The sequence below is a fragment of the Bufo bufo genome, chromosome 3 (genome assembly GCF_905171765.1).
Source record: "Bufo bufo chromosome 3, aBufBuf1.1, whole genome shotgun sequence".
Taxonomy (NCBI): Eukaryota; Metazoa; Chordata; class Amphibia; order Anura; family Bufonidae; genus Bufo; species Bufo bufo.
In genome coordinates, this window is record NC_053391.1 from 518,793,839 (window position 1) to 518,865,927 (window position 72,089).

Below are 72,089 nucleotides of genomic sequence, written 5' to 3' on the forward strand. Positions count from 1 at the left end.
TTTGTATGGCCAAAGTTAAAAGTATCAATGAAAAGTACTAAAATAAACAATTTTTTTAAAACTCAGTGGCAACAGTGAATTTTTTATAATGCCAAAGTGACTGCTATCATGTATCTATTGACAGTTTAGCTACTAATAGTCATAAAGACCGTTCAGCTCCAGATAGATACAGAGCCGACCAATTTGTAGTAGATAGACAACTGTCTCTGTATAGTCAATCACTGTTATGTCAAGCATGGACTCCACAATACCTCTCGTCTGCACCTCCTATGTTGGAAAGGACAGAATGGCCAAGAATAGTGAACTACTGCTAGCACTTGATATCAAGCCAGTATTTAATATACTTACAAGATTCCATAAAACATAGACATATAAAATTTAAAATCGGTCTCCCGTCACTCGCCTGGCCTGGGTTTCACCTCCGCTTCATCAGGGGCATATGTACCACCCTTCGGGGGTTTGTCTCTTATACCTTGCCGGAAGTAACTCCTCCCTCTATTTATATAAATTACCTTTCATACTTTCATTTTAATTCATTCCATATCTTCTTATACATAATTGCATACCCACACCTAATTCATATTGTACAATCAAAGAAATAATAAATATAAAATAAAACTTCCATGTACAAATAGGAGTTCATACCCCAAAACATTTATATTTCCTCAAACTAATCAAATTCCCTAGTTCCTCTTCTTCAATCACAAGGGGTGTGAACACTAGTCAAGATCAAGATCCATATTCACATATTTATACAGGATCCCACTTATTACTGAGCCAAACACAGATTAGTTATATATTTCCATTCTTAAATCGACATACGTAATTTATCCACAAATAGACTCCCACTATCACTTTCACAGAGATCGAATCTCATGCTTAGTTTCTAAATCTAACAGCAGATAAGGTTTGGGAGTAACCCAAATAGTCCAGCTGCGTTTTGTATCTGCCTAATAGCAGTCTAGGCTTGGGAGTGACCCTAATAGTCTGATTTTCTGAAACTAGAGGGTAAGGGCTCTTTCACATGAGCGGATGCCGTGCGGGTAATCCGCTGCGTGAAAGAGAGCTAAGCCCCGCTCCGGACAGCAGAGACACAGAGCATTAACATGATTGATAATGCTCCGTGCCTCTCTGTGATCTTTTTACTACAAAATCACGGTGACAACTTTATCTCACTGTGATTTTGTAGTAAAAAGATCACAGAGAGTCATGGAGCATTATCAATCATGTTAATGCTCTGTGTCTCTGCTGTCCGGAGTGGGGTTTGGCTCTCTTTCACGCAGCGGATTACCCGCACGGCATCCGCTCATGTGAAAGAGCCCTAAATCATATTTTTGTGTCTGCCCTTAAAGGGAACATATCATCAACTTTATGCTGACCTCATTGAGCGCAGCATAAGTTAGTGACAGAAATGCTGATTTCAGCGGTGTGTCCCTCATGAGCTAAAAGTAAGAGGTTGCTGAGAACCAGCATCATAATCATTGAAGAACAGGCCTTGAAAAGAGTCAAATCTACCTGAGAAGAGTCCTGGTTATTCATAATCTCCTGCTCTCTCACCCATCTGCTGATGATTGGTAGTTCTCTCCTAGAGAGAAAGGGAGAAAACTAGGTAGAAGACTGTCAATCATCAGCAGGAGAGCAGGAATCCATGAATAACCAGGACTCTTCTCATGTGGCCGTGACTCTTTTCCAGGCCCAGTCTGCAATGATTGAGATGTTGGTTCTTGGCAACCACTTAGTTTTAACCTTTAAATCATAGCTGAAATCAACTGACCTGTCTCTACTTTATTCTGCTGTTAGTATGGGCAGCATAAAGTTGATGACAGGTTCCCTTTAACAGCAGTTCAGGTTTGGGAGTGAATCTAATAGTCTAGCTGCTTTTTTGCAACTAGGGTACACACCAACTCTTTTGTATCTTCCTATGGCAACAGTCCAGACCTGAGAGTGACTCTAAGGCTCCTTTCACACAAGAGAGTTTTCCGCGCGGGTGCAATGCGTGATGTGAACGCATTGCACCCGCACTGAATCCGGACCTATTCATTTCTATAGGGATGTGCACACGAGCGGTGATTTTCACGCATCACTTGTGCGTTGCGTGAAAATCGCAGCATGTTCTATATTCAGTGTTTTTCACGCAACGCAGGCCCCATAGAAGTGAAAGGAGCTGCGTGAAAAATCGCAAGCATCCGCAATCAAGTGCGGATGCGGTGCGATTTTCACGCACGGTTGCTAGGAGACGATCGGGATGGGGACCCGATTATTATTTTCCCTTATAACATGGTTATAAGGGAAAATAATAGCATTCTGAATACAGAATGCATAGTACAATAAGGCTGGAGGGGTTATAAAAAAAATATATATATATAACTCACCTTAATCCACTTGATCGCACAGTCCGGCTTCTCTTCTGTCTTCTTCTTTGCTGTGCACAGGAAAAGGACCTTTGATGACATCACTGCGCTCATCACATGGTCCGTCACATGATCCATCACCATGGTAAAAGATCATGGGATGGACCATGTGATGAGTGCAGTGACATCATCAAAGGTCCTATTCCTCAAAGCCCTATTGTACTATGCATTCTGTATTCAGAATGCTATTTTTTTCCCTTATAACCATGTTATAAGGGGAAATAATACAATCTTCACAACCTTGAACCCAAACCTGCACTTTTGTGAAGAAGTTCGGGTCTGGGTACCACGTTCAGTTTTTTATCACGTGCGTGCAAAACACATTGAACCCGCGCGATAAAAACTGAACAACGGAACACAATCGCAGTCAAAACTGACTGCAATTGCGTACCTACTCGCGCGGGTTTGCCGCAACGCATCCGGACCTTATCCAGACACGCTCGTCTGCAAGGGGCCTAATAGTCTAGCTGCCTTCGCAACTAGAGTATACACCAGATTTTTATGTCTGCCTAAAACAGCAATTGAAATTTGAGAGCGACTCTTGTCATTTATCTGTGATAGTGGGAGTCCATTTGTGGGATCCTGAATAAAATATGTGGATATGGATCTTGACTAATGTTCACACCCCTTATGATTGAAGAAGAGGAATTAGGGAATTTAAATAGTTTGAGGAAATATAAATGTTTTGGGGTATGAACTCCTATTTGTACATGGAAGTTTTATTTTATATTTATGATTTCTTTGATTGTACAATATGAATTAGGTGTAGGTATGCAATTATGTAAAGGAAGATATGGAATTATGGGTAGTAGATATGCCCCTGACGAAGTGGAGGCGAAACCTGGGTCGGCGAGTGACGGGAGACCGATTTTAAATTTTATATGTCTATGTTTTATGGAATCTTGTAAGTATAATAAATACTAGTTTGATATCAAGTGCTAGCAGTACTTAAATATTTTTGGCCATTCTGTCCTTTCCAACATAGGAGGTGCAGGCGAGAGGTATTGTGGAGTCCACATTTGACATAACAGTGATTGACTATACAGAGACAGTTGTCTATCTACTACTAAACTATTTATAAGCAGTGTCCTCAGCTGTCTCCATCAATCTTATAGATCTTGAATGGAGCAGCAGCGCAAATGAATGGATATCAGACCCACAATTCTTGTGATTGAGGAGGTCCTGGTGGCTTGTGAATAGGTGATTGTGATTCTGGGACAACCCCTTTAACATTTTGATAGCTTAGAAAAAGACATAAATATTGAAATGAAAGTATACTTTGCATAATTAATCAAAGGTTTAGGACCATGGAGGATGTCAGAAACTTTAGACTGTGCGTTACAAGTGCGTTTCATCTCTCCTTGGAAAATCAAATATGACTATTTATCTATTTCAACTGTCCATCTGTCAAATCTGCTTCAAGGCCCCAACTGATCAATGAAGTGTCTCCATATCCCAAGTCAACTGTACAAGTCCCCAATTCTTCTTGCCCTAAGATCCAAAATAGTTTTTATTTTTTTTTGCAAAGTTGATCCTTGTGCACCCATTTTGGATTACAAAACATTGAAACAATGGACACTGGATATTGGATTGATTGGAGTCTGAGATTTCTAGCTGGCTGATTATAGAAAGTTTGCTGTACAGTATATGTGGAACCTAAATGAGATACCATGCCCTATGTTACTTGTCCTCTACCTTGGAGGTATAGAATGTATGAATGTAATTTTCAATTTAAATAAAATACTTTGCTTTTGACAACTAAGAGGTTTCTTATTCACGAAATAACCTACAATTTTATTACCATGAGATTAGAGTTCATAAAAAGAATGAACAGAAAAAGACAGTAATGTTTCAGTGTTGAATATTTAAAGTGTAATTCTCTACTGGAGGCTTTGCTAGATTTGTTTCTCAGCACCCAGCTAAAAAGCTGAAGATGTAGCATTTTGTATTAATGAGCCTCCAATTCCAAACTGAGGGTACTATAGTGAAAAAGGATTATCTGGGTATACCACAGGGAGATGTACTTTTGGTGTTTATCACTTACTGTATGTGAGCATTACATAGTCCGGTAATATTCTTAAATGCATTTGTGTGAAAAGCCTGTGTTATTTCATCAGTAATTTGGTGCTTTTTTTTTTTTTTTCTCTTACAAAATTGTTGCTTGGTATTTTAATGAAGGACATTATTGTAATTTAGTGAATGAAACAATAAACACAAAACCATAATATAAATTAGGAAGAATCTTTGTCTGGAGTGGTGGAGCTTAATGATAATGGCTGCAAGTGAATGAGATAAAAGGTCATGTTAAGTTTATGTTCAGCAAGGAGACATTTAAAGAAAAATACACCCCATGATATTCAGAATTGCATAATAATCGTTTTTATTTTTAGATTTTTTTAAAATAAATTAGACAGGGGTGATTATAAATAAAAAAAATTACCATAGGGAATACAAATATCATTTGTAAGAGAGTTGTGGAACCTACTTTGACTGCCAGCCATAATCACATTCCTCTACTAACGTCCATGTTAAGCTAAGTTAAAAGGGTTTGTCCCTTAATGGACATATATCATGTATCCTGTGGATAGGTGATAATGTCAGTGGGAGATCCTTGGGAATGTGGGGTCTCCTATCAACAGGTAAGTGATGGATAAATGTCCGATGTGGAACAGTCTCTTTAAGAAAGACATCATTATGGGAAGAGGATCAATGGCTGACCTATGATGGATGATACCTCTGGCATTGACATTGGCAAACATCACCAACCAACTTATCTTATGAGAATGGGTACTTTGAGTTTTATGTCTGCCCCCCTACATGCCTCTGTAAGAGAATTAAAGGGGTTGTCTCCTCATGGACAATGGGGACATATCGCTAGGATAGGCCCCCATTGTCTTATAGGTGTGTGTCCCACCGCTGGGACCCACATCTATATCGAAAATGGAGCCCCACAAGGCGGTGGCTGGAGGACTCCGGTCTGGCCACCACCAAGCCGGCTCCCCATAGAAGTGAATGAGGGCATACCGCGCATGCGCAGCCCCGCCCCCATTCATTTCTATTGGGCCGACAGAAATAGCAGACCCAGCACTCGGCTATTTTTGCTGGCCCCATAGAAAATGAATGGAGGGCGGCTGCTCATGTGCAGTGCGCCCACCTTCACTTGCAGGGCTACCTTCTCGATATAGGTGCGGGACCCGCACCTATAAGACAATGGGGGCATATCCTAGCAATATGTCCCCATTATCCATGATGAGACAACCCATTTAAATGTACATATGTAGTAGTTACAGATATTTAATTTATAATTGATTTCTGATTTGCTAATTGATTGCATTGCCTAGGCTTCTAAATCTGAATGAAAACAGCCCTGTTATGTTTCAGTAAATAGATTTCGTTTTTCAAATTTGTAAATATATTTTTAGAAAAGGGCAGTAAATAGTTATGAAACAAATATGAAAAGATTATATCATACCTTGAATACACAAGGAGTATAGGAAGGGTACCGACAGGTAATTTATATATATTGGCTGAAGCTACCACAATTTTAATGTACAGTAACCTGACCCCAGGGGTTTCTGAAGCCTAATCCCCATTATTCAGAATTCAGTTCTTATATGAGAAAAACCCTTACCAACTGATTATATTCAAAATAACAGAAATGGCAAACAATATAATTGTGGACATGGATGAAAGGTGACAAGTGAAGTTTAATGTAGATACATGTAAAAGTATTCAGTTGGGATGAGAAGGTCAATGAATACAACATTATGATTACATATGAAATATTAAAATACTGGGTACAAGTGACATTGAAAGTCAGTTAGAGATATTGATTGAACAGTAAACATAAAGGGGTATTCCAGTCATAACAATATATCCTCTATCCACAGGATAGGGATAACTATGAGATTGATGTGGGTCCTACTGCTGGGACCCCCACTCATCATGAGAACGGGAGCCCCATAACCCATGGAGCCCCTCTGAAATGGACAGAGTTGGAGTTGGCTGGTTGGAAAAGTGAGCTGCTGCTCCATTCATTTTTATTGGAGCACTAGAGATATATCTCCAGAACTCCCATAGAAATGAATTGAGTGGCGGTGCACTTTTCTGACCAGGCGCTGTGTCCATTTCAGGGGGGCTCCATGGGGTATGGGCACCCCGTTTGCATGATCAGTGGGGATGCCAGCAATAAGACCCCACTGATCTGATCATTATATATACCTTTTTATAACTGGAATACCCCTTTAACTAATGTCAGGGGGCTTCTGCGAGGTGGTTTAAACCAGATGCACTCAAAAATAACCCAGAACATGGAATATTTTATAGGCAATTGAGATCTTTTCTTATACCTTGCCTTTTGTCCAAGCCAAGATAGCATCCGCTCCATGAATATGAAAGATTTGCCATCAGTATAGAAAGTAAATTTCTCTTTATGATAGGACCAGCCAACTAAGGTACTAAGTCATATTATTTTGTGTTTTGTGATTTGTTAAATGATTTTAAAAGTGGTCTGGATAATTTGAAATGCAAAATAATACAAGTTATCAGGATCAATACATTTCTTTTGATATTTTGGTGTTGGAATGGAATCTTCTTAGAGGGATTGTCCAGCACTTTAACATTGATAGCCTTTCCTCAAGGCCATAGGCCATCAATATCTGATCAGTGGGGTTCAAACATCTTGCACTGATGTTCCAGCAGTAAACACAATAAATGCAGCTGAGGCTAGACCATCAATATTAAAATCCTTAATACCCCATCCGGGTATTGTTTTGCAGCTCTCCGGACAAACATTGTATGTTGAATTAAATTGACTTCATACTTTTCAAGTTAATATTGTAATATCAAAGTTATACTGTAGATACAATTAACAATTACCTAGCAAATCAATGTTCTTTTAAAATGGATTGTCTTTGGCAACTATTTCTACAAAAATTATCTGCAAAAATCCCAGGCTAATGTAACTAACACATAACAACACAAATACAAGTATAACTTTGATAATTTAACATCAGCTAAATAAGAATTCAGATGGCTACAGTGTCAATGTCTAACGCCTTGGGTCTTTATTGAATCATTGTGTTACTAAAGTGCAGGAACAGTATTGTGATGTAAAAATAGATTTGGTAAAATGTAACATATTGCTCTCACCTCTGCCCATTTTATCTGATTGTGATTATAGGTTTAATTTCCTTAGGGGACCAATGGGCATAGGGCTAGCATCTCTAACCCAAGTGGACTTACTCTTGGGTTAGAGATGATAGATACAATGCATTTGGAAATACTGTTTTCACTTTCTCAGTTTGGGTTATTGAGTGCAGATTCATGGTGGAAAACTTTCTTTTTTATTTTTTTTTAGCACAAAGCTACAACATAAAATGATCCAAAGATTTTCCAAATGCATTGCAGATAGAGATATAGATATATAGATAGATAGATACAGACAGGTAGATAGATAGAATGCATTCGGAAAGTCTTCATAACCTTTCTCTTTTTACCTTTTTTTTTTCCAAACTAATTTGCATATCTGTGGGTTTCTAGGAAAGGTATTCAAATTAGCTTTCTTTCCAGAAGAAAAAAAAAAGTCTAGCATCTCTGATGCCATCAAAGTAAGATATTCTAATTTGCATATATGTTTGCCAGAAACCCACAGCAGTGTTGCCTGACCTACAATACACCTCATGCATACTGGATTCTTTTCATAATGAGATAGAGTACACCAGACCCTGACAAAGGCCTCTCAGCTAGCTAAGTTAATTTTCTCTGCTCTGATTTATCACCCAGAAAGAGCTGTGTGGAAATGAGATGGCATCTTAGGTATTATCGAAAATTATGATTTAAGGACTCTTTAAAATGCTGAGTGTTGACTTTCGATAACTATGTTACATTTGGAGGTGTGAGGCACTCAATTTTCCTTTCCATTTGGAAGAAGAAATGATTTGCACATCTCCTTTTCAGGAGAACATTATGTGTTGGCTGGCCTATTGTCTCTCTGTCTGATAGTAATAATAATAATAATAATCTTTATTTTTGTAGAGCCAACATATTCCACAGCGGTTTACAATTCAGGGGTTCATGTACAAACAGTCATAAATAACACACCAATAGACAAATCAATAATTAGAAATGTGGGCCCTGCTTCCAAGATCTTACAATATATCACTGAATCCCCCACTAAAATGTTTTAGAAAATTTGGGGCTGAATTCTGAATCAATTCACATATCTCTAGTCTCACTATTTATATCAATGCATGATTTCAGTTATTCATTTTCAATAAATTTGCAAAGATTTTTAGAATTCAATTTTCATTTTGTAATTATGGGGTATTTAGTGCAGATTGATGGGGGAAAAAAAACAGATTTTTTTTTTAGCACGAGGCCGCAACATAACAAAATGTAAAAAAAAAAATAAAGGATCTGAAGACTTTACGAATACATGGTAGATAGATAGATAGATAGATAGATCGATAGATAGATAGATAGATAGATAGATAGATAGATAGAATTGCCTAGTTCATGTATACAGAAATGTGTTCTATTCTGGCTTGTTAACAAAACTCCTTATTAAACATTTTGCTATTCTTCTATTCTTTAGAACATATCCAGTAATATATGTCCGCTATTTACCCAGTGTGAAGCTCTACAATCGCAGCATCTTATAAGAACAATTAACTATGATATTTCATTAGAAAGTAGATTTTGCATCCATAAATGTCAAAATGTTCATTTGCTGGTGTATGCAGTATCCATGGAATTATTACAACCACTAATTTTAATGTGATATTGCTGGGCAATTTGCTTGTGGAGCTCGTATTTCAAAACAGTTGGTGGGAATACAGAAAGTCAGAACCCCAACATGCGTTCCTCTGTAAAATGGCCAAAGTTTACTTTTTGATGACTCACATTTAATGTGCAATAGTAATAGTACAAGGTTGCAAGTGAAATAAAGTGAGATGGACTATACATAATAGCTATATACAATATTTAATAAAATAGCAATTTGCATTACCCTTCATTCTGCTTGTGTTCATTCTAATCATATGACACTGTATGTGTGTTAATGTATAAAGACTGTGACACAGCAGAATCCAACCATATACTTTCCATTAATAGTGCTTTATCCTGAGCATCATTATTTGGCCATTCTGTGTCTAAAACAGAGGATCCAAGTCCAATAATTAGAATTCCTGATCGAGCTAGGTTAACCTGATTTGTATGGACAAGATCTCTGCAGTTCATTTAATTTAATCCTCACATTAATAGAGAGGTCTTTCTACTATAATTGAAGACATATCTATTTTATACTTAACAAGAATTTTTTGTCCGCCTTTTTCTCCACACTTTAATGCACAGATTGTGTGGCATAATTATAAGGAAGTATATAGCAGATGTGGTACAGCAGGACAATGGAAGAAAATAAGAAAAATCGGTATGGTAATAAAAGTACTGGAAGAAAAAGGTAGAAAAATTAGTTGAGAAAGAACCTAGATAAAATTAATGGAATGCATTGCAAATGTGGAACCTTTCCTCCCCAAATAGTATTAATCATTTTCCATTGACATTTGGATTGGGGTATAAAATATTGTGAAAATGACAATTTATTTCTTCAAGGAAAACTTTGGAGGATAGCCACCATCTTTCTATACCTGTGTTTTGGAGTTAAAAAGTCACAAACCACCACAGCAACTAAATTTAGTCGCAAGTGGCATTTTTACTGTGTTGTCTGCAGTTTCCAAAAAGGGGCATTGTGAGGGTTGTGCATGGTCGGAACATTGTGAAACTTGAGTAAATGATAAATTGAAATCAACACCAGGTACAAGCTAGAGTAGATTTCAGTCTGGAGCACAGACTGCTGGAGGAGGCATGTCATTTATGACAAGGCCTGTGCCTCGTCAAAAATTAAATGCCCCCCACCAGCGCCACAGGGCCTATCAAGACCGGCGTAGCACACTATGCTGTTGATAAATCAGGGCCTCTATTTTTTTGTGAAATATTGTAGAGCTCTGGCATTTTCAATCATTTTCTTCGCAATCCATAGTCATAAAAAATTGTGTTAGAGCTCAGCTGAATTCTATAGGATTGCAGGTAGACATGACAAATGCGTACAAAAGAAACTGTTAAGTGGCACATCATCTAAATCTGTAATTTCTAAATAAAGTCTCAAGAGGTTTATGGAACCAAAAAGTCATCAGGTTTCTTCATTCAAGGCATTGGGGGTGCACCAGGTTAATTAGTGGTGTGCTGTCTTTAGTTCTACCTAAATGCACTCCATTTTTCAAAAAGAGTCTAAAGCATTGACACTGACTTATGAGCTCCAAATAAAGCAGCTTTGACTTCATTTTCCAGTGCTTTGGGCTCTTCATTCAATTCAGTATTCTATTCTTACACCTCTGTATGACATGTCAGAATATTGATCCCCCCCCATAAGGATGCACATTCACTTTAAATGGGTGGTCTTGGGGGTTAGAATAGAAGGGCCAGGATCGGATAAAAATAAAAGATAGGCATTCACCCCACCAGTCCCCACTGCTGCTCTACACTTCTTGACTGGAAAGGCTCATTCTCCCAATCACTGCCTGCAATGGTGACCACCAGTTAATCCAGCATATACCAGCCATTTTCTGTGTGGGAAACATGAAGCAGAGAGAGTGTCAGTGTTTCTATTTATTATTATTTTTAACCCATCTTGGCGGTAATAACATAGAAAACTGGTAGTGTCTCTCAAGGTATTGAAACCTGTCCTCTGTAAAGAGACCATCATATCACAGTATCCAAAAAAAGCATATTGCTTAATTTAAGTAACATTTCTTTAGAGCTCAGCACAATTTTAAGCAGGGAATACATAATGCCATTATATTCTATTGAGCACTGCAGGATGCAGTTGCTCTGAATTGCTCATGAATGAGCAGCAGCATTACTCAAGTAATGTTATTTAGTATGCTTTTGCCAGTCTACCTGTGGATGATGTAGTTATTCCTTTTATTATAGAATAATACTTGATTCATTGTATTAATTATTTCATTGAGAAATGTACAGAAAGACCCATCATTTCGTACTTCTACAAATTTGCATCTAGAACACTTAAAAGGCTTCACTTTGACTTTATTTCTATGTAAAGTGTATTGCTACATTCAAATTGTATTCTACACATTCATGGCTTTCAATCAACGCCACTAATTTTACTTTGCAACTTTTCTCTGGTACATTATGACCTACTTGTGCTTGAATAGTCAAAGCTGGTACATTTCATATAACTGTAGTGGAGTATTAGGTGTGAGTTTCTCTCTTTTCGATCTCGTGTTTTTTCTCTGAATGATCTGTCTGTAAAATCTGTTTTATTTAGGAAAACTACTAAAACCTAAAAGAATAAGCATTTGATATCACCCTTACTACTAATATGTAGAATAAAGTGAAGGTATTATATTTAATCCATTAAGTAAATGCATGGCACAGTACATGTACTGCGATGTAATAGGGAGAGCACACAAGCTGTAATTGAAGTAACAGTAGAGTAGCTTTTCTGTTATTGAAAATCAGAACCCTGCATTGCTGAGAACTTTAATGCGGGCAGAATAACCTTATACATGCTACAGCTAATGTTGACCACTAGTGTTCAGCGAAGCTAAGCATCCAAAGCAGATTCTAAATTAATCCAAATTTTCTTGCTCTTCATAGTAACAAATCAGTTTTCATAAAATAGCGGCTGCACATGTTAGAAAGTGAAAGTAAGTGTAGGGAAGACAAGCCTGGGAACGTGAGATCGCCCATAATGCCATGCAACCAGCCAATCTGCAGGTAGCCACCTCTCTGTGATGTCATAGCTAGGCGGAGCCCTATAAAACCCTTATCCTGGGCGGCCGCCACCATTTTCCAGTGAGCTGAGCATAGGGAGAGACGTGACAAGTGTTGCTGCCAACTCTTAACAGAAAGTGTAGGACAATATTTAAGAACAGAAGAAGAGACTGCAGAGAGAGTTTAGGGAGAGTGTAGGAGACTGATGAACTACAGACTTTGCTACAATTTATCACTGTGTACATAATTGTGCAGTGCACCAAGAGTCATAGCTAATCCATTCTGTTAGCTGTAGAGTTACTGTGCCATCAGTATTACAGGCAGGTCTAATTTATCTCTGTGTATATAAGTGTGAAGTGCACCAATAATAGTTAATCCGTTTTGGTAGCTGTACAGTTATTGTGCATCAGTATTACAGGTAACTGTTACTTTTAGGTAGATTGACTTGGGTATACCTGATTTATAGAGATTCATGACAAATTAATTTGTATCAAATCAAATTATTCAAAACTTTGCTCGTCTCTTCTGACCACATATAGGGAGTTAAAAGACAGAGAGAGAGAGAGAGCTCCCTACAATAAAATCACATGATACAAATAGTTGCCATAAACCGTATTCTACTGAGAGTGATATGTGCAAGCCAGTTTTCTATTCAGAAGGATAAAAAAACAAAATATCCCACACAGTATTATGCTGCTTTAAATGAGATGTGCATGCTAACTCTACTTCCAAAAGGACAAAAGAACTAGAACATCTTAAGAGAAAATTGACCTGTTTAGCTGTTTGGCCTTGGAGGTATTTTTTGGGGTGCTTTTTTATTATTAGGGAGACCAACAAATATGCATGATGAGTATTGCATGCTTTTGGTTTCTAGGGAGAATATATGCAAATTTGCATATCTTAATACTGCTTGCATCAGATGTGTGTTTAATAGCTAATATGAATATCTTTCCCATAAACCAAAAAAGTGTGCAAATTTGCTTGCCTGACAAAAAGGAACATATATTATATCCTATCTAATGGTAGTAGAATTAAGAAATGCAAATATGCATATATTCTTCCCATAAACCGAGTGTTGCCCATCAATTCCAAACTGTAATCCTGCTGTATATTCAGGGGAAGACAAAAAATAAATCAAAACAAAAATTCTTCTCTACTAATGATAAAGAGCACCCCTAAGAGTAACCCCAAGGCCACTCTTGTCTTTTTGGAAGTGGAGTTCGCTTTTATGTCTCAGGGGTTATTATATTCATCATGTGTGCACTTGAAGAGTTCACTCTCATAAGCCACAGCTGCCTTCAGCAGAACCAGAAAGCAGAAGTGGTGGACCAAGCCAAGTGGATATATAGGATAGAGCAATTCAACAGGTTTTCATATATTAGTTCCATTCTTCCATTATGTCGAGGGGAGTGTAAGAATAATAGAACCTCAATACCAGAGCCTATGGGTTCAGTGATATAATACCACCCTTTAAAATATTTTTGATAAGTTAGGAGATGCATCTAATGTATGTGACCTATGGCTCATGTACATGGTCAAATTACAGTTTTACAACCTGTAAGTTGCACAAATAAGTAATATGATGCCCATAGAACTATGTGGGGACTGTACCTCTGTATGAATCAAGCAGGAAAAAATATCATGCATTGTCCCATATACAGTACAGACAAAAAGTTTGGACACCCCTTCTCATTCAAAGAGTTTTCTTTATTTTCATGACTATGAAAATTGTAGATTCACACTGAAGGCATCAAAACTATGAATTAACACATGTAGAATTATATACAGTCGTGGCCAAAAGTTTTAAGAATTAAATAAATATTGGAAATTGGAAAAGTTGCTGCTTAAGTTTTTATAATAGGAATTTGCATATGCTCCAGAATGTTATGAAGAGTGATCAGATGAATTGCATAGTCCTTCTTTGCCATGAAAATTAACTTAATCCCAAAAAAAACTTTCCACTGCATTTCATTGCTGTCATTAAAGGACCTGCTGAGATGATTTCAGTAATCGTCTTGTTAACTCAGGTGAGAATGTTGACGAGCACAAGTCTGGAGATCATTATGTCAGGCTGATTGGGTTAAAATGGCAGACTTGACATGTTAAAAGGAGGGTGATGCTTGAAATCATTGTTCTTCCATTGTTAACCATGGTGACCTGCAAAGAAACGCGTGCAGACATCATTGCGTTGCATAAAAATGGCTTCACAGGCAAGGATATTGTGACTACTAAGATTGCACCTCAATCAACAATTTATAGGATCACCAAGAACTTCAAGGAAAGAGGTTCATATCTTGTTAAGAAGGCTTCAGGGCATCCAAGAAAGTCCAGCAAGCGCCAGGATCGTCTCCTAAAGAGGATTCAGCTGCAGGATCGGAGTGCCACCAGTGCAGAGCTTGCTCAGGAATGGCAGCAGGCAGGTGTGAGCGCATCTGCACGCACAGTGAGGCGAAGACTTTTGGAAGATGGCCTGGTGTCAAGAAGGCCAGCAAAGAAGCCACTTCTCTCCAAAAAAAACATCAGGGACAGATTGATCTTCTGCAGAAAGTATGGTGAATGGACTGCTGAGGACTGGGGCAAAGTCATATTCTCCGATGAAGCCTCTTTCCGATTGTTTGGGGCATCTGGAAAAAGGCTTGTCCGGAGAAGAAAAGGTGAGCGCTACCATCAGTCCTGTGTCATGCCAACAGTAAAGCATCCCAAGACCATTCATGTGTGGGGTTGCTTCTCATCCAAGGGAGTGGGCTCACTCACAATTTTGCCCAAAAACACAGCCATGAATAAAGAATGGTACCAAAACACCCTCCAACAGCAACTTCTTCCAACAATCCAACAACAGTTTGGTGAAGAACAATGCATTTTCCAGCACGATGGAGCACCGTGCCATAAGGCAAAAGTGATAACTAAGTGTCTCAGGGACCAAAACGTTGACATTTTGGGTTCATGGCCTGGAAACTCCCCAGATCTTAATCCCATTGAGAACTTGTGGTCAATCCTCAAGAGGCGGGTGGACAAACAAAAACCCACTAATTCTGACAAACTTCAAGAAGTGATTATGAAAGAATGGGTTGCTATCAGTCAGGAATTGGCCCAGAAGTTGATTGAGAGCATGCCCAGTCGAATTGCAGAGGTCCTGAAAAAGAAGGGCCAACACTGCAAATACTGACTCTTTGCATAAATGTCATGTAATTGTCGATAAAAGCCTTTGAAACGTATGAAGTGCGTGTAATTATATTTCACTACATCACAGAAACAACTGAAACAAAGATCTAAAAGCAGTTTAGCAGCAAACTTTGTGAAAACTAATATTTGTGTCATTCTCAAAACTTTTGGCCACGACTGTACATAACAAACAAGTGTGAAACAACTGAAAATATGTCATATTCTAGGTTCTTCAAAGTAGCCACCTTTGCTTTGATTACTACTTTGCACACTCTTGGCATTCTCTTGATGAGCTTCAAGAGGTAGTCCCCTGAAATGGTTTTCACTTCACAGGTGTGCCCTGTAAGGTTTAATAAGTGGGATTTCTTGCCTTATAAATGGGGTTGGGACCATCAGTTGCGTTGAGGAGAAGTCAGGTGGATACACAGCTGATAGTCCTACTGAATAGACTGTTAGAATTTGTATTATGGCAAGAAAAAAGCAGCTAAGTAAAGAAAAACCAGTAGCCATCATTACTTTAAAAAATGAAGGTCAGTCAGTCAGCCGAAAAATTGGGAAAACTTTGAAAGTAAGGGCTATTTGACCATGAAGGAGAGTGATGGGGTGCTGCGCCAGATGACCTGGCCTCCACAGTCACCGGGCCTGAACCCAATCGAGATGGTTTGGGGTGAGCTGGACCGCAGAGTGAAGGCAAAAGGGCCAACAAGTGCTAAGCATCTCTGGGAACTCCTTCAAGACTGTTGGAAGACCATTTCAGGGGACTACCTCTTGAAGCTCATCAAGAGAATGCCAAGAGTGTGCAAAGCCGTAATCAAAGCAAAAGGTGGCTACTTTGAAGAACCTAGAATATGACATATTTTCAGTTGTTTCACACTTGTTTGTTATGTATATAATTCCACATGTGTTAATTCATAGTTTTGATGCCTTCATAGTCATGAAAATAAAGAAAAATCTTTGAATGAGAAGGTGTGTCCAAACTTTTGGTCTGTACTGTATGTCCCATATATAATATGAACCTGTTCTCCCCTAGAAGCACTGAATAGCTCTAAATTACCGAACAGATTGCCATATTGTGGCACATGTTATGCCACAGTTTGGCAGGGTGCTTGAGCCTAATGTTGATCAGGGCTTTGTCATTGTGAATTGGTATTATTAACAGTGAATAATGTGTGAGAAAACACTAACTACAGCTTTCTATGAGATACCTGTTGTAGTTAAAGGCATGCTCATTCTTGCTTTTTTGTCATATTTTTGGGGTAAAACACCTGGTTATGTAATTAAAACAGTTAATAGCTAAAATGAAAGACAGATTGCTACTAAGGTGCATGAGTTGGCAGTCATCTAAAAAGATACTGCAAAAAAAAAAAAAATGTGTGGATGAGGCTTAAAGGGGTAGTGCATTGCAAAGATATTGATTACCTATTACCGTTTCCCGGCACCCCTGTCGATGAGCTGCTTGAAGGGGGAGTGGTGTATGCGCAACCACGGATTCTGCTTCAGGATTACTTGTGCGCTGTCTCTACAAAGGAGACGATGCACAGGTAATTTTGAAGTGGTACTTGAATGAGTGCCCCCACCCAATCAAACAGATGATCAGCACGGTTACTAGAAGTCAGACCCACACAATGTGATATTGGCCTATCCTGAGAATAGATCATTAGTATCTTTGCACTTCACAACCCCTTTAAAGGAGTTTCCTGTGGATAGCACAACCACTATCATATATATATGGCATGCTGATTGTATGGAGCACTGTAAATAATGAAGAGGCCCCAGCGCTTACGAGAGCTACACAGCTGGTCGGCAGAGATTCCTAGAGTTGGACTTCCACCAATCTGATTTTAATGGACTATCCTAAGGATAGGTCATCAATATTAAAATCCAGGAAAACCCCTTTAAAACTGTGGGAAATACAAAAGCCCTCTTTACTAGTTACTTTATATTAAAGAGGATACGCAAAATCTTCAAATAAGAAACACAATACAGTCACCTGTCTCCAGCGCTTTTCTCTACAGCGTTGGTCCAGTACTCCCACTTCTGTTTATTTACAAACAGTAGCTGTGCCATGCCTGGGTTTGTCACATGACTGCTGCAACCAATCACTGCCCTTAGCTGTAGACCGCTGAAACCTGTGATTGGCTGCAGCAGTTATATGCCGTACAGAGGCACAGCCTTCCTAGTGTTTGTAAACAGTCAGCGGCAAGACTATGGACCAGCGCTGCAGACAGGTGAGTATATTGTGTGTGTTTTTTAAGGCATTATAGGTGTTGTCTGAGATTTTTAATTAATGTCATTCTGTGGCGGGATGACAAATACACACATCCAGATAAACATACATTATATTCCATGTAGTGTCTAAAGTGTTCTGAGAAACCAGTTGCTGCTTAGGCATTTAGCATATGATTTCACATAGCGCGCTTTAGGAATAAACAAACAGGTCCCATACCGTTATAGCGATGTGGTCAGAATGGCCCTTTCTGCCCAAGCGATTTATCCTTGTCAGTCACATCTGTGATGGAAGCTGCAGCTAGACTCATGGGACAAGAAGCAACAGAAGTGTCAGTTACAGTTTTCATTAGAATAACCGGTGCCACAACCCAGCCTAATCATAGAGAACCACAGCCGAAACATCTGTCAGATTATTCCATTAGAATAAATTTCAATATTTACATTTATTATAACGGAGTGACGAGTGTGCAGCCTCCTCCGAGAGTAATCAGCGGCATTAATAGAAACGCTATTATTGCAGAATTGTACACAATCATGTCGCTTGTATTTTTATCTCAGTGTTAAACATGTTTCTATCTGTAGCACCACGCCTTGCTTCATGTGGGGAACGTCAACTAGACTCTGACTGCAGAGATTGTATTTGACTCCTGCTTCTGAGAAGTTCCAATTCACTTTATCTATTACAAATCTGAACATGTGGGCATGGGAATGGCATTTCGTTTGTGTGAAGGCACAGCACCCTTTGGCAATGAGGATTTCATGTCAACACTGCTTGGTACAGTAATACGAAAAAAAAAAAAAATTGCTGTAAAATTCTCTTTCCGCTCTATATGAAAGTGCAATAATCATCAATCTGAGCATGAAATAATAATTATGTACTGAATTCTTCGGTGAAACCAGAATATCTAAAGCTGAGGTTGCATCTTCTGGCTTTAAGCGTAGTAGGATCATTTTTTTCCTGCATGCATAGATGAAAGTGGCAGATCCCTATCATTCTGTGTGATTCCGAAACTCCACCTTCCTATCCTATGTGGATGTGACTATTTTCATAAGGCTAAGTTCACAAGAACGTGTGTGACCCGTGCCTGTGCTGCGGCCCGCAAATAGCGGGCCGCAATGCACGATCGCCGGCTGTAGGTCTGCCTCATCGGATCGCGGACCCATTCACTTTAATGGGTCCGCGATCCGGCCGTTCCGCTAAAAGATAGGACTTGTTCTATCTTTTTGCGGAACGGAAGTACGGGACGTAACCCCACGGAGGCACTCCGTAGTGCTTCCGAGGGGTCCCATCCCGTACGGCCGTTCCGCGATTCCGGATTTGCGGACCCATTGAAGTGAATGGGTCCGCATCCGTGATGCAGAATTCACACGGAACTGTGGCAGTGTATTGCGGCCCGCGGTTTGCGGGCCGCAATACGGCCACAGATCACACACGTTCGTGTGAACTTAGCCTTAGTCTTCCATTTCTCTCCTCCAACAAAAGCAGTGGCCCACCTTCAACAGTGGAGGACACAACTACTACAGGAGGGGAGGGGGGGTGCCTTGGCACTAAACTCCTTTTTCTCTTCCCAATGTGAAAACACTGCATTTTCATGCAGCTACCACCAGGGGGAGCTTAGTGCAAACAGATTATGACCGCTTCTAATTAAGTCAATGGTAACTGCATTAATTCCTATGCACTCAGCTCCCCCTAGTGGTGGCTGCAGGTAGCCAGTTTTGCAGTAAAAGGGGATCCAAAGATTTATCAATGTATTTATGGCAGTTTTCTGGTGTAAAATACATTGGGAAAAATGGGGATCAGAATGAACGCCATGATTATGAAGCACCTGCTCCTCGTTTTCTGACGTAGTAGTCAGGTAAATTGGGTGAGCTCAGGTGTGGCTTTTTTATTACAATGTTTTCATTAAAATCTGCTGCAAAAAAAAAGAAAAAAGAAAACTCATCAGAAATCTGGAGCGTTGTGCTATGCATTCTAGGAGTGATTGATGAACTTGTGCTGGGGAACTGGGTGGGACAGGGGGGCTCCATACTAAGTTTTGCTGTGGGCCCTATGAGATCTGTGTAAATTCCTGCACAAAAGACAAGCATGCTGAAAATGTTCAAATCTGCATAATGTTAATTATGTCTCAGATTTTCACTAATGTATACAGGTTAATTCCACAGTGAATCTGCTGCACATGTGGATACGGAGTTGCGGGGATTTGCAGCAAAATCCACAATAGATTTGATGTCTTCTGTTGAGTGTGGAATTTTATCCAAAATGTAAATTTTTACAACATACAATATAAACACCCATTTATTTACTGTACATGTCTCAAAAATAAATGGAGGAATTTATCATGACGATAATATTTGAAGTCAGTTTGGCTTTACTCTGCATTGGTGCACCTTGCAACAAATGTATCAAATGTTGCATGGTGTTTGTTAAATTTGGTGCGTCTTTAGAACCTAACATATTGGGGGTCATTTATCAAACTGGAGTAAAGTAGAACTGGCTTAGTTGCCCATAGCAACCAATCAGATTCCTCCTTTTGTTTTGGACAGTTCCTTTGGAAAATGAAAGGTAGAATATGATTGGTTGCTATGGGCAACTAAGCCAGTTCTACTTTACACCAGTTTGATAAATGACCCCCTTTGTTTTCCTATGCCACCCGCTGCTGCAGTGAGTTTGTGATTTTTTTTAATGATAACTCTGGAGTGAAACCTATTAGCATAGCCGACCACACCCAGTGTTCAAAACCTGAGCGAGTGGTAAAAAAATGCAAACATTTTGTGACTTTTTAAAGCCAGAATTTTGGATAGCAGTGGGTAACACTCCCCCCCCCTAAGGGTACATTCACATGACCGTAAGGCCTAGTTCACACAAACGTTTTTTTTGCGAGTGTACGGGCCGTTTTTTTGTGTTCCCTATACGGTCCGTATACGGAACCATTCATTTCAATGGTTCCACATTAAAAACGGAATGTGTTCTGTAAGCATTCCGTTTCCGTATTTGCGTTTTTCCGTTTTCCGTTTGAAAGATAGAACATGTCCTATTATTGCCCGCGAATCACGTTCCGTGGCTCCATTCAAGTCAATGGGTCCGCAAAAAAAACGGAACACATACGGAAATGCATCCGTTTTTGCTGAACCATCTATTGAAAATGTTATGCCCAGCCCAATTTTTCTATGTAATTACTGTATACTGTATATGCCATACGGAAAAACGGAAGGAAAAAACGGAACAGAAACGAAAACACGACGGAAACAAAAAACGTAACAATGGATCCGTGAAAAACGGACCGCAAAAACTATAAAAGTCATACGTTCGTGTGAACTAGGCCTAAGTGTTTTGCAGTCTGCAAATTGTGGATCCGCAAAACACGGATACCGGCCATGTGCGTGCCGCATTTTGGCCGGCACTATATAGAAAATGCCTATTCTTGAGAATAGTAGGACATTCTCTATATTATTTGTGGGGCAGAGGAAGGGAACATCTTTTGCGGCCCCATTGAAATGAATAGGTCCGCACCTGCTCTTCAAAATTGCGGAACGGATGCACACCAAGAATTATGGTAGTGTGAATGCACCCTTAGGCCCCTTGCAGATGAGCGTGTCCGTATTAATTCCAGATGCATTGCAAAAGCGTTCCGTGAAAAATGCGTAATTTTGCAAAACAATTTGTTCCGTTTTGTCTGCGATCGCGTTCAGCTATTCATTTTTTATTGCGCGGGTGCAATGCGATTTAATGCGTTTTGCACGCGCGTGATAAAAAAACTGAAGGTATACAAACAACATCTCTTAGCAACCATCCGTGAAAAATGCTTCACATCCGCACTTGTTTACAGATGGGATGCGATTTTCACACAGCTCCATTCGCTTCTAAGGGGCCAGCGTACATGTATACAGCCCCATTGAAATGAATGGGTCCGGATTCCGTGCGGGGGCGCAATGTGTTCGCATCACGTATTGCAACCGGGCGGAATACTCGCTCGTGTGAAAGGGGCCTTAGACTTTTGCCATGCAATTAGCTGCCTTTCTAAATGGACAGCGGAATAACTTTTCATCCATCATGTTCACTGAAACAAATCAATACATATATATATATATATACACGTTACTGGATCTAGAAGGTAACGTCAACATCAGCTAATGTAATAAAAGTATTCCCATGACCTTCCAAAAATCTAAGAAACCATTTGATAAATAACACATGTATAATATCCTGGCTCCAAGACCAATTATTAAATATGAAGTAGGAACAGCGGGAATAATTGTATCAAAATGTGTACTTATTGTTACTCTTGGTTAAAACACAGCTTCCCTTCATAAAGATATCTCACATTGGAAATGGAAACTCATTTGATAAGCCTGCCAACAAATGCTTTTACTGTTACTAACAATTTGTAGTATGTAGCTAAGGAACAATACCTGGACAATTCCTTTAACTGGATGCCGTGGACAGCTGTAGTACATGATCACAGTAGCCATCCAAAGAAGGAACCTCTGCTCATCACAAGCTACTACAAGCTACACCCCTCCCATTATACCCATAACCTTACACAGAATTGGAATATACGGTATCACACTTAGGGTGCAATTTGCGGACCGCACATGGCCAGCGCTATATAGAGAATCTCTAAGCTTGTCCGCAGTTGCGGACAAGAATAGGACATGCTTTATCTTTTTTGTGGGGCCACGGAACGAAACAACGGATGCGGACAGCACACGGCGTGCTCTCCGCATCTTTTGCGGCCCCGTTGAAATGAACGGGTCCGCACCCGTTCTGCAAATTTGCGGAACGGATCCATTTATACGGTCGTGTGAATGCACCCTTAGGCTACATGCACACGGCCGTTGCTTAATGGGGCCGAAAAAGACGCGGACAGCACTCCGCATGCTGTCCGCATCCGTGGCTCCGTTCCGTGGACCGCAAAAAATAAATAAGTAACATGTCCTATTCTTGTTCGCGCTTTGCGGACAAGAATAGGTAGCTATATTAAACGCTGTCCGTGCCGTTCGGCAAATTGCAGAACGCACACGGACGCCATCTGTGTTTTGCGGATCCGCAATTTGTGGACCGCAAAACACACAACGGTCGCGTGCATGTAGCCTAAATCAGACTGAATCTGCTGATGAGCCATCCCACCATGTATGGCCGGTTTCTGTAGGTTTGAAATGTCTGTTACGAGTAGATTAGTGCTTTCTATGCACTTCTTGAAGATCTTAGTATCAAAAATGATTAAAACAGTGTAGAAATAAATAAATACAATGGGTTTTTCCATGAAATATACAAATGTATCATGAAACTATTATCTCCAGATTGTATCCGGAGGCGCAAGCATTTAATAGAATCCTGTAATGGAGTTTCTTAAAGTACCCGCCAGAGAGAGATATTTATGTTCTATAAAGGGGGGCTTGAAGATAATAATTGCATAGATTTTACCTGAATACTTGGAATATTGTTCTTACCATGGTCTCCACATCCAGTATATTGAAACTGAAGCACATTTTATAGATGCATGTATTTCATTTCAATCTGTGAAACCTACAGTGCATCCAGAAAGTCTTCAAAGCCTTTCCGTTTTTTTTTTCACATTCACATATGCTGCAGCCTTACAATTGATCCCCATCATTCTGCACTCAATACCCTATAACAGGGATCAGCAACCTTAAAGAAGACCTTTCACCAGAATAAAGTATCTAAACTGACTATACAGACGTGTAGAGCGGCGTCCAGGGATCCCCCTGCACTTACTGTTATCCCCGGGCGCCGCTCCGTTCTCCCGGTATAGCCTCCGGTATGTTCATAGTTAGGCTCCACCCAGGGGAACCTGCCGCGGTCTCCTTCTCCTATGCTGTAGCGCTGACCAATCGCAGTGCTCAGCTCATAGCCTGGCTATGAGCTGAGCGCTGCGATTGGCCAGCTCTACAGCATAGGAGAAAGAGACGCCGGCAGGTTCCCCTGGGTGGAGCCTAACTATGAAGATACCGGAGGCTATAACCGGAGAACGGAGCGGCGCCCGGGGATAACAGTAAGTGCAGGGGGATCCCTGGGCGCCGCTCTACACGTCTGTATAGTCAGTTTAGATACTTTATTCTGCTGAAAGGTCCTTTTTAAGTACTCCAGCTCCTGCAAAACTACAACTCCCAGTATGCAAACATGCTCAGCTGTTCTTCTAACTCCAATAGAAGTGAATGAAGCATTCTGGGAGTTGTAGTTTCTGAACAGCTGGAGGTTGCTGATCCCTGGCTTATAATGACAAAGTGAAACCAGAATGTTCGAAATCTTTGCTAATTTATTGAAAAGGTAAAAACAAAAGCATTGCATTGGTGTAAGTATTCAGCCCCTTTACTCAGCACTTACAGTAGTTGAAGCGCCTTTGGCAGCAATCACAGCCTCCAGTCTTCTTGGGTATGATGCCACCTACATTTGGGGATTTTCTGCCATTCTTCTCTACAGATCCTCTCAAGCTCTATCATGGTTAATGGGAACCATCAGTATAAACTAACCTGTGCACAAAAGGTCAGATTCATGAAAATTGTCTAAAAGAAAGCTGACTTTGTCCATAGCAACCAGTCATAGCACGGTGTGCAGAATTTAATTACAGACCTTTACCTTTGCATCATCACTCTGTATACCGGATTTATCAGAAGAGTGGGCCCGCAAACACATTTATCAATAAATGTATGGTCACTGAGGGTCTGACCACTGAGACCCCACCAAGTAACAGTGAATGGCTGAGGAATTGAAATGCTAAGGCTGCTTTTATATATGCTTTTAAACGGCATAGCCGGATAAGGCCGGAGCACCGCCAAACCCCATTGACTATAACGGGGCCCAGCAGGGATCTGGCCTGTTTCCGGCATTAGTGCCAGGATTTGGCCGGACAAAAAACGGTGCTAGTTCAAACGCATATGTGAAACTAACCTTAAGCTGGATTTAGACGGCCCAATATTTGGCTGATAATCTTCCCGTGTAAAGGTGCCACAGATCACCCGATAAATGAGTGAAACGTTTGTTCATTGGGTGAAATGATCGCAGGTGTGGACACCGCAATCCTTCCCAGGAACAATGATTTTTTATAGGGATGAGCAATAGCAGCAGCGATTACTCATCCTCATACTGTGGAGGTGATCGCTACATGTAAATTCAGCTCTTCACCTCCAATGAACGAGCAGCCGACTGTCAGGAAGAAATGCTTCCATCCAGACAATCTGCGCCTTAAGGCCTCTTTCACACATGTCCGGATTAGGTCCCGATGCATTGCGGAAAAACCCGCGCGAGTAGGTATGCAATTGCAGTCAGTTTTGACTGCGATTGCGTTCCGTTGTTCAGTTTTTATCGCGCGGGTGCAATGCGTTTTGCACGCGCGTGGTAAAAAACTGAATGTGGTACCCAGACCCGAACTTCTTGGGTTCAAGGTTGTGTATATTGTATTATTTCCCCTCATAACATGGTTATAAGGGAAAATAATAGCATTCTGAATACAGAATGCATAGTACAATAGGGCTGGAGGGGTTAAAAAAAAATATAATAATTTAACTCACCTTAATCCACTTGTTCGCGCAGCCGGCATCTCTTCTGTCTTCATCTGTGAGGAATAGGAGCTTTGATGACGTCACTGCTCTCATCACATGATCCATCACATGATCTTTTACCATGGTGATGGATCATGTGACGGACCATGTGATGAACGTAGTGACGTCATCAAAGCTCCTATTCCTCACAGAACAACACAGAAGAGATGCCGGCTGCACGAAGAAGTTGATTAAGGCGTACAAAAAATAGTGGTAGATTGTGGTGGCTCACTAGCAAGTAGTTAAGGTATGGTGCTGCAAGCTCATATAGAGGGAATCACCCCACCCTCTCTTAAAAGGCAAATGTAGTAATAGGAAAATGAGCGAGCACTCATACACTTGGCAACCAGATTGACATGTGCAGAAAATATTTATTAAATCCCCATAAAATACAAATAATAAAATTTATAAGAACAATGTAACAATAATATACAACATTACAGTCACATATATTGTGGTAGATATGATCGATACTATATTCGATAAAAATATATTCAATAGAAATATTCGATAAATTGAATGGTAGAAAATTCAATGTTGAAATATTCAATAGAATATTCGATACCACTCAATAGTGTCGATAAATTCAATAATATATATCACACCAAAAAAACTTCAAGTATATGCTGTTATTTGGGAAAGAGGGGGTATTATCTTCTAGCGCTCTATCCCAATTTGGGAAACTGAATGTCACTGAAAATGTTGTAGGTGTATTCACTAGTGTTGAGCGCGAATATTCGAATTGCGAATTTTTTTCTCGAATATCGCAATTTCGAGATTTCGCGAATATTTAGAATATCGTTCTATATATTCGCGAAATCGAATATTCGTTTTTTTTATTATTTTTTTTATTATATTTTTTTCTTTCCCACTTCCCTAAAGTTGTTCTTACCTGTCCTTTGGATTCCTGGCTTCCTGGCTGCTCCAGTCAGTGGCGTTTTCAACTTACTGCTATATTCCATATTAGCTAAATTACAATCTAATCTATATGTGTATTTTACGAAATTTCGCAATAGTCGCAATTGCGATGCGAGTAATATAACATGAAATATTCGCATGAAGATTTCAACTTAGCACTGCTATACTCCATATTCTAGCCTAATATGGAATATAGCTGTGCTAAGTTAGCACTGCTATATTCCATATTAGGCTAGAATTTGGAGTATAGCAGTGCTAAGTTGAAATCTTCATGCGAATATTTCGTGTTATATTAGTCGCATCGCAATTTTGACTTTTTCAAATGTTCTTAATATTGCTCTAACTTCGTCTTTTAGAAATTTCGTAATATTGCTCTAACTTCGTCTCTTAGAATATTACGAATATTCTAAAAGACGAAGTTAGAGCAATATTACGAAATTTCGTAAAATACACATATAGATTGTAATTTAGCTAATATAGTGCTATAATCCCTTTTTTTTCCTGTAATTTTTTTTTGCCTCTTCTGAACTTAAGTTTTGTAAAATATGTACACTATTAAAAATTATTACTATAGCAGTATATTAGCTTAAATACAATCTATGTGTATTTTACGAAATTTCGTAATATTGCTCTAACTTCGTCTTTTAGAATATTACGAATATTCTAAAAGACGAAGTTAGAGCAATATTAAGAACATTTGCAAAAGTCGAAATTGCGATGCGAGTAATATAACACGAAATTGTCGCATGAAGATTTCAACTTAGCACAGCTATAGTCCATATTCTAGCCTAATATGGAATATAGCAGTGCTAACTTAGCACAGCTATATTCCATATTAGGCTAGAATATGGAATATAGCAGTGCTAAGTTTAAATCTTCATGCGACTATTTCGTGTTATATTACTCGCATCGCAATTTCGACTTTTGCAAATGTTCTTAATATTGCTCTAACTTCGTCTTTTAGAATATTCGTAATATTCTAAGAGACGAAGTTAGAGCAATATTACGAAATTTCGTAAAATACACATATTAGCCTAGCCATAGTCATTAGCATAGGAACGTTGCCTTATACTATCAAGATAAATTTTCGCAATATGCGAAAAAATAATTTCGCGATAATTGGAATAATTGCGAATATTCGATTTCGACGAATATAACACGAATATTCATGCGAATATTCGCGAAATATCGCGAAATCGAATATGGCACCTCCCGCTCATCACTAGTATTCACTGGGAGCGCAATATGTTCATAAAGTGTCCACAGGAATCCTGATAATGTGAAAAGTCTTTTATAGCATATCCTTTTAAGCTCGATATGAGCTTTGGATTGAAGAAAACTTTAAATCGATATTTGGCTTACCGTCTAGCGTCTGCTGCCTCCCTATTGCTTCAATGGAGCTTTAAATATTTGCCGGCTTATTCAGTCGCTCCATACAGCAAGCTGGTTTAAATTTCGCGGGAGTTCCAAAGATCGCGGGAGTTCCATTGCACTATTGAGTGGTATCGAATACTCTATCGAATATTTCAACATTGAATTTTCTACCATTCAATTTATCGAATATTTCTATCGAATATATTTTTATCGAATATAGTATTGATCATATCTACCACAATATATGTGATTGTAATGTTGTATATTATTGTTACATTGTTCTTATAAATTGTATTACTTGTATTTTATGGGGATTTAATAAATATTTTCTGCATATGTCAATTTGGTTGCCAAGTGTATGAGTGCTCGCTCATTTTCCTATTATTACAAGTTGATTAAGGTGAGTTAAATTATTATTTTTTTTTTTTTAACCCCTCCAGCCCTATTGTACTGTTCAGAATGCTATTATTTTCCCTTATAACCATGTTATGAGGGAAAATAATAAAGATCGGGTCCCCATCCCGATCGTCTCCTAGCAACCGCGCGTGAAAATCGCACCGCATCCGCACTTGCTTGCGGATGCTTGCGATTTTCATGCAGCCCCATTCACTTCTATGGGGCCTGCGTTGCGTAAAAAACACACAAAATAGAGCATGCTGTGATTTTCACGCAATGCACAAGTGAAGCGTGAAAATCACCGCTCATGCGCACAGCCCCATAGAAATGAACGGGTCCGGATTCAGTGGGGGTGCAATGCGTTCCACTCACGCATTGCACCCGTGCGGAAAACTCGCCCGTGTGAAAGGGGCCTAAGTACATTAGAAAATTGTAGATCTTACCATTTCTACAGTGATTAAATTGTATCAATATAGATCTTTAAGTGACTACAGGAAATGGCAGCTATTACAGGTCCTACAGGGGTTGACACTTTTATTCATTGTTTGTATGATAGATAGAGATGAGTGAACCCGTGGAAGTTTGGGTTCGTCGGGTTCGGCCTAACTTTAGGTTAAAGTTTGGTTTCTGGACCTGAACTTGACCCCGAACCCCATTGAAGTCAATGGGGACCCGAACTTCACTTTATGATTTTCCATCATAACATGGTTATATCTGAAAATAATAGCATTCTTAAGACAGAATGCAAAAGAATATGGCCCTTTACGGGTTAAAAAAAAAAAAAACACACCTCAACCACTTGATCGCACTGTAGCAGTCTCTTCTATCTTCATTCAGCAGGACCTGCTAAAGGACCTGCGATATGCTGGATGACATCACCATGCTCTCCCACGTGGTGAGCGCAGTGAGTGTCATCGCGCACATCGCAGGTAGAGATGTCGCGAACATAAAATTTTCCGTTCGCGAATGGCGAACGCGAATTTTCTCAAATGTTCGCGAACCGGGCTAACCGCCATAGACTTCAATAGGCAGGCGAATTTTAAAAGACCCACAGGGACTCTTTCTGGCCACAATAGTGATGGAAAAGTTGTTTCAAGGGGACTAACACCTGGACTGTGGCATGCCGGAGGGGGATCCATGGCAAAACTCCCATGGAAAATTACATAGTTGACGCAGAGTCTGGTTTTAATCCATAAAGGGCATAAATCACCTAGCATTCCTAAATAGTTTGGAATAACTTGCTTTAAAACATCAAGTATGATGTTTTATCGATCAGGTAGTGTAAGGATTATGCCCGCTTCACAATGACAGACCAAACTCCCCATTTAATGCACCGCAAACAACCGCAAACAGTCCATTTGCACAACCGCAAACTCCCCATTTGCACAAGGTTGGATACCAAGCTAGCCATGTCCCGTTCCTTGTCCTCACTGATGTCATTGAAGGTCTCTTCCTCTACCCAGCCACGTACAACACCAAGGGTCCCCGAAAGGTGACAACAAGCCCCCTGAGACGCCTGCTGTGGTTGGTCTTCCACCTCCTCAAAGCCACCTTCCTCCTCTGACTCCTCTTCTTCAGACTCCTCTCTCTGCGTTGCTTCTCTCTGCATTATTATAAGGTGTGTTAAGTAGTACTATTCCTATCAGTTTAATCCCTGTTACGTCCCCTATCAGGGGACGTGTATATGGAATCGATTTTAGGAACCGGGCGATGGAAAAAGATGCTTGGTCGGTCCTCCTACGTCCAATTTGGGGCACTGCGCATGCAATCTACTGTGCCACCAGATAGGAGTGGTATGTTAAGTCGTACTATTCCTATCAGTTTAATCCCTGTTACGTCCACTAGTATTATTATTATTATTATTATTATAAGGTGTGTTAAGTAGTACTATTCCTATCAGTTTAATCCCTGTTACGTCCCCTATCAGGGGACGTGTATGGAATAGATTTTAGACAACCGCAAAGAGTTGTCAATAGTTGATACACTCATGACATAAATTTTATACCACTATGTGTCAATCTTGGTGTAGTGATGACTGTGCTCGTGCGCACGTTTGGGAGATTGCAGGCGATGGGGGTTTTTCAAAGCCTATTGTCGTGCTGAGTTAGTTCAGTGACAGTTATGTGACCCAGAAAGCAATGATTCTGCAGTGTGTGCCCATTGTTGGCCTAGTAGGCTTTAATGATCACCTTAGATGATCACAAAGAAAATTAATGTTTTTTCTATGCAAAATTATCCAGCCGATCACTTTTGGTCTGTTCACAATGAAGCAACGACCTTATCATCTGGGGTGTGCCAACATTGCCATTGCCAACACACTCCTAGAGGTGGTCGCTTCATTGTGATACGCAAGCCCCTTCACCAGAACAAGCTAACGATCACGAAGGGGAATTGACACATGTATGTGCCTTTTTTTTTGTTTGGTTTTTGAAGCCACAGTGCAACACCAGAGGCCAGAAAAATTAGGCATGTACACATGCCTGAAAAATTAGGTATTGTTGCAGCCAGAAAAATTTATGTTTCCCAGGCAGAAAGTGCCCTAAAACATTGCGGCTTGAACCCTAGTTGGTGGCTGATAAGTCACACAAGTCATCCGGCATTCAGAGATTAAATACAGCAGCGTGTGGACCATTTTTAGCCCAAGGCAGCTCATCTCATCAGGCCTTTTTTAGTCTAATGTATCGCCCACTGTCAGTCCCTTCGGGATACATGCCTCATTCATCTTAATAAAGGTGAGGTAATCTAGACTTTTTTGACCTAGACTTCTCTTCTCAGTGACAATACCTCCTTCTGCACTGAAGGTCCTTTCTGACAGGACACTTGATGCGGGGCAGGCCAGAAGTTCTATCGCAAATTGGGATAGCTCAGGCCACAGGTCAAGCCTGCACACCCAGTAGTCAAGGGGTTCATCGCTCCTCAGAGTGTCGATATCTGCAGTTAAGGCAAGGTAGTCTGCTAACTGTGGACCCCGAAGGGCTGTGGCGATGTGTAGGACTTAAAAAGCTCTGCATGTCCTCCATCAACAACATGTCTGTAAAGCGTCCTGTCCTTGCCGGCGTGGTCGTGGGAGGAGGAGGATTACTTTCACCTCTTCCCCTGTTAGATTCCCGTTGTGCTGTGACATCACCCTTATACGCTGTGTAAAGCATACTTTTTAATTTATTTTGGAACTGCTGCATCCTTTCCGACTTGCGGTAATTCGGTAACATTTCAGGCACTTTCTGCTTATACCGGGGGTCTAGTAGCATGGCCACCCAGTACAGGTCGTTCTCCTTCAGCCTTTTTATACGAGGGTCCCTCAACAGGCACGACAGCATGAAAGACCCCATTTGCACAAGGTTGGATGCCGAGCTAATCATGTCCCGTTCCTTGTCCTCAGTGATCTCACTGAAGGTATTTTCTTCCCCCCAGCCACGTACAACACCACGGGTACCAGATAGGTGACAACGAGCACCCTGGGATGCCTGTTGTGGTTGGTCTTCCTCCTCCTCCTCAAATCCACATTCCTCCTCTGACTCCTCTTCCTCACAATCCTCTTCCAGCGTTGCCGCAGGTCCAGCAAGCAATGCTGATAAGGCTGTTTCTGGTGGTGATGGTGACCACAACTCTTCCTCTTCACGTTCATCTATGGCCTGATCCAGCACTCTTCGCAGGGCATGCTCCAGGAAGAAAACAAATTGTATGATGTTGCTGATGGTGCCTTCGGTGCGACTGACTAGGTTTGTCACCTCCTCAAAATGACGCATGAGCCTACAGGCATTGCGCATGAGTGTCCAGTAACGTGGCAAAAAAATTCCCAGCTCCCCAGAGGCTGTCCTAGCACCCCGGTCATAAAAATACTCGTTGACGGCTTTTTCTTGTTGGAGCAGGCGGTCGAACATTAGGAGTGTTGAATTCCAACGTGTCGGGCTGTCGCAAATCAAGCGCCTCACTGGCATGTTGTTTCACCGCTGGACATCTGAAAAGTGCACCATGGTCGTGTAGGAATGCCTGAAATGGCCACACACCTTCCTGGCCTGCTTCAGGATGTCCTGTAAGCCTGGGTTCTTATGCACAAAGCATTGTACGATCAGATTACACACATGTGCCATGCATGGCACATGTGTCAACTTGCCCAAATTCAATGCCGCCAACAAATTGCTTCCGTTGTCACACATCACTTTGCCGATCTCCAGTTGGTGCGGAGTTAGCCACTGATCCACCTGTGCGTTCAGGGTGGACAGGAGTGCTGGTCCGGTGTGACTCTCTGCTTTCAGGCAAGTCAACCCCAAGACGGCGTGACACTGTCGTATCCGGGATGTGGAATAGCCCCTGGGGAGCTGGGGGGTGCCATTGATGTGGAGCAAGACGCAGCAACAGAAGAGGACTCAGCCGAGGAGGTTATGGAAAAGGATGGAGTAGGAGTAGAGGAGGTGGCAGCAGGCCTGCCTGCAAGTCGTGGCGGTGTCACCAACTCCTTTGCAGAACCACGCATTCCATGCTTGGCAGCCATCAGCAGGTTTAACCAATGCGCAGTGTAGGTGATATACCGTGCTTAGCAGACCAGGTATCAGTGGTCAGATGGACCCTTGCCCCAACACTGTGTGCCAGACATGCCATTACTTCCTTTTGCACAATTGAGTACAGGTTGGGGATTGCCTTTTGTGCAAAGAAATTTCATCCGGGTACCTTCCACTGCGGTGTCCCAATAGCTACAAATTTTTTGAACGCCTCAGACTCCACCAGCTTGTATGGTAAAAGCTGGCGGGCTAAGAGTTCAGACAAACCAGCTGTCAGACACCGGGCAAGGGGGTGACTTTGTGACATTGGCTTCTTACGCTCAAACATGTCCTTGACAGACACCTGACTGTGGGCAGATGAGCAGGAACTGCTCAAGGCGAGAGACGGAGTGGCGGATGGTTGAGAGGGGGCAAGGAGGACAGCAGTGGTTGATGTGGCTGAAGATGCTGGACCAGGAGGAGGGTGGCGGCTTTGAGTTTGTGTGCTGCTTGTACTCATGTGTTGATCCCATAGGCGTTTATGATGTGTGATCATGTGCCTTCGCAGTTGTACCTACGTGGGTGTTGGACTTCCCACGACTCAGTTTCTTTTGGCACAGGTTGCAAATGGCATCGCTGTTGTCAGAGGCAGACACACAAAAAAAATGCCACACTGCTGAGCTCTGCAATGACGGCATTCTGGTGGTGGCAACAGCATGCGTTGATTGGCGTGCTGTCTGGCTGACACCGGGTACCGATGCATGCTGTCTGACTGTGCCACTAGCTCCTTGCAACGACCTCCCCCTGCTTCCAACTCGTCTCCTCCTCCTCTCTGTCTCCCCATCAGAACTTTCCACCTGTTCTTCTTCTCTTCGAGCGGGCACCCACGTGACATCCACGGACATATCGTCATCATCAACCGCTTCACTTGTATCTGACAAATCAGCAAAGGAAGCAGCAGCGGGTACAACATCATCATCACACCGTACGTCCATGTGTGTAATGCTGCCTGACTGAGACATATCCCTGTTATCTACATCCTCTGGCAATAATGGTTGCGCACAGCGATGGACTGGCCATCGGGAGTACCGGGAGAATCCCGGTGGGCCGATCGAATTATGGGCCGGCTGTCAATCACTGTCATTTTCTGTGTGATTTTGATTAATTTACCTGGCGGCTGGCGTCGGCGGCGCCGTCAGCCAATGACCGGCGTCCATCAAGCTGCGCTGGCCTGCCACTTCCCTCCGGCTCCGCCTCCTCCTATGTTTAGAGCGGCCCTGATCACCTCCCAGCGACGTGAGGTATCTCAGGGGTCACGCTCACGGCCGTATGCGGGAGGAGAGGAGGAGTATGGGAGGAGCCGAGCCCGTTCAAGCAACAAGAGGAGGCGGAGCCAGCACCGCCGAGGAGGAACGAGGAGGAACGAGAAAGTGTACGAGTACAGCGATAATTCAGTGCCACCACCACAGCGTCAGCAAGTAAGGTTAACAACAAGTGTTACCTATTGCCATTAGGTGTGACTTGCAACAACAAACATGTTAAAACACAAGACTAAACGTAAGGGAGGAGCCGAGAAGTTAAGAGACAAAAAAAGGCAAGCACTTGAGGCAGATGCCACTAAATGTGTAAAATTAGATGCATTATTTGCTGGAACGTCCGCAAAAGCTGAGAGCAGTGCGGGCCTGACTGCTATGGTAAGTCAGACATTATTATTTATTCCTTCTTAAACCACATACAGATTTGTGGACTTTATGGAACATATTTAGCCTACAGTTGTGACTTACTATATGTCTATTCTCAGGCTGGGTCCACAATAGAGGAGAGTGGAGAGGAGAGGGAGCATGAGGCAGGCGATGAATGTGAAGACGATAGAGGAGATGAGCAGGAACATGAGTGTAGACAAGAGAGAGAAGTTCTGAAAAAAGACAGAGGATTAGAGAGAGGAGAAGACATAACGCATGAGATAGTAGATGACAGAGGAGATGGAAACATACTTATACTTACAGTGGAATGTTTTTACTTATTTTTTTTTTTAGTGTGTTTGGGAAAAATAAAGTGGGCCGGTCTGGCTGAAGTCCAGGGCCACTTTATTGTCCCAGTCCATCCCTGGTTGCGCATCACTCATTTCTTCCAACTGATGTGTAAATAACTCCTCTGACAGATCAAGTGAAGCGGCTGTGGTGCTAGTGTTGGTGGTGGCGGCAGGCGGGCGAGAGGTAACTTGAGAGGTGCCCGAAGCTGAGCTGGAGGAGGATGGTGCGTCAAGGTTCCGAGCGGAAGCTGTAGAAGATTGGGTGTCCTGTGTTAGCCAGTCAACTATGTCCTCAGAACTTTTCGAGTTCAGGGTACGTGGCCTCTGAACACTGGGCATTATTCTAGGGCCAAAAGGAATCACAGCACCATGACCACGACGGCCCCTGCGGGGTGGCCCCCCTCTGCCTTTCATTTTTTTTTTATTCGTTAAGTTGTACTATGCGTGCAAGCTACTTTTACACCAGATATGAGTTGCTCTGGTGACACTATGTACTTGCAGCTGGGCCTTAAACACACAAACAAGTGTGTGCAACTGACTGCTATTTATTCACAGTTAAAATTGTTGTTTTTCTTTAAATGGAATCGAATGTGACACCAGATATGAGTTGCGCTGAAGTGACACTATGGACTTGCAGCTGGGCCTTAAACACACAAACAAGTGTGTGCAACTGACTGCTATTTATTCACAGTCAAAATTGTTTTTTTTTCTTTAAATGTAATCGAATGTGACACCAGAAATGAATGGCGCTGAAGTGACACTATGCACTGGCAGCTGGGCCTTGAACACACAAACACGGGTGTGCAACTAGTGGGCACTCAATATCTTTAGCTACACATTGGGTCCAACAGATTTATTATATAACATTCAAATACAATTTTGTAAAATCACAATTATTTGCAGTTTTAAGAATGACAATTATATTCAATTAATAAAATTCGTATCATATATTATTATTCCAATGGATCATCATTTAAGCATATAAAATTCTCCATAAAATCTCCTAAAAGTTCCTAAAAGTTCCTTTAAAATATGTTCACACTAGTTAATAATGTGTGATTAATAGATTGTATTTATTAAGGTGCTAATATTTCCAAGCACTCTATGTGCTGTGTCCGTGTTATTCACAGGTTAAAAAGTCACAGATACAGATTATCAGGGTAGTGTTGATAGATCAGGGGTTTATTTGATGCAGTATGTTAATCGTACTTACTGCTTGTAGAACATCATGTGAGATACCATCAACACGTGGGACGCTGAACAGAAATCGGAAGAACTCCACCAAGTAATGCGGTAACAGTGACTAGGAAAAGCCGCTGACCTGCATACGCCACCGGGCAGAAGAAGAGGGGTGAGTGATCTGACTTGTAGTGGGACGCCATTACAGTCAGAAATAGAAAAAGATCGGACTACAAGCAGTAAGTACGATTAACATACTGCATCAAATAAACCCCTGATCTATCAACACTACCCTGATAATCTGTATCTGTGACTTTTTAACCTGTGAATAACACGGACACAGCACATAGAGTGCTTGGAAATATTAGCACCTTAATAAATACAATCTATTGATCACACATTATTAACTAGTGTGAACATATTTTAAAGGAATTTTTAGGAACTTTTAGGAGATTTTATGGAGAATTTTATATGCTTAAATGATGATCCATTGGAATAATAATATATGATACGAATTTTATTAATTGAATATAATTGTCATTCTTAAAACTGCAAATAATTGTGATTTTACAAAATTGTATTTGAATGTTATATAATAAATGTGTTGGACCCAATGTGTAGCTAAAGATATTGAGTGCCCACTATACAATATTTTTCTATATACTCCATTGTGGTTAGGGTGAACCACACCTTAATGTGAGCACCTGTTCATGTTAACAGGAGGGGTGAGCCACTATACAAACAATTTTCCTATGTGTGTGCAACTGACTGCAATTTATTCACAGTCAAAATTGTTGTTTTTCTTTAAATGGAATCGAATGTGACACCAGATATGAGTTGCGCTGAAGTGACACTGTGCACTTGCAGGGCATGAAACACACGCGCGTGCCGGCAACTGACTGCTATTATATTACAGTCAAAAAAGTTTTTTTTTCTTTTTTAATGCAAGCTACTGTGACACCAGATATGAGTGGTGGCACTGGGCAAGTGGGCACAGTATACGCTGTGAGCCTGACACACACGCTGGCAGGCAGGCAACTGCAATTAGATTACACAGGAAAAAAAAAAAAAAAGCAGACTGATGTTCTACCCCTAAAAAAGGCTTTTTGGGGTGCTGTCCTTTCAGCAGAGATCAGATGAGTGTTTCAGGACTGTAGTGGACACTGAATACACTAGCCTAGCTATCGATTTCCCTATTGAATCAGCAGCAGCTACACTGTCCCTCCTCTCACTAAGAATGCAGCTTCCGAATGAATCTAAAATGGATGCTGTCCAGGAGGTGGGAGGGTCTGGGAGGAAGGGTATGCTGCTGATTGGCTGGAATGTGTCTGCTGACTGTGAGGTACAGGGTCATTAGGAACCCAGCTCTAAGTTGAATTCGCAATGCGATTAATATAACCTGTATTAATCGCATTGAGATTACAACTTAGATCTGAGTTCCTAATGGTTGTATTGCTAGAATTGACGAATATAACGAATATAGCACTATATTCTCAATCTTCGTTATATTCTATCAATACAACAACCATTAGGAACCCAGCTCTAAGTTGAATTCGCAATGCGATTAATATAACCTGTATTAATCGCATTGCGATTACAACTTAGTCAAATTTGTGACACTGCAGCTTCAGAATGAATCTAAGATGGATGCTGTCCAGGAGGTGGGAGGGTCTGGGAGGGAGGGTATGATGCTGATTGGCTGGAATGTGTCTGCTGACTGTGAGGTACAGGGTCAAAGTTTACACAATGATGACGAATAGGGGGCGGACCGAACATCGCATATGTTCGCCCGCCGTGGCGAACGCGAACAAGTGATGTTCGCCGGGAACTATTCGCCGGCGAATAGTTCGGGACATCTCTAATCGCAGGTCCCTTATCAGGTCCTGCTGAATGAAGAAAGAAGAGACTGCTGCAGTGTGATCAAGTGGATGAGGTGAGTTTTTATTTTTTTACCAGTAAAGGGCCATATTCTTTTCCATTTTGTCTTAAGAATGCTATTATTTTCAGATATAACCATGTTATAACGGAAAATAATAAAATCACCCTAACACCAAATCTGAACCCAGACTTCAGTGAAAAAGTCCGGGTCCGAGGAACTCGCCACGTTCGGTATGATCCCGAACTTTGCAGTTCGGGTTCCCTCATCCCTAATGATAGACTAACAATTCATAGATCAAATAACAATAAGTGATAACCTCTATAAGAGATGTAAAATGTCATTTCTGAAAAGGGTCATGAATATAGGTATGACTTACAAGTGATTGAATATGTTTGTTCTGTAAAACTGAAAAATAATTAAATCTCAAGGTAGAAGCAAGGTAGCAACTTCTCGAGAAACTGATAACTGTTTTCCAAAGGTTTTTGTGGCCAAAACTTCATCAATCATGATTATCAGTCTGGCTTCTGTTTAAAAATAGGTCGTTTTTCGGGACAGACCCTAGAAGAGGTAAATATAAAGGGGCAGCCTAGACTGCACAAATAAATTGCTAGGCAGCAAACTGATTTTATTTTTTTTCCGCTTGTTTATTTATCCCAATATGTTTTTCTTTTTATGAAATTATAATGAAACTAAATTATGCACATTTCTGAAATTATACAAACACATATCTGAATAACTTCAGGGTTATGTTTTGTGAGCTGAATTAGGTTTGTGAACAAAAATGAAAAGAAAATATGCATTTGATCCGAGTATCAGAAGACACCAAAGAAACCCTTTACAACTTGATTCAAGTGAAATCAATTCCATATGAAAGATCATATGAAGCCTTCTAAGTTTGGTACAGTGACCTTGTGAGAAAAGGACTGAAATGTGTAAGGAATAAATGCATATTTCTAAAATCTGCATACCTCAGATGTGCAATTAAACACGCATATACTATTAACCTAGCTTTATGGTACTTATTCACTTAGTATTGCTACAGGAAAAGGAAAGTACAATGAATACAGACATCTGACCAGAGACATAAAACCAAGGTCATGATATATCAACAATTACAGTACGGTAATATACATACTCATCATGTCATGAGGGAAAGAAAAAATCATCATACTATATCACTAAGGCTATGTTCACAAAAAGGATTGCTCATAAGGAAAAATCCAATGCAGATTTGCAAGATAATCAAGGATTTGCAAGTTGATAAGCTACAAACCTGCATGCCCTTTATACCCATCTGCAAGTGGTAACCCAACGTGCTTTCCGCACAGAATCCGCTTCAATAAGGTACTTGTCAATTAGTTATGTGGATTTCAAATCCGCATAGAAAGAATCTGTATCACTTGAGTTTTCCATTTGATAATGGTGTGTGAAAAAAATACCCTAAACCAAGAACTCCCGCTGGTTTTATCAGTGCACTAGTAGAGCCAATTGTTCCTTTACATCTTCCATAGTTTAGGGGAAAAAAAATTGTGTTGCCCTTCTCTTTCACTAGATTCTATACATGAGCATCATATTTTTTATATATAAATGCAGTAACATAATATTCAGTTTCATAATATTTCTAAACAAAACTCTTTTTTAAAATATACTGTATTTTATATTTCACTATTAGTTTCTAAGAATATTTTTAAACCCCATCATGCCATCAAAATAGCTCTGGCCAATGTTGCCATGGATTCCATAAGACCTCTGTAGGTGCCCTGTAATACAGTCCTGATCAAAAGTTTAAGACCACTTGAAAAATGGCAAAAAAACATATTTTACATTGTTGGATCTTAACAAGGTTCCAAGTAGAGCTTCAACATGCAGCAAGAAGAAATGAGAGTGAGACAAAAAAAATTTGGAGCATTCAATTAATTGAAAATAACGATTAAACTGAAACTAAATTTTAGGACCACATGCCTTTAAAAGGCCAAATCTATGCAAAGATGTGGATTCATTGTCATTTTCTGTCAGGTAGTCACACGTTGTGATGGCAAAGGCAAAAAAACTCTCCCCTTTTGAACGTGGTGGGGTTGTTGAACTGCATAAAGCAGGGTCTCTCACAGTGCACCATCGCTGCTGAGGTGGGACGCAGTAAGACAGTCATTTGGAATTTCTTAAATGACCCTGAGGGTTATGGAACAAAAAAGTCAAGTGGAAGACCCAAAAAAAATTCATCAGCACTGAGCCGGAGGATCCAATTGGCTGTCCGTCAAGACACTGGACGATCCTCGACCCAAATTAAGGCCCTTACTGGTGCTGACTGCAGCCCCATAACCATCAGACGGCATCTGAGACTGAAGGGCTTAAAAAACAAAAAATGTCTTCAAAGACCTCGTCTCCTTGAACACCACAGAACTGCTCATTTGGACTTTGCAAGAGAGCAATAAACATGGGACATTCAAAGGTGGAAGAAAGTTTTATTCTCTGATGAGAAAAAATGTAACCTTGATGGTCCTTATGGTTTCCAATGTTACTGGCATGACAAGCAGATCCCACCTGAGATGTTTTCTACGCGCCACAGTGGAGGGGGCGCCATAATGGTCTGGGGTGCTTTTTCCTACAGTGGAACAATGGAGCTTCAGGAAGTGCAGGGGCATCAAACGGTCGCTGGCTATGTCCAGATGTTGCAGAGAGCATTCCTCATGACTGAGGGCCCTCATCTGTGTGGTAACGACTGGGTTTTTCAACAGGACAACATAACAGTACACAATGCCTGCAGGACAAGGGACTTCTTCCAGGAGAATAACATCACTCTTTTGGCCAATCCTGCATGTTCCACTGATCTAAATCCAATTGAGAACCTTTGGGGATGGATGGCAAGGGAAGTTTACAAAAATGGACAACAGTTCCAGACAGTAGATGGCCTTCGTGCGGCTATCTTTGCCACTTGGAGAAATGTTCCCACTCAACTAATGGAAACACTTGCATCAAGCATGCCGAAACAAATTTTTGAAGTGATAAACAATAACGGCAGAGCTACTTATTACTGAGTTCATGTTTGTAAGTTGGATTTCTGTTTTGGGGGGGTTTAGTTATTTTTGGAGGTGTGGTCCTAAACTTTTGATCAGCTCAAAAACAGCCTGTTTCAGTTTATTCGTTGTTTTCATTAAATTGAATGCTCAAAAAATGTTTTGTCTCACTCCTATTTCTTCTTGTTGCACGTTGAAGCTCTACTTGGAACCTTGTTAAGATCCAGCCATGCTAAATATGATTTTTTGCCATTTTTCAAGTGGTCTTAAACTTTTGATCAGGACTGGTATCTGGCACCAAGCAATTAAAAGCAGATACTTTAAATGGGTACTAGCTTTCCAAACAACTTCTTCTCAAAGAACCTCAACAAGTCTGTAAATCACTTTGATTAAAAATGATCATAGTATCCTACCCTAAAAACACTTGCAAAATCTCTGCCATTAGGGGTCTCTCTTCTAGCAATTATGCTGTCCATGCACTTTTACTAGGTGAATCTAATTCTTAGCAGCATAGATGGACTGAAGGAAGTGGGTTTGTCTTTCTTCACCTGCTGGCTCCAAAGCTCAATATGCTTCTGAGCTCAGTACAGAGGCCCCTTCCCCACCAGGGCTCAGAACTTGAATATTGCAGAAGGCTCAGCATCTCATACTGCTGTTTTCTGTTCATGGCAGCCATATCTTCCCTCCAGTACATAATAAGTGCATTTCCTACTTCAGTCATAATAGATTTCATTTATGAAGTGCTTGAGTCACTCTGCATGTGATTTAGCTTGTTTATTATTCAGCATCGCTCACTGGACTGACACTGCAAATATTTACATAGTCCCTGCCCTGTCTGTGCTGTAATCAATATGTCCTGCTGTTCTGGATCTTTCCCCTCTCCATCTCCCCTCTAAACTGTCCTCTGTGATCTGCAATCATTTCCCCCTATATTCGCTTTGTCTCTTATACACCATGTATGCTAAGGATAGAGGCAATGATTAGGATAGGGCTCATTGGTGATTGACCTATAAGTATGGGAAAGGAAGTCTAGAGCAGTGTAGAACTGGCAGGCTGCTTGGATTTGGACGTGACCACAGGCTTGAGGAGAACTTATGGATTCAGGAGCAGCATACTGGGGCAGCTAGAAGTCAACATAAGCAGACCAGAGCACTGGGGAGATTGGAATGGAATCCCCACATTGTCCCCAACAAGAGCAGAAGTTAATTTGTGAGAATCTCTAAATTACCTTTTAAGTTTTTAGGTGAGCCCCCCATGGATTTTATTTTTTTGTTCCAGCACGTCCAACAGATGCGTTGCAACAGCAACTGGGAACCTTCCCTGTGATACCCAGCTATTTGACGTGTTCAATGTGTTGTCCATGGTGCTGAACACAGAACTTTGAAGTTTTGAACTTTGTGTTAATAACTTTTGAACCACATTGATTGCACCAATTGATTTCTGAAAATTCTGGTCTTTTATGATATTCTACATGACCCCTTTCCCATTTGAAAAATTTGCCCTTGATTCAGTATGGCGGCTTTCAAGATGGCAGCCATGTACTGGACATCGCCTAAAAGATAGGCCTCCTCAACAATTACTTTCTGGGGTATTCAGATTAGTTAATTTTCCCTTTCTGAAATAAAAAGGTGTCCTGCGACCATAGGGTTACATAAAGGGTCTTAAAGGGGTTGTCCATCATAGACAACGGGGCATATCGCTAGGATATGCCCCCATTGTCTAATAGGTGCAGGTCCCACCGCTGGAACCCGCACGTATATATCGGGAACAGAGCCTCGCAAGGTGGTGGCTGGAGGACTCCGGTCCAGCCACCACCGAGCCGGCTCCCATAGAAGTGAATAGGAGCGCACCGCGTATGACCGGCCACCGCTCCCATTCACTTCTATGGGCTCGACGGAAATAGCTGAGCCAGTGCTCAGTTATTTTTGCCGTCTCCATAGAAAATGATTGGAGGGCAGCTGCGCATGTGCAGTGCGCCCTCCTTCACTTTCGGGGCTCTATTCTCTATATAGGTGCTGGTCCCAGTGGTCGGACCCACACCTATATGACAAGGGGCATATCCTAGCAATATGCCCCAATTGTCTATGATGAGACAACCCCTTTAAGGGTTGAAATTTTGCTAAACACTGGAGGCACTTCCCTTTTAATAAATGTATTGAGTCTTCTGCTGTTCGTGCCCCAGAACAGTTGTCTACTCCAGACAGAAGCTGATTTCTAGTGCAATATGAGTTAGATTTATGGCTCACATATTGTTAAATGAGTAGACTTTGAGGTCCCACCCATGTCTACCACTTTCTGCCCACTTTTAGCAAAAAAAAAAGCTAAAAAGTTCAATATTTTGACGCGATATTATAACACAATTTGTGATAAAACTTGACAAAAGCTAGTGTAGAACATTAGTAAATGAACCACATAGTAGCTTAATTAGAGAAATGCCTTGTGTTTAAGTTTAAAGTAATTGCCAAAAATTGTTTTCTGTTATCTGGTCTCCAACATAAGGGGTTGACACAATCCAGAATGTTTCTGCCCCCTTTTGTCTCTTGACTTGACAGTTAAGTTTGGTAAATATGCTGTTATTATACATGAAACCTGTATGGTAATACAAGGAATGCATATGGGTCTCATTAATATGGTAGGTAATGCTACATGTGCCAATTATGGGGGAATTTTTGGTTGTTTTTGTGTCAGTTTTAAGTCTGTCTTTGTATTGTGTGCCTGCACTAAATTTATGAAATGGTGCACCTTTTTTTTTTTTTTTTAATTCTTTAAATTTTTTATTTTGAAAAGACATAAAATTAGTACATAGACCAATTTAAAACAAATCAGTGTATATAATATAACAATCCTAAATATCCTTATATCCCTCCCCCCCCCCCATTGGCTGTCGTTCCCCTCAATTCATTCAAATACAACAACAAATACATACATTAGAGATATCTACGTGGCTCTGCGTGCTACTCTCCGCTTCCTTTCAATATCCTCATAAATTTTAATTTGTTGAAGGTATAGATCCCACTCCCTTGAAGAGGGCTGGGAGACAGAGCCCTAGTGCTTCACCAATATAGCTTTCGCTACTATCAAACCTCTCATCCAAATACGTCTAACCTGGGGGGGGACTTCCGTTTCTGCACCATAATCTCCAAAGATCACTATCAAGATCCCCGGGTTATAGTTCATTAAGGATTCCTTTTGTAGAGCAGAGAAAACCTCATCCCAATATTTTCTTATTTTATTGCAACTCCAAAGCAAATGGACATAGTTCGCGTTAACATATCCACATTTAGGGCAGCAACAATCCCGGCCCCTATTTTGGGGGAATTTTCCTTGAGTTTTGGGCGTATAGTACAACCTATGGAGGATCTTAAATTGAATTAGTCTATGTGCACTGGAAACTGTCGCCTTTCTCACGTTCCTATAAATAATAGGCCACTGTAAAGGGGGGCAATTCAACTCTTGCTCCCATTTACTTGGGCTTTTAAAAGTCGTTACAGTTGCCAGTGCCATTCGGAGTTTAGTATATAATCTAGATATTTTCACCTTCTCATCCTTCTGGGCGTCACAGTAATCGAAAAAAATGTTCTCTCGTGGGAAAATACGACCCCTATTCCTAGAGGCTTCAAATAAATGTTTCAAACGTGCATACATAAATAAATCTAATGGTGAGCAATGATTAAAACCAAATTCCAAAAGTGATTTAAAACGACCCATATGAAAGAGGTGGGACACCAAATAGATGCCATTTCGTGACCAATAACCAAAATCTGTAATTTTGAAGAATTCCTCCAGCCCCCCGTTCCCCCACAGAGGGGTGAAACTAAACGGACCGGAGACTTTAAGGATCTCCTTCAGCCTGTTCCACACCCTCTGTAGTGAGCAAGGGATCAGCAAGGACCTCCTCATTCCCATAATCCCTGTTTCCAAACATGCGTATATATTCTCTATTGACTTATTAAAGACTTTATTCAAATACCGTGATAATAAGCTCTCCTTCCAGTGACAACACCACTGAATCTGTGCACAAAAATAATAACCTTGAAAAAAAGGTAGCGACAGCCCACCATCTGCCTCCGACAACCATAGATATCTCTGCTTTATACGCACCCTCTTCCTGCCCCAGATTAGGTCATTAATCAGGGTCTCCAATCTATGGAAAAAGACATTATCAATCCAGATAGGGGAGGCACACATCGGGAACAAAACCATAGGCAAAATAATCATCCTGATCAGTGCAATTTGATCTGTCTGTGCCAATGTTAATTTCCGCCAAGCGCCAACTTTGGTCCTAACTTTATTCAAAACTGGGGCCAAATTCAGGTCATAGAACCTACTTATTGGAACCCCGATCTTAACCCCCAGATAGTCCAAGGAATCGTTAGGGGCCAAGACACGGACTTGGCTCCCTACATCTACAGCTTTCCGGTTCAGCGGGAGGAGCGATGACTTTGTCCAGTTAATCATATAACCTGATAATTTACCGTAATGTTCTATTACCTCTATGACATACGGAAGGATTTTCCATCCCTGATCCAGGAACAGAATCACATCGTCTGCATACAGACTTATTTTATCGCTCACTCCCGCCACCCCGAAGCCTTCTATAGGGTTCTCCAAGCGGATCCGACAAGCCAACGGTTCGATAAAAAGAGCGAAAAGGAGGGGAGACAGGGGACAACCCTGTCTCATCCCTCTCCACATCGCAACAGGAGAGGAACTCATACCATTGATATTGATATATGCAACTGGCTGTTCATATAACATTTGGGTCATTTCCAAAAAAAGGATTTCCAAGGCCAAAATGGGACATTGTGGCCCAGAGAAAAGGCCACTCCATCCTGTCAAATGCCTTTGCGGCGTCTAATGACAGGATGGAGTGGTCCACACTACCCCCAACAGATAAATTCAGATAGACCCTATATATGCTCGTCTGTATATGGCGGCCCAGAATAAAGCCCGTCTGGTCAGGGTGAACCAGACCAGCTATAACCCTCTTCAGGCGGTTAGCCAAAATTTTTGCAAAGATCTTATAGTCTGTATTTAAGAGCGATATGGGTCTATATGACCCCACATCGCATGGGTCCTTCTCCTTTTTCAGAACCAAAATAATCACTGCCTCTCTAAATGATGGTGGTAGAGAGCCGAGTGCACAGGATTCATTAAGGACTTGAAGTAAAGCCGGCAAAAGAGATTTGGCATGGTACCTATAGGTCTCAAACGGTAATCCATCTGGGCCGGGAGATGAACTATACTTTAGGAACGGGAGAGTCGCTTGGAGTTCCTCCAAAAGGATGGGGGAGTCCAACATCTCTCTATCTTGGGTAGATAGCTGGGGGAGCGCCAATTGTTGAAGATATTGATCAATATCGGTACGTCTAAACAGAGACTCAGATTTATAGAGGGTAGAGTAATATTTCACAAATTCCTCTCTAATCTCCTCTGAGGATCTCACCCCAGTTCCTTGAGGGTTCCTAATTTCTTTTATAGTGGAAACCTCTCTCTGGTTGGCCACCAAACGAGCCAAGAACCTTCCCGTTTTACCAGATTCGCAGAAATGATTCTGACCCTGAAAAAGGAGCTTATGTTGTGCTTTTTTATATAAAAGTGTCTTAAGCTGAGAATTAGCCTCCTTTAATTGACTGATAAGTTGCTCCTCATGACAGTCAATCAATGCGGCACGCAAACTCCTAATTGAGTCAGTCAGTTGTTTTTCCCTACATCGTATTGCCATTCTAAATCTATGGATTTTATTAAAGTACAGACCCCTAATATGGGCTTTCAACGCGTCCCACACATAGTGAATATGTGTAGAACCTACGTTGAAGCCCCAGAATTCCTGAATATCCTGATCTACACGGGATTGCTCCCCTATCACCTCAAACCAATGCGAGTTCAATTTAAAGGTTCTTCCTGAAGTTGGAGCCTCCACAAACACAATCAAGACTGGAGAGTGGTCCGAGATTCCATGAGGCTCGTACCTCATTCTCAGGACGCGACCGCACAGATCCCGACTAGCAAAAGCCAGATCAATACGGGACATGGACCCGTATGACTGGCTAAAACATGAAAAAATTTTTTTATTGCCATAGAGGTGGCGCCAGATATCAACCAGCGCCAGCTCCTGGCACACAGCAGTCAAAGGGGACCCGCTGCGACCGCGCCCAGAGAGTGAAGAGAACCGGTCCAACTCAGGGTCCGGTACCGCATTAAAGTCGCCTGCCACCAATAAGGCACATTGATTTTTTGTAGATATATATTGAGCTAAATGTGAAAGAACCGTTGATTTAAATGGAGGGGGGATATATATAAAAGCCAATATCACCTCCTGCCCTTTCCAAAGCCCATGAAGAAATACGTATCGCCCCTCTTTATCGATGGAACTGTCTAACGGTTGGAACTCTATCCCTCGATGAATATATACACTGACACCTCTTGCATAAGAAGAGTAGCAAGCGTGGTACTCCAAAGAGGCCCATTTCCTTTTCAGTGTATAAATCCTATCTGCTGTTGCATGAGTCTCTAATAGTGCCACAATGGCAGGCAAATGACGGATCACAAGGTCAAATACCACCGTCCTCTTCACTCTGTCTCCCAACCCTCCTCACATTCCAACATAAAGATGTTACACGGCATATCATATGAGTAAAGATATCCACAATCTCAGCGGAGAGGCCACGCATAACCACGAAACGGAGAACGGCAGCCAATCCCTCCCTAAATCCACCCCCAAACACCCCCTTCATGATTGACAAGGCATTTTACATACCCATCAACCTCTCACCTTCCACCACACTCCCCCCTGCCACCTCCCATCACCCACCCCCCTCCCCACCTCCTCTTCATAATATTTCATAGGCCCTAGAATCCAACCATTGTGCCACCTCCTCATGTGTTAGAAAAGAATCGGACAGTATCATTGTCTACCACTCTTATTTTGCGGGATCTAACATTGAATACTTAATTTTAGCTGAGATCAGTCTTTCTTAACATCAAAGAAAGATCTTCTTTTACTTTGCGTCTCCCAAGAGAAATCAGGGAATATTGATATCTGGTTATTATTAAAGTGTGTTTCTAATACTCCTCTTTTGCGTCTAAGGACCCAATCCCGATCCTTTGAACAGACAAATTTAGCTAAAATTGCCCTAGGAGGGGCACCTGGAGGCGGTTTTTTAAAGGGGATCCTGTGGGCCCTTTCCACACAGAAGGTAATGCATCGTAGTCTGGCCCCCAAATTTGTATCAACCATTTCTGGATAAATTTCGTGTGAGTTGTCCTGTTCTGCCCTTCTGGGAAAACCACTAACCGCAAATTATACCTACGCGACTATCCTCCAGTTCTACCAACTTTCCTTCTTAACCAAATACGGTCTTCATTTACTTCTTCTAGTCTATTCTTGAATATACCATTCTCTACAGTGACAGAGTTAACTGCGGTTTCCAATTCTTTCACCTTTAGTCTCAGCTTCGTCATTTCATCTCTAATTATACTAACATCCCCTTTTACTACTGCAAGGGAAGAGGCCAACTCTGCAACCGAAGCACTAGTAGCATTTACCACTCCCAGTATATCCTGCAGTTTGTTGTTTATGCTCTCAAAGCCTTCACTATGGGAAGAGCTGGGCTTTGATAAACCCTGTTCTAAGCAGTCTGAGTTAACTGAACCTAACTCAGTCTGAGGGGCCGATCTCTGTACCCCTCCTCTAGTTTTGGGTGGTGGTGACTTCAGGAATTTGTCTAATCGGCCTGTGGGCTTCCCCCTGATCCACCTTTTGGAGAGGTCAAACCACCTGATTTACGGTATTTTGGCGGCATTATTATATATATAAGTCAATATAACGCATCTATGTACGTAATTTCCCCACAACAATATCTCGTATGTATATTACACAGAGCGCCCACCCATCAATGTTAACACATGGTAGAAAGATACAGATAATGATTAGATACTAAACAACGGAGGGAGGAAGTAAACACTGAGTCGGTGTAGATACCAGATACCAAGGGTAAATGCAAAATAACTGGTCACCTCCCCCAGGTCATATTGCCAACAATTATATACGGCATATAGAAGGAAGTGCACGCAGTCCCAGTTAAACTCTAAACTAGGTGCTGAGGCTCGACTTTGAGGTATATGTTCCAAAAGACATGTTCCGGAGCAGAGTGTCCAATGGGCGCACCCTCTTAAGTTCAATCTGCTCACACCAAAATTTGGCTTTTCCACCGCACAGATGCGGTATCGGAGTGCCCCACACAAAGCCGGAACTATCAAAAGGCCTTTATAAGGCTAGCTGTTCATCTGTACTTGCACAGTGAAGGAAGGGTCACCTAAGAGTCCAGCCTCAAACTCCAGTGACCACCGCAAGTCACACACCCCCAGGTCTCACAGCTCACGGCCTAGGGCTCCGGTGACCACCGCAAATCACATGGCCCAGAAGCCGCAAACAACCGAGGTCTTCCACAGGTACCGAAGGTCACACAGCAGGCCAAGGGCATCGCGCTGCTACCATCTCCAAACCGCGGCGGGGGTTAGCACATTCGCCATCAGAGGCATAAGAGGCAACCAATTCCTGAAAGGCAACCGTCACCGATCCCGAAATGGTGCACCTTAATAATATATACGGCATGAGTGCAATGTGGTTTACACCTTTATGTGTAAAAGTACACCAGGGGGTTGCCTGGTGTAGGTAGCAAATTTTATAGACTTTTGTCCAGGTCTAATTCACTTTTTAGCCCTAAAAAAGAGTGCAATCGATCATGTAAAAATGAAAGTCAGACATCATTTAGTACATGACAATATCTTTCTAACAAAGCTAGAACCAGTCTTGTACCTCACATGGGTTCAGAGATCTTCACATTTATTGCGTCAATTGCTCTGCTAGATTATCTTTCAGACTTAACAACTCAAGGGATTCTCCTGTCTGCTGCAGCTCTTCTCCCTGTAACTGCACAGCTTCTAACAGAACATATGGGCTGGTGACAGTTAAAGACTTAACTAAGCACGTTCAACCAGCCTCAGTTAGATGGATAACAAAATAAGGAAAATAACAAACAGCAGGTGGCGCTATACAGATCATTTAGTGAATAGCTCACAGGCTATACTAAATTCTTAATTACATGCAATTGCAAAAGTATTCAGATCCAGGTGGTGGTTTGAAAAATGTAGACTATGCTTTGTGACACAACCCCTTTAAACACTAAATGTCGCAGAAATATACCAAATGTCACAAGAAAAGGTGCAATCACCATGACTTGTGACTACTTTAAGCCACAAAACTGACATCTGATTTGATAAATGTCTTTTTTTTACAGAATCTGTGACAAAACAAAAACTTCCATCTGCACTTAAGTAAAATCTAAGATACAATATGGGCTCATATTAGGCTATGGGCCAGAAGTATACCTTAGGGCTTTTGGACCCCAATGTAAAAATCTACAACATCGCTCTCCTATCTACAAAAGGTTTTCATAACAATGGAAAAACATATGAACCATAAGAGGTGTACATTGTGACTGCTTTGTGACCTCCATAGAGAGGGAGCCTAATTACAAGGTTGGTCCTAAACTTAAAGGGGTTGTGTCACTTCAGCAAGAAGCATTTATCATGGAAAGAAAGTTAATACAACATTATACACCTCTTGTTTTCATGTTACGGATAGGGATGAGCGCTCGCTCCGTACAGTATTCTAACAAAGTTTTATGCGAATCGACTTCGGATGTTTTATCCAAAGTCGATGAACTCATCCATAGTTATGACCACCATGCAATCCATCAGTATATCCATCAATGTATGAACTGTAAAGAAGATGATGAAAGTCTAAAAACAGCATGATTTCATTCAAATCATGTATTAGTTAATTCTGTTTTTGTTTACAGAAATTCACTTTAATAATTAAGTGATTTTCAAGACAACTATTTAGAGAAAAGCTTTCATAAAAAAAAAAAAAATTAAATCTGCCATGGCTTCTTGCTTACAAGATTGTTGGCGGTACTATTTGCGATTTAATTTTGGGATATATATTCAATTTTGTCTAGATCAAAGCAGCAATTGTATGCTCTAAAACTTACTCATCTACATATGCAACGGACAGCCTCCCTCCAGGGCCCTCCTATAACGTGTCAAAAGTATAGGAAATTCCGATAGGCATAGCATGGCCTAAAATGTCTCTTTATGTGTGTCACGGTGCTCCTACCTGGATACCGCTGGGCTTTGGCTCTGAAGCAATAAATAGGGGGAATAATTGAGAGATAAAAGAATAACTGGAGTCCTGACCTTGAGATGAAGTTCAATGGCAGCTTTAATTTGAATAAACGTTCTCCAAAACCGTTTACATGCTTTGTCTTGGTTCCAGCAGGCTTTAGCATGAAACTGGCAGGCAAACTCAACTCTACTATGTCTCTGTTTCTCTCTGACTCTGCTGTACTGACAGGCTGGCTGTGTAACTCAGCTTCTTCTGTATACTGCACTTCTTCTCTGTAATCTGACTCTAGGTTATGCCAGGGAACCTTCCTACTGGTTCCTGAGGCTTCAAGCTTTGGCCTCCATGGCCAGCAGAGCTTAGGGTACTCTGGCTGGCATGGGCATGTCCAGCAGAGACATGCCCATGCACACCCTTCCCCTAGCTGGGGGTAAACTAGACTGACTCAAACTGGTCCCCACCCTTCCTGCAGGAAGTAGGACAAGCCCACTTCTCTCCAGAGGGAGGTTAGAATGGAATGGTAAGTTCCAATCTCTCTAACTATAGTTCTGCCTTGTTGGCTGTCACCTGCTTGTGAATCAGGCACATTACATGGACATAACAGTGGCAAACAGATTAGGAATGCACAGTGTATTGGACCTGGACAGAAATACATAAGATGACATTATATTAGCCCATTAGAGATTGTAGCAGGGTGCAGTAGTGGTAACACCACTCTGGGGTGTTACACATAGTATCAATCGAATTCACCAGGAAAGTTGGTAAGTTTCATTTTGGACAAGTATTTGTATGCCAGAATATAGTATAGCCAGGGGTGGGCAATCTGCGGCACCCCAGCTGCTGTGAAACTACAATTCCCAGCATGCTCTATGAGAAGACCAGAGCAAGTATACATGCTGGGAGTTGTAGTTTCACAACAACTGGAGTGAGCAGGCTTACCACCCCTGGATAAACTATTTAAATAGGTTTTTCAGTCACATAAAAAAATCTGTTAAAGTAATTAACTATTATGTACATGTCTTCCAAACTCCCCACTGGTCCCATGGTGACAGTTTCCTTGTCTCCTACTGGTCTACCGACCGATTACTATAGCAGTTGCTGTGTTCAGTAGATGGAAACCATATAGGAAACCATTATTGTAGAAGCAGCACGGAAAGTAAATATTATATTATGTTACCAGGGGCGTAGCTAGAAATGCATGGGCCCCATAGCAAAAAAAATTATGGGCCCCCCCGTGCCATCCACATATCCCCCTCCCCTACAACAGTGCCATCCACAGATCCCCCCTCCCCTAAACAGTTGCCATCCACAGATCCCCCTAAACAGTGCCATCCACAGATCCCCCTAAACAGTGCCATCCACAGATCCCCCTAAACAGTCCATCCACAGATCCCCCCTAAACAGTGCCATCCAAAGATCCCCCCCTAAAACAGTGCCATCCACAGATCCCCCTCCCCTAAACAGTGCCCATCCACAGATCCCCCCTAAACAGTGCCATCCACAGATCTCCCCCCTAAACAGTGCCATCCACAGATCCCCCCCTCCCCTAAACAGTGCCATCCACAGATCCCCCCCCCTCCCCTAAACAGTGCCATCCACAGATCACCCCCCTAAACAGTTGCCATCCACAGATCCCCCCCTAAACAGTGCCATCCACAGATCCCCCCCTAAACAGTTGCCATCCACAGATCCCCCTCCCCGACGCTCACAGCAGTATATTTATAAACTAATCAGTAACTACTTTAACTTTAATCATTGCTCATTGCTGATCTCTTTACTTGGATTATTTGGATATCTTACTCTGTCTTAGCTCCGGTAACAGCAGGCAGTGCGGGGGGCGGCGCTCACTCACTGACGTCACGCGCCTGCGCCGCTAGTGGGAGGAGCAGGCGCGTGACGTCAGTGAGTGAGCGCCGCCCCCCGCACTGCCTGCTATTACCGGAGCTAAGACAGAGTAAGATATCCAAATAATCCAAGTAAAGAGATCAGCAATGAGCAATGATTAAAGTTAAAGTAGTTACTGATTCGTTTATAAATATACTGCTGTGAGCGGCGTGGCCCTGTATATTCTAACCCCCAGGCAAGCGTCCCTGTCACCATGGGAACGCCTGGGGGTTAGAATATACCATCGGATCTTCTGAGTCTCAGTGGCCTGGCTGGAGCCTCCGCAGCCACTCTGTCGGCCCGGCCCTGCGTGCACCTTGCTCCAGTCCTGACTCCTCCCCAGCCAGGCCCGAGCTTCGGACCACCCGCGTCCCCCCACTACACTAGTCTAGTGTAGTGGGCGGGCGGTCCGCGGCTCGGGCCTGGCTGCCTGTGTGTAAAAAAAAAAAATCAACAGAAGGCGGCCCGGACGGGCCCCCAGTGGCGTAGGGCCCCATAGCCACTGCTATGGTTGCTATGGCGATCCCTATGCCACTGGTTATCACGTTACCAGTCAACTTTACCAAAACATTTGATGTGTTTAATTATAGCAAAGTGACACAGAAGAATATGTGACAAAGAGGTCACAGACTAATATAAAATAAACCAGCAAACTTCTCCTGTTGAAAATGCAGCCCAGTCTCAAAGCTTGTTCTAGGGGAAAAAGAGATAAGCTGATTGATATATAGTTTGTAGGAAAAGATTTAGTATAGGTTGTTTTTTATTAATTTACTTTAAACTAAACTGCTCTAGACAGCTCTAGGCTCAAGGAAAGCAGGATAAACATATATTTTGCAGAGCTTTTATTATAAGCAGTTGTGTCAACATTCTGCTGGGCACTGCTCCTTAGGCCCCTTTCACACGAGCGAGTTCCACGCATTGGACTCGCAGCGTGTGTCAGCGAGAGCACCCATCCTGACCTCGGGTTGCATAGCAATAGATTTTTAGATTAATAGATTTGTGATGCTATGTACTCCTTAGAGGTCTGGAATGTGTTGTATAACACTGACATACTGCTGTCAGTGTTATCCAATACATTCCAGAACCCTATGGGCAAAAGATGAGGAGTCTTGCCAGAAAGCAGGCCACAACCTGCATAAATGGACAGAGCTACCCTGGATGCTGGGCCCACTGGGAAAAGGAGGAGAGTGTGGGGTGAATCTGTAATGCTGGGAACGGAGACATAGGCCTCATGCACACAACCGTTTTTCAGGTCCGCATCTGAGCCGCATTCACTTCAATGGGGCCATAAAAGATGCCGACAGCACTCTGTGTGCTGTCCGCATCTGTTTCTCTGTTCCGAGGCCCCGCCCAAAAAATATAGCATGTCCTATTCTTGTCCGTTTTGCGGACAAGAATAGGCATGTCTACAATGGGCCGCCCTTTCCGTTCCACAATGGGCGGTTTCCGTTTTTTGCGGATCCGCGGTGTGCGGACCGCAAAAAACGGAATGGTCGTGTGCATGAGGCCATAGGGGAAGGTGAGCAGAGCCTGTGGCTGCCACTGCAGAGATGTACTTCAGTGTAAAATATATATACAGTACAGAGAGAGAGGGAGAGAAAGAGAGAGAGGACAAATGAGCCTTAACCCTTTATTATGATTGCTGGGAGCAACTGTGGTCATACCGTCACTAATCACCAAGTGATGTCCTAGCAAACATTGTTACCTTGGGCTTGAATACTTTTTTAATGCCGTGTGCTCACTGCTTTGTTTCTGTGAAAATAGCTGATCATGACAGTTTCTTTTCTAGAGGAAACTGCATCAGCGAGCAGTATCAAAAGACATAATACAAAAACTATAACTGAATGTATATTGAATAATTTAATATCAACCTGAAATGTATGACAGTGTCTACATAGTCCATAGCACTGCTTTAACACTGTGTGCATTTAATCAGTTCTACAGTACATGCAGTAAGAATCCCACATGCTGTACTTCAGATGGGCTACATTCCTTGGAAATACATGAATATAGAATACCAATTGATTAAACTAATTGGTATGGTAATTATGCAGAAATATTCGTATCTCGTAGTCATATTTCACAAAATATGTGTTCCTTCAGACAAGCTTGTTAGATGTTAAGTTTTTTACGTTATGTATTTTATATCTTTGGTATATTATTTTTGTTTTCGATTTTGTACATAAAGCAAAATCACAGAGATGCCCAGAGTATTATGATATCAGATTTTTGTACAGATTCTGTACTGTATTGCCATTTATTTAAATTTAGATTTTATGGCCATATCACATTATCTAGTAGAAGAATGGAGACAGCACAGTTATAAGATCCTGTATCAGTGTTGGATTTGGAAATGTTGTTCCACCAGAGAAAATCATTTGACAGCCCACTCATAAAGAACATTTGCCATCATTATTGAACAAAAAAGGTTATAGAGAATCATCTTCACAGGAATTGTCCCTTGCAGATAATGGACTGGGCTTTTGGGGATTTGGGGACCATTATAATATGAGGTACTAGACTGACTGGAGGATTTATTTGTACTCCGATGACCATGTCCCATACTGTCCTGTGTGTGCAATATACAGTATGCAATATGTTTCTAATAAATTTAAAGCCTGTATTTGCACCTCTTTATCATGCAATGTAAAGAACGATGTATTATGTCAATGTGTTGCTCTAGGCCCGGCCGGCAGTGATCGCTAACCTCTGGCACTCCAGCTGTGGTGAAACTACGACTCCCAGCATGCTTTATTCCTTTTTTATGGAGTTCTGAGAACAGCCAAGCAAGTGTACATTTTGGGATTTGCACTTTTACCACAGCTGGAGTGCTGGGGGTTAGCCATCACAGCTAGGGTTTTCAGCTTAACTTTCTTCTTACTCTCTCTCTCTCTTGGCTTGGTTCATATCTGTATCAGTGCTCATGGCAGAAAGGAGATTCTGTTGCAGATCCTGACAAAAACGTTTGGAAAAAATGCTACTAGCAGAATTCTAGAATCTATAACAGAAACCTTTTGGATCCTATTATAGTCAATGCAGTCTTAACCCCTCAGATATCTGACATCCGCATCTAAGGGATTTTAGCTGCCACCACTTCATATTTAGTGGACAGGAAGCCTTGAACTAGGTAACTCACAGTTACCCACTCAAACCCACTATGCTCTCTAGTGTTCACAGAGTTAAGGCACAAATATACCTAGCACTTTTTCTAAGGTTTTGGAATCGTTCGGAAATCAAGAATGCTTTTATTAAAAATAAGTTTTAATATCCACAGGACAGTGCATACAAAAATGAGGTTAATAGGATTTGAAACCACAATGACATACAAATACAATGAAAAAAAAATTAACAGTCTGAAAATAAGTAATTTACACCAAATTGAATACGTTTCGAGACTGTAGATGTCTGGTTGCCTGGGGGTAGCATAAAATTTGGCCAGATGATAAAAAGAGTTGTCCCCCAAAGAAATGACCATTTGTTAAAGGGACAGATTCTGTTAGAAGGTCTGCAGATTCCACCCTCTAATGTCATGGAGAGGCTAGTGTGTATGCTAATTGCCTTGTACGACTGAGTTTTATGGGGTCAGCTTAACAAAGGATTTGATTCAAAATCTCTCCACTAAGATTCATTTTTCTTATTTTCTAGTGGGTATTATAATGACTTCATACTACATTCATCCAACCCATCATAATGTTCTGCACACGTGCATATCAGACATGGAGGGATTAGAGGCAGGATTTGATGAGTTCTTTAATTACCACCTATTACAGAGCCTTAAGTGAAGTTAGCTTAACAGGTAGTGCCGGTAAATGGTAAATGAGTCCAGCATGAGGTAGCACAATGCCCAAATACAAATTAGGTCAAGTAGTTCTTTGATGAATATTCATCCTTATGGGTTTTTATACATGACCCCTTCTGAAGGTGAAGGGTTCCTAAGCCTGACCTTTCGAGTGGCTCTACTAGGTCTGGGTAGCTCAGGATAGGTTTTATTATGGGGATATCCTGTCTGTGTTAAGTTGTTCTGCTTGCCAAGTTTTGTTTAGACAAAACTGGTGTTCTTGTTTTGGAGATAAAACATTGATGAATATATGGGCAGTCGCAAGAATGTCAAGGGGGGCGGGGGGGTTTCACTATTCTGCTAGTAATAAGTCAATTAACATGATAAATACATCCCTTTGAAATAGTATTTCCAGTAGCTTGTTAGTGCCTTGATAAATGTATGCTGCTGGTTTACCATTGTTTCTTTTCTGTAGTAACATTTTACATTGTGTACATACAGCATATGTGCATCAAGCACATTTCAGATATGCGGATCACGTATGTTTTAACGAAACAATAGTTTCTTCAATTAATGAACTCTTTTCAGATTGATTGGTTAGTACAGTGAGTCACATTATTTCGATTCAGCAGATACAATAGGATTAATTTCTGAACGTGTCTTCAATTTCCCAGCAGAAGCCGATTCCAAACATTTAACCTTTTTGTTTGTTACATTTATTTTATTTTCCCCCAAGGTCCATTCCTTGAGCACTTCTAATGTGAGGATATTAATACATAGTGAGAGTATGTGTTAAATTGTATTTTAGTAAAGTTATGACAATTTGATATGTTAAAGAATGGAGCAGTTTCGCATAATTAGAGGTACCTGATTAATTGAGGCTTTCAAAATACCCGAGGAATATCCATTGCATGCCTGACTCTTCCTATAACTGAATCAGGGCCATTGCTAAACTCTCTTTCACCTAGGACAAAGATTCAAATCATTGTTTTATCCCTAAATATCCTGACCAAGGCAAAGTGTGGTAGCTTATTGCCTCCCTCCCTGCCACACAGCACCTAGGGTGCATGCCATGGTGGACCTACCATCTATGCCCCTGATCTGATGTACTGCACTCCATAAGTGATTCTTCCCAATGGGGTTAATATAGTGAGGCCCAGGAAAGTGGGACCTTTCCATGATTTTTAGTTGTATGACAGTTGGGCTAATGTATAGATCTTTAATTAATATAATCTGAATCACAAAAAAGTAGCCATTAAAAATGAATAATCACATTTTTATATAAATAATTTTCTAAAAACAGTATGCAAACATTATATGGGGGGAATATAACATGAGAAGAATATTAGAAGTCAGTTTTGCTCGAGTCTGTGTTAGTGTACCATATGCCACATTAATCAAATGTTGTGTGATCAATTTTAGAGATGGCCTTGCGGTTCACCCGGCGGTCGTTTTGCGGCGAATTGTGCGAACATGCTAACATATGGAGAAATTTGCGCCCGCCATACTTTTACATTATGAAGAACTTTGACCCATGACACATCCATTGGGTGGTACAGGACAGCCAATTGAGACATTTCAGCACTTGGACATATCCCCTACCTTATAAATAAACCTGATCTGGCCGCCATTTTACATTCAGTGTTTTGCCAGTGTAGGGAGAGGTTGCTGTGTGGAGCAAGGACAGACTGTTAGGGACACCAAACGCTAGCTAATAGGGCCACGAAAGTCATTTTAAGGACAAGTATAGGTGTGCTATCATTAGGTGTGATACACAGAGAAGTGCGATATACTTATACTTTTATAATGAGTCAAAAACACATATATCTATATAGTAATCACCTGGAAGTCAGGGGGCCTAGGGACTACGGGCTTACTAGGGCCCTTTTTATATAGGGTAAGGTTCCGAACGGGGTCGCTCTTATCAGGGCGGGTGGTCTGTGGTTAGGCTATCAGGGCCAGAATAGCACCCCCCTGTAGGGCAATATCAGGGACAGTTCTTTGCCCACCCTGTCCTTCAATACCACATCATCATCTAGCCCAGGGATAGATGGTTTTTGCTTTCCCTCCGGGATTCATGGATGTGCACTGGAACCGCCCGGATTGTGGTAGGACATATGGTTTCTGATTTGGTGCCGCCGAGCACCTGATTTAGTGCCACCGAGCACTTGTTATTGCCTACCACATCTATGCTTTTTGCTTAAAGGGGTTCTGCACTTTGTTTTAACTGATGATCTATCCTCTGGATAGTGCATCAGCATCTGATCGGCGAGGGTCCGACACCCGGGACCCCCGCCGATCAGCTGTTTGAGAAGGCAGCGGCACTTCAGCAGTGCCGCGGCCTTCTCGCTGTTTACCGCTGGCCCAGTGACGTCACGACTAGTATCAACTAGCGTGGGTGGGGCTAAGCTCTATTCACTTGAATGGAGCTTAGCCCCGCCCTTGCTAGTTGATACTAGTCGTGACGTCACTGGGCCAGCGATAAACAGTGAGAAAGCCGTGCCGCTGCTGGAGCGCCGCTGCCTTCTCAAACAGCTGATCGGTGGGGGTCCCGGGTGTCGTACCCCCGCCGATCAGATGCTGATGATCTATCCAGAGGATAGATCATCAGTTAAAACAAAGTGCAGAACCCCTTTAACTTTCATAATTTAATTTATTTTCTTTTTGAGTCATATCTTTTCATTCACACGTCCGCAAAATGGGTCCGCATCCGTGCAGACCCATTCATGTTCAATGGGGCCGGAATGTGCTGTCCGCATCCGCATTTGCGGATCCGCACTTCCGTTTCCGAAAAAAATTGAACATGTCCTATTCTTGTCCGCAATTGCAGACAAGATTAGGCATTTTCTATTATAGTGCCGGCGATGTGCGGTCCACAAATTGCGGAATGCACATTGCCGGTGTCCGCAAAACACTTACGGACGTGTGAATGGACCCTCATAGTAAAATTATTAAAGGTTACGTTTTATCTTTATGTATATTCTAATGGATTGCCTTCCTTGTACAATGTTATAATATACTTTCTATGTTAGAAAGTATATTATAGTGCATTTGTATTGTGTGGCAGTTGTGTGCGGTTCTGCTGTGATACTTTTGACTGCATAGTGGTCCTGATAAAATAATAAGGTTACTGCTACTATTGCACAAGCTTAAGGTTTCCTGGCCGGGGGGAGGGGGGAATAGTTAATTGTCATTTTTGGAAGATTCTAAAGTTTTAAACATGTTTGAATTTTTGCCTTTGTTGCATGAATTTTTCTCCATAGGGAAACACTGAGGCTCTGTAAACATCTTGGTGGATTATGAATTTATTGCAGCCATTGTACATCTCATATTTACTGTGGACACTAGTCTTAACCTAGATTCTCTTATTAATACTATTTAGGGCATCATTTTATCAAGTTAATATAAAGCATGCACATATATTTTAACTAAACAAAAATGTGTTCATCTTCCATGTCACTACCCCATTGTTCCTTGATATAAAACTACCAAATGTTCCTAAAAATTATTTTAAACTTGGAGACTGGTTGTTATTTGCTCTGTCTTTTACATTTTTATACAAAAGGCGAACTAGCATTGCACTGTAAAGTAGGTCAATGCAAGCTTCAATCGTGATTAAATGCCTGATTGTCATACTTAAAACTTTCAGCTTTCTTTAGGATATAATGATTTTGGCATGCTGGTAACATTACTAAGTAGTACAGCTTCTCATTGTGATATTAGTGAGTACAAGAATTATGTAACATATTCATTTTTTGAACAATAATTTTGATAATTACTGGTAAACTTTCCTTACCCAATATTCAAATATATCACCTAATGGATTTTTAAAAAGGAATAGATATTAAATACTTTCATGTCAGAACAACAGTTTTGCTCTTTAGGACATAAAATCCTTAATCCTATTGTATTACACATCTCATGTCCATGGACAAGCGCCACCCACCATCAGTCAAGGTCCATAAAAACTATCTATCTATCCATCTATCCAAAATCAGGCAGCACTCCAAAGTCAATGAAATATGTAAACTTTACACCCATGTGTCCAATGCAGTGTTTAAACCCTCCATCTTGACCTTTTCTGAAGCATAAGGAACATGGTGGGCTGAAAAGTTGCACTGCACACATTGCTGAATAAACTTTACATATTTCCCTGACTTTAGAGTGCTTCAGAATTATTGTTTATTTTACAAATGGGGTTCAAAGCTTACCTCGTCGATTTATATCTATCTAATCTATCTATCTACTGTTTTTTTTACCTGTACACCTATCTGTCTGTCTGCCTTCTGTCTCAGTCTCCATCCATTAATCTATAGAGCTCAGTAAAAATACTTTATATCTCTTTGAAATGTATACTTATTGTATAAGGTGTTCAGAAATGGGTTAGAGTTTTATAATACACATATTTTTTTATATATATTTTCCGTCATTAATTTATGTTTCTATATGATGAGTAATTTTGTATTCGTAGCTGAGAAATGTAGGGGAAATGTAACTTAGAAAAACACGTTGTAATCCCCTTTACTGCTTTAAAGGTTTTAGTGAAACTTTCCACTTATAATCAACATGTTTCCAGCATATTTGGCCCCTGCATTTATAAATCACTGCGGTCCACCTTTTGAAAATGCTTTTACCATGATAATAATGTACCGCTGATTTCAGCTTGCTTTTAATATAGACCAGAGTTCTTCCCTCTTATGCATCAATTTCTGAAACAAGGAGGACATATATATCAAAATAACTTGGAGCACATAAGCAAACTGTTTACCTAAAACTGAATTTATATAGTTAGAAGCTATCTGTACTCAGTAAATCAAGACCATTCATAATTATTAAATCTTTCTCTCATTGCTGAACATTCACTTTTTAAATCTGAAAAAATAAGTATTGGTAGCAACTTGGTAGGCTCCACAACTATCACCATAAAAACTATAACAGTAATTTCATAGGAGCATGAAACAAATATCAAATTGTAGCATCTTCTCTACCGTATAAACTTTCATGTCTACCATGTTGCTGTTGGATGGGTAAAAATCTCAAAAGGCATAGAGGCAGATTTATTATAGCCTGGCAATGTACATTCCGGGCTGTGATAACCAGATGCACTGCCGGACGCTGTCCCTGATTTATGACGAGGGCCGTACACCTTAAATTAAGTGCAGCATCCGGCAGTCTTTGCGCCTGAACTGAAATATTGATTTCAGTGTTTTTCTATGCCAGAAAACTGGTGTAGAAGATGTGTCGTGGGGCCATCAGCCCTACACCCTCCCCACCCTCACCATGTCCCCTTTTTCTGCAAAGTGGCAAGGCCAACAAAGAAATGACACTTGTGCAAAAGCACACAAGGGCCATTGAAAAAGTCTCAAAAATGCAGTTTGCAACTTTTTCATGCCACAATAATGCTGAATTCAAATGATAAATGTGGCCTATATTATTTTTTATATTATCACTTATGAAGATAATCTCATTTTCAATTTTAGTTACCCAGGCATTAACTGATTGCCATGGATTTGGCTTCAGACAACCCCATCGACCCACTTATATCTCCAGCAGAAGCCGTGACTGGCCATATACAATTCATGTAGTCGCCATTAAAGATAAAATAGAATAATGTAAATGTAGTAGATGTCAGGTGACCTCCAATCTGGCTAATAGAATCCCCCCCCCCCTTCATGATATTCAGGTTGTTAATTCTAAAGCCTTATGATAAAGGTGTTCTCTGTTTGCTACATTGCAAAATGGAGGGGCAGATTTACAGAATAAAAAATTCACTGGAGTTAAGATGTGCCAAATGTATTAAGGGGTCTCTTAATAAATGTAGCAATCTTCTGACAGTCCGTGCACCAGAAACTGAAATCACTTAAAATCTATCAGTTTCTGGTATAAATTGCAGTAAATCCATTGAGCTGCCCCATACGCCCCACCCATTGAGACACGCTCTTCTCATTGAGTCTTGCCGTCCCTACCACTGAGCCCTGTCTACTTTCCTCACCACTTTTTAGTCATAAATTATAGTTCAACCATAACTTGCAACTTTTATGCCACTTTTGTGGCATAAAATCAATAATAAATCCAATTGTCCAATAGTCTCCCACAAGCCTTCCTCTCACATTGAATATTTAAAGGGAATGTGCCATTAGACAAAATTAGTGATGAGCGAATCTGGTTATTCCTGCTGTGGACGAAGCGGATTTGTTCACCTGCATCAGTCATAGTCATTATATCCCTATCTCTGTCTGTGCATTAAAATGTCTTGCCTTCAACAAGGGTTTTTCAAAATGGCCACCGTTAATACAAGACATGCTCCGTTACAGTGAGTAGCAGAGCATGCGTAAATGGATCATCTGAACCCAGATTCAATAATCTTTGTGGCAAGTGCCACAAATCCGGGTTCAGACTCATTATAAAATCTATTTATGCATACGTCACTATCACAGTAACGGCACATGCACAAGACTAATGAAGGCTCTCATCAAAAGCCGCCACCTTGAAAGAGCCTCATCGAAGGCAATACATTTTAATGCACAGACTGAGATAAGGGTAGTAATGAATATGACTGATGTAGATCAGATTCATCCACAGCACTACAGATTTGCCCATCACTAGTTTAAATCAAGTTTTTAAGTTGACCATATTTTCAAGAAAAATCTGGCAGTTATTACTATATACATTTTTTTTTAATCCTAAAATACTGATGTTTTTGCACTGAGAACTAAGCCAATTAACATGTCAAGACTTTTTTTTTTTGTAGAGTTTACATAATATCATTCATCAGCAGTCTTCTCATTATCACCCCAGAAAGGATTAGATTAAAATATATAAGCTATATATAGCTAACAGAGGATCCACCATTCACAATAGGTAATAGTCACAGTTTATCTACTCCGTCTCTGCACAATGACCTCTACATGGTCACAGAGCATTCCTTGAAAAGATTCCCATAGAAATCAAGCGGGAAAGTTATCACAAGAGGAAAAATTCAAGTCATTTGGTTTACTTTGCACCAAATTTATCAAAACTTTCACTTTGTTTGATAAATTTGGAGCATCTATAAACCTCACACTTTTGTCTGGAAATTCTGCTAGTTTTTCTACGCTACATCCCTACTAGGGTGATAAATCTGAAGTGAAATTTATTAACATTGCTAACCACACACACTTCCCCACCTACATTTCTAAAGTAGCGGGAGTGGCATAACATTGTCAAAAGTTTGAAAGTTTGGCGCAAAGCAGCACCTGCATTAACATTTGTGGCATAGACCTTTGAAACATTCCTCCCCCCTTCCCCATTGTGTGTATGGTCTATATACATTATATATATATATATATATATATATATATACTCTCAGGGACGGTGCAAGGATTTTTGCCAACACAAGCGAAGCTGCATTTTGGCGCCCCCCGAAGTTGAACTCTATGGTTAAGTTGACCCATTGTTGTCCGTTTGTTGCAGCCGTAATACAGACGCTAAAATGCTCCAATAGTTTGGCCATGTGAAAGCAGAGAGGTTTTCATGTTTTATGTAAATATGGCTTAAAAATAAGCAAGATAAAAAGCACAATTAAAAAACAAACAAACCAAAATCAATGTAAAGAGCCATAAGAAGGCAAATAGCGCATGCACACAACCACCATTTTCTGACCCATCCATTTCTATGGGGCTACATTTTTGCAACTGTTCTGCAAATTACAGAGCAAGTCCTATTCTTGTTCATACTTTCAGACGATAACAGCCCTTGCAAATGATGGGTGTGAGAAAAATACAGAACGCACGCAGAATGACCCTCCCCTCGCAGCTCACCTGGCCCTGGTCCCGTCTGTAGCAGCTGGCTTCTCCTCTGTGTGGTCCTGGTATCTTCTCTCTGCTTCAGACAATCGCTGGTTTGAGGACCATATTTTTCGCCCTCTAAGACGCACCAAGGTTTTAGAGGAGGATAATAAGAAAAAAATATTTTCCATTACACCTCAGGTCAGACCAGCAATCAGACCCCCAATGTTAATCAGACCCCCATGTCAGACATCAACCCCCATCCATCAGCCCCCCATGTCAGCCATTATGCCCCCATGTCAGCCATTAGTCCCCCATGTCAGCCATTAGCCCCCATGTCAGCCATCAGCCCCCATCCATCAGCCCCCCGTGAAAGCCATCATGCCCCATGTCAGCCATTAGCCCCCATGTCACATTTCTCCCCCTCCATGTCACATTTCTCCCCCTCCTTTTTACATAATCCCCTCTGTCACGTAACCCCATGTCACATTTCTCCCCCAATGTCAACTTTCTCCCCCTCCATGTCATATTTCACCCCCTCAATGTCACATTTCTCCCCCTCAAGGCCTCAATGTCACATTTTTCCCCCTCCATGTCAAATCACCTATGTCACATCAGCCCTTCATGTCACATTTCTCCCCCTCCTTGTCACATTTCACCCCTCAATGTCACATTTCTCCCCCTCCATCCATGTGACATTTCTCCCCCTCCAAACCATGTCACATCACCCCCTTCGTGTCACATCATGATCACATATTGTGTCACATTACTCCCCCCCCATGGCACATCACCCCCCCATGTTTTCTATGGAAGGGGAGTCATGTAACATATCAAAGAAGAATTTTCTCAGAAATCAATGGCCCCAATCAGATTTCCGATATCTCTTGTGGTTCCTAAGTTATCAACACAGAAAGTTCAAAACTTCAAAGTTCATTGAACACATAAAATAACTGTGCATCACAAGGATCATTCCTGGTTGTTGTTGCAACTTTCTGTGTAACAACATCAATCGCTAGCAGTCATGCAGTGAGGAGGAACAGGTGAAGAGGAACAGGGGACTCAGGAACTCCATTCTAGAAATTGGTGGGTGTCCCACCAATCATATTTCATCTAATGTATCTCATGGGATAGTCTGAAAAATGTCAATATACTGTATTTGCAAGTCAAAAGTGATAGCCAAAGAATGGTTAATTTGGTTGTCATGTTTGAAAGAGCTTATTAGCAAATGATGGTTGGACTCAACTAGTGTTGAGTGAATCAAAGTTAATTCTCCATAAATCTGAATTTCCTGGCACTTCATGGTAACAAATCATTTTTTCCTGAAATGGTGGTAAAAAAAAAATACTCACCTCATCCGTTTGCTGGCAGAGAGGCCATCATGACCATCTTGATTGAAGAAGATGCGCCAAATATCAAGCGCGCTGATGCTGATGTCATCAAGCTGGCCGGACACGGGGACAACCACATTTGCCCCTGGGGTGATAACGTGATGTGAGATTTGGCACGTTTAGTACAATCAAGATGGCCACGACAGTCTCTCTGCAAACAAATGGATGAGGTGAGTATGTTTTTTTAACCCCTGATTAACCCCTGAAAGGCCTCAATGTAGCTGTCAGATGCCGCCATCAGTGTTGAACGCAGCATCTGAGGGGTTCAATTACAGGGGCGGCGCAATTTGAGACAAAGTAATTAGTAACAAATTGAATTTCTTTGTAAACTTCGGTGAAGCAGCTGAATTGAACTTTTGATAATTTCGCTCAACTCTAGTGGTAACCAATATAGCTGCACTTCCTGGTGAAATACGGATGTAGCAGAGTTAACACACACACTCGGTAAGTTATCACATCTACAGTCGTGGCCAAAAGTTTTGAGAATGACACAAATATTAGTTTTCACAAAGTTTGCTGCTAAACTGCTTTTAGATCTTTGTTTCAGTTGTTTCTGTGATGTAATGAAATATAATTACACACGCTTCATACGTTTCAAAGGCTTTTATCGACAATTACATGACATTTATGCAAAGAGTCAGTATTTGCAGTGTTGGCCCTTCTTTTTCAGGACCTCAGCAATTCGACTGGGCATGCTCTCAATCAACTTCTGGGCCATTCCTGACTGATAGCAACCAATTCTTTCATAATCACTTCTTGGAGTTTGTCAGAATTAGTGGGTTTTTGTTTGTCCACCCGCCTCTTGAGGATTGACCACAAGTTCTCAATGGGATTAAGATCTGGGGAGTTTCCAGGCCATGGACCCAAAATGTCAACGTTTTGGTCCCCGAGCCACTTAGTTATCACTTTTGCCTTATGGCACGGTGCTCCATCGTGCTGGAAAATGCATTGTTCTTCACCAAACTGTTTTTGGATTGTTGGAAGAAGTTGCTGTTGGAGGGTGTTTTGGTACCATTCTTTATTCATGGCTGTGTTTTTGGGCAAAATTGTGAGTGAGCCCACTCCCTTGGATGAGAAGCAACCCCACACATGAATGGTCTCAGGATGCTTTACTGTTGGCATGACACAGGACTGATGGTAGCGCTCACCTTTTCTTCTCCGGACAAGCCTTTTTCCAGATGCCCCAAACAATCGGAAAGAGGATTCATCAGAGAATATGACTTTGCCCCAGTCCTCAGCAGTCCATTCACCATACTTTCTGCAGAAGATCAATCTGTCCCTGATGTTTTTTTTGGAGAGAAGTGGCTTCTTTGCTGGCCTTCTTGACACCAGGCCATCTTCCAAAAGTCTTCGCCTCACTGTGCGTGCAGATGTGCTCACACCTGCCTGCTGCCATTCCTGAGCAAGCTCTGCACTGGTGGCACTCCGATCCCGCAGCTGAATCCTCTTTAGGAGATGATCCTGGCGCTTGCTGAACTTTCTTGGATGCCCTGAAGCCTTCTTAACAAGAATTTAACCTTTTTCCTTGAAGTTCTTTATGATCCTATAAATTGTTGATTGAGGTGCAATCTTAGTAGCCACAATATCCTTGCCTGTGAAGCCATTTTTATGCAACGCAATGATGGCTGCACGCGTTTCTTTGCAGGTCACCATGGTTAACAATGGAAGAACAATAATTTCAAGCATCACCCTCCTTTTAACATGTCAAGTCTGCCATTTTAACCCAATCAGCCTGACATAATGATCTCCAGCCTTGTGCTTGTCAACATTCTCACCTGAGTTAACAAGACGATTACTGAAATGATCTCAGCAGGTCCTTTAATGACAGCAATGAAATGCAGTGGAAAGATTTTTTTTGGGATTAAGTTAATTTTCATGGCAAAGAAGGACTATGCAATTCATCTGATCACTCTTCATAACATTCTGGAGTACATGCAAATTGCTATTATAAAAATTAAGCAGCAACTTTTCCAATTTCCAATATTTATGTAATTCTCAAAACTTTTGGCCACGACTGTAGTTAACGCGTTATGACTGTGACTGTTAACTCTGCTGCATCTGTCCCTCTTATCAGAGTTTATGCAAATGCAAATACAGCAGAGTTAACACACACACAATAACTTGCGTGCAATTGTTGTTTGCATGTAATTGTAAATTTCCTGTAAAAACTGGTTTCTCAACTAAGTAGACAAATGTCTAGTGAAACAACTATACTGCAAGACTTTACTTTTAAATACCAGGCATAAACTATATTACAAATGCATGTTACCTATTCATAACATGGCAACTAGAGGTGAGCAAAGTTTTGAAAAATTCAATTCGGCTGCTTTGCCGAATTTTACAAAAAAAATTGTTTCATGACAAATTACTTCCCCCATCATTGTACCCCTCAGATGCTGTGTTCAAACATGATTGCGGCATTTGAGGGTAAAAACGGTGTAAAATTAACAGAAAAAAATAATTAAATCATACTTACCGTCTCCATTTGCTTGTGACGGGCCAGCCACCATTTTGCTTAAAGATCTGACACAAAATCTTGTGCGGCTTGAGCTGACGACGTCACACCGGCCGGCGTGGTGACGTTATACGTCACCACACACGGGATTTCGGCTTAGATCTTCAATCAAGATGGTGGCGGCCGGCCTGCCCCAAGCAAATGGAGGAGGTAAGTTTGATTTTTTTTTTTTACTCTATTTCAGGTTAAATCGATTTGCTTAGCCTGCTATGGGCCTGTGCTGTACCTCTTATTAGAGGCTTCTGTACTTCTCATAGATCCATGGGATGGATTATGGCATATTCCATCACATGGCATCTAACAGAGTTATTCTCCTATAGTATAATGGTGTCTTACGGAGGCACCATGCCGGAGCACATTGAGTGGTCATGCATTGATGCAATGTGCCAAAATAGCCGATATTATGTTGTAAATGTAAACCTTCTTTAAATAATAAATGAAACAGTTGCCAAAACAATAGGACCTAAATGGTATCTTAGCGCCTGTGACAGCAGCACCAATATTAAAAATGCATACACATTTCTGATATATGCAAACTAGCTGTATATGTACATGATGGAATCATTTTACAAAAAAAAGACATTGATTAATCCACTATCCGTGCTGTGAAGTCTCCAAAAGACCTGACAAAGAACAAGTGTGTGACCCAGTAAATAGTTGATCAGCGCTTTGTATCCTTTGGACAGTAGCAGCTCATCACCGCCTAGTATAACCACTTTCCCATTCATTAGCATCACCTCCCAATTGATCTTCATCAGTGCTTTTGAGACTTGAAAAATAGTTTTTCCCTTTCTTGTTGACCCAGTTACAATCCAAGCATTAGACAACTATTTCTTTCCCTAAACACATGCTCTTAACAGGTTTCTGTGCTGTATAAAATTCATCCATCAGCAAATACTGCAAGAAGAAAACACAGTTAGATTACTCCTCTCTATTTATGAAACATCTGTGTGTTTTTTCTCCCCTGTGTGTGTATGTATATATATATATATATATTTTGGGGTTTTGCTCTGGTAGACAGGCTAGCGGATGCAGTATAGAGGCAATCACAAAGTCTTTGACACATAAGGAAACACAAAATGACCTTTCACAGTCTTGGTGCTTGTTCACACCATGCAATGTCCATAGAACAAAATATTCACCTGTTTAGCAGTCTGTCCCCCAGCCGTCCACAGCAGGCTTTAGGTGCCTGCTTTTCATTAAGCAGCTTTCAAGCCTTTAGCACGGCACCAATTCACAGATCCCAAAACAGAGTCTCCACAGCTTCCCTGTCAGATGGAGGATCATCCACACCCAGCTGAGACTGCTGGCTGGGTTTTATATAGGCCAATGAAGACCCGGCCTGGAACATGGGGAGAAGCCACCCACCCAGTACTTTGGCTACTCCCAGTAAGAGCCGACCGGATCGGCTTTACAGCCATACTAACAACAAACAGTGTCAATCAGCACCAGCTGCTGCTGACACTTAAAACTACCAGCTCTTACCTCACCGAGGCTAGGAACTTTGGTGACACATACCTTCCATCAATGACAGCCCCTTGCACCTTTCTGCAATATATATATATATATATATATATATATATATATTCATTCAAGCTGAAAACTCACATTTCTCTTATAAACCATCACTTGCTTTTAATTTTAGATGCCATTTCCTGTCCTCCTCCTCCAGTTGTCTCTGATTAAGATATGGAGCAGGAGGCTTAGAAGGTAAGATGTGGGCCACAGCAGTTGAAATCAGGGGGGCATGTGTAGCCAGGTACACTATTACCTGATTCTCACAGCTTTAATTACCGGTGAGAAGTCTTTATGTACCTGGCTAGCGTCAGAGAGGAGGGCCTGGGTGGCCCTTTGGGCATTTCCCTGTAAGGTCATGTTGTTTGATTGCAGACTAGTTGACAAGATCAACTAGTCTGAATGTTGTATTATCCACACTCTGTGGAAAATGTCCACGACAAACATGGTCATGATTTGACCTGCGGATATTAAATCTGTATCATATTAATTTATGCTGCTGATTTCCATTGCAGATTTCACCCTTTGTAAAGCAGCGGGTGAAATCCATGGAAAATCTGCAAAATCTATAAAATGCATCCCTTGTTGAATGTGCCCTTAGTGTGTTTGTTTCTTTTCATGAGCAGTAATAATTAATTATCATAGTGAGCATATGTGAAGGTGTGGACATATATTCATAGATCGTGCCCTCTACTTTCTCGGTGTAAAATCTTATAATTTAGTTACAACGGCTTTTTCTTTGCAGAACATGATTATTCTCCTCGGGCAATAACCTTTCTAGTTTCCAAATCAATATATTCAAAGTCATGGCCATGTAGAAATAAAATGGAAAGCCTCATAAAACAAAGTTTTATGGCCTTAAATGTACTCTAGAATCTGCAAACAATGCAATCATGTATCCAGAGTACCTTTGGAAGTTTATCATAGGGGAGAATTTCTTTCCTTCTGATTTTAATGCGATATTGCTACTTTCATCGTTCTACAAACCTGAAATAATGTAAGTGCATTGTGAAGGTCTCATTGCATATTCATTAAACATGTTAGATGTCTATATCAGGACAGTCACAAAGTCAAATATATGTCTGTTAAGGTTCTCATTCATCCAAGTCATGGTATATCAGTAGTAAGAAGTCGGAGCAACTGGACTTTTTTTTTTTTTAAGATGATTCTGCAGAAGCTCTGACAGATCGGGGTAATTTTTCAGGAACCTCTGCACCACCAAATTCAGAACATGCGTAAGGCAAGGGATGTGCGTCAAACCGGCTAGGCCCAGAGCTGCTACGAGATTTAGCCCGTTATCGCACAGCACCAGGCCGGGCTTGAGGCTCAGTGGCACCAATCACTCATCGGTCTGTTGTTCCATGCCCGTCCACAGCTCCTGCGCAGTGTGTTTTTTCCCCCCCAAACAGATGAGTTTCAAAACTGCCTGCTGTCATTTCAACCCTGGCTATGCTGAAGTTGGTGGTGAAGGTGTTACATTTACTGGATGAGGGAGGTGGTAGTGGAGGAAGCAGAGTAGGACGAGGAGGCAACAGGAGCCAAAGAGAAACGTCCTGCAATCCTCAGTGGCAGAAGGATATGCACCAAACTGCTATCCGCCTCAGACCCAGCCACCACTGCATTTACCCAGTGTGCAGTTAGGGAGATATAACGTCCCTTGCCATGCTTACTGGTCCACGTATCAGTGGTTATCTGGACCTTGCCACAGATGGCGTTGCGCAGTTCACACCTGATTTTGTCCGCCACTTGGTTGTGCAGGGCAGGGATGGCTCGCCTGGAAAAGTAGTGGCGGCTGGGCACGACGTACTGTGGGACAGCCAGCACCATAAGGTTTTTAAAAGTCTCCGTCTCCACCAGACAGAATGACAGCATTTCAAAAGCCAGGAATTTTGAAATGCTGGCATTCAGGTCCATGAATCGCTGGTGGGTAGGGGGGTACTTTCTCTTTCTCTCCAGTGTTTGGGAGATGGACAGCTGAATGCTTCCATTGGACAGTGTGGAGATGCTTGGTGACGGAGGTGGTGGCGTTGCTGACACATCATCTGTTTGCTGGGTGGCAGGTGATACTGTCACTCCAGAGGGGGAGGAAGAGGCCGAGACTGCAGCAGAAGAGGGAGCAGGAGGAGCCTAAGATCTTTTGTGGTTTTTGAGGTGTTTACTCCACTGCAGCTCGTGCTTTACATTTAGATGCCTGGTCATGCAGGTGGTGCTCAGGTTTAGAACGTTTATGCCTCGCTTCAGGCTCTGATTGCACAGCTTGCAAACCACTCGTGTCTTGTTATCAGCACATTGTCTGAAGAACTGCCACGCCAGGGAACTCCTTGGAGCTGGCTTTGGTGTGCTCAGTTCCTGGGTGTGGTGGGCAGTAGAAGGCATAGTGGCTAGGGGACAGCCACTCTGCTTTTGCACCCTGCTCCCTCTTTTTCTGTGCGGCTGGCACTGTGTGACTACCACCTCTTCCTCCGAACTGCACACGTTACTCACATGACCTTGATTCCATGTGGGGTCTAGGACCTCATCATCCTCCACATTATCTTCCACCCACTCTTCACCCCTGCCCTCCTTGCTGGTCTCCACACTGCAGAAAGCCGCAGCAGTTGGCACCTGTGTTTTGTCATCATCAGAGACGT